At 37.9% G+C, this 72,089-nt stretch overlaps 1 protein-coding gene and 2 pseudogenes across 1 annotated transcript; 2 read left to right on the top strand and 1 right to left on the bottom strand.

Annotated features, from left to right (window-relative positions):
* Nucleotides 1–2,002, top strand: part of LOC109578955 (olfactory receptor 10AG1-like) — a 2,704-nt pseudogene extending 702 nt beyond the window's left edge.
* Nucleotides 2,003–41,514: 39,512 nt separating this feature from the next.
* Nucleotides 41,515–42,443, top strand: LOC109578953 (olfactory receptor 10AG1-like; annotated as a pseudogene).
* A 22,467-nt stretch (nt 42,444–64,910) lies between these two features.
* LOC109578952 (F-box only protein 27-like) lies at nt 64,911–65,714 on the bottom strand. The gene has a single exon (XM_019988418.2). The coding sequence runs from the start codon at nt 65,712–65,714 to the stop codon at nt 64,911–64,913; it is 804 nt and encodes a 267-aa protein (XP_019843977.2).
* Between the last annotated feature and the right edge of the window lie 6,375 nt (nt 65,715–72,089).

Below are 72,089 nucleotides of genomic sequence, written 5' to 3'. Positions count from 1 at the left end.
GATATAGTTGGTATGTAGAAAATATAAGTAGTGGCCTTGGTGTTAACAACTTTAGACCCTTAAGGTAACAAATTCTTTCCTTTGTTGTAAACCCACTGCACCTCTGCCCTATAGGAATGCAACTTTATCTAACACCTTCAGAGGATGGCGCCAAACTTTAAAATAATTACTCTTAGAGAAAATAAGTCTTATGGTTGACAAACCTTTATCAGAGTCATAAAATGTTAACAGGCCTTCTGGCCAGAAGATGATGTAAATCACCTAAACCATTTGTATATGATAAATTTGCAGAAAAGAAACCCTGGTTTCGATAAAGATCAAAGACTGCTGATTTTGCATGATTTCACACCCCCTATTATCCTCTATGTGCAACTTAGGGTATAAAAGCCCCTGTTGAAAATAAAGCTACGGGCCTTGCTCACCAAAGCTTGGTCTCCCCTTGTCGTTCTTTCTTGTTTCCTTTTCCTCCTTTTCTTTTCTGTTCTTCCTTCATGCCAAAATAATTTGGAGCTTGGGGGTCCTCTGCGACCACTTATTTGCCTGGGCTGCTTTTTTTTTTTTTTTAATTTTATTTTATTTTTAAACTTTACAATATTGTATTAGTTTTGCCAAATATCGAAATGAATCCGCCACAGGTATACCTGTGTTCCCCATCCTGAACCCTCCTCCCTCCTCCCTCCCCCCTCCCCATACCCTCCCTCTGGGTCGTCCCAGTGCACCAGCCCCAAGCATCCAGTATCGTGTATCGAACCTGGACTGGCGACTCGTTTCATACATGATATTATACATGTTTCAGTGCTATTCTCCCAAATCTCCCCACCCTCTCCCTCTCCCACAGAGTCCATAAGACTGATCTATACATCAGTGTCTCTTTTGCTGTCTCGTACACAGGGTTATTGTTACCATTTTTCTAAATTCCACATATATGCTTTAGTATACTGTATTGGTGTTTTTCTTTCTGGCTCACTTCACTCTGTATAATAAGTTCCAGTTTCATCCATCCATTGCCTGGGCTTCTAAGACCCACTCGAGAAGGTGCCTAAGGTGGGGCACCTTCCGCTATTCGAGAGGGCGCCTGCGGCCTTCATGGTCAAAGCAAGTTTGGTGTCATGAACTTTATTGATTTCTCATGTAAACCAGTTATTATTGAGCATCTAAAAAATGTCTCAGCCTTTGCTATTCTAATCACCAATGCCATCATCCTGAGGGAATCCCTGGATCCAACTGGGGCTGGACCCTGGCACCCATGTACTTTTTCCTCAACCACTTTTCCATTTTAGAAATCTGTTATGTAACTGTCATTATCCCAAGAATGCTTGTGGACCTTCTGAACCAGAAGGGCACATTTTTTTCATTGCTTGTGCTACACATGTGTTAGGCCCTTCTGTTTGGAGGTTTAGAGTGTCTCCTCCTGGCTGTGATGGCCTATGACCACTACGTGGCCATTTGTAATCCTCTTCACTATGGTCTGATCATGAACCCCCAGGTCTGTGTCCAGCTGGTCACTGCCTCCTGGGTCAGTGGAGTTCCTGTTGTAATTGGGCAAACATGACAGGTTTTCTCTCTGCCCTTTTGTGGGTCTACCACAATTAATCATCTTTTCTGTGACCTCCCCCAGTATTCAAGCTTACTTGTAGGGACACATTTGTGAACAAGATAGCAGTCTATGTAGTTGCAGTGGTGTTCATCATAGTTCCATTTCTGTTGACTGTTGTCTCCTAATGGCAAAATCATCTCTAACATTATGAAATCATGATCCACCAGATGGAGGGCTAAAGCCTGCTCCTCTTGCTCGTCTCACCTCACAGTGGTGGTCTTATTCTATGGCACAGCCTCTACCATCTGATTACAGCCCAAACCAAATAAGTTTGAAGAAACTGGGAAGCTGATCTTTCTTTTCTACTCAGTTTTGATCCCAAAGTTGAATCCCATTATATATACTCTGAGGAACAAAGATATCACTGTAGCACTGAGAAAACTACTAAGTAAATTATCAACTTGATTTGAAGGCTTGAAATTACAGAAGCAATTTGTTTCTATGTTTCTCATGTAAATACATCAGAAAATATCATCTAGTATTATTTCTATGTTCCTATAAAATGATAGTTAATATCATCACTGCCATCTCACGTTATGTAAAAGGACCCTAGTTTCAAAGAGTTAAGGGTTTCTGGGTTATCAAAGCACACATTATCTCCATGGCAATGATCTATTCTGATGACCTATCTTTCCTCTCACTAGGAAAGAGTGAGTTAAGAGATTTCCTGATCAATAAAATGACAGCTAACTGCAATATAACTAATGATCATGGTCATGCCCTGTAAGAAATTTGCTTGAAACTTCCCATTCCTTCAGGCATATTCACTGTCCTTTTCTGTTCTTACGATTGGATTTAGATGATGAGAAAATAATAACTGCATCCAAGTTGGTGGGAGTAGGGGAATCTGAGTGTTTTCTAGCAATTTCCCCTTCTTTCTCTGTTTTGCAACTGTCCATATTCCTTTCAGAGTACAAACCCTAAAAGGATCTTTTGTCACCTCAATGCTGACTATTCTCTAGTGACACCACTTTCTCCAGCTTGTAGCTTCATGTTTTGCCTTTGTAGTGTCTCCTTAGTATTAGGAACATTAGGCTTTTAAACTATAAACTGCATTGGGTTGAATGTTGATCCCTCTAAATATATGTCAGGTTACAATCTGCAAACCTGAACTTATTAGGAAAATAAAAGCCTTTGCAGATATAATTCAGTTAAGGACTTTGAAATAAGATTATGTTAATTTAAGGGAAGGACACTATATCCTATGATAAGTGTTCTTAGTTCTTATAAGGGAGGTAGAGAGATTAAGTTAAAAATAGAGACGCAATGACACATAGAAGAATATCACGTGAAGATGGAGGAAGCAACCGGGAGTGACACAGCCATGAAGCAAAGCAGGTCAAGGATTACTGAAAGCTGAAAGAGGCAAGGAGTGACTATCCCTTTAGAGTCTGTGGAGGAAAACCCTGTCAACATTGTGATTTGGGACACTGGATTTTAAAGATGTGAGAAATTCAACTTCTGTTCCTTAAACCACTCAATTTGTGATAATTTGTTACAATACATCTAGGAAAGTAATACACTGTGTAAGCAGTCTTTTTATTATGGTGTTTTTATTCTAATCATCTGGAATAAATTCTGTATCTTTTGGGAACAGTGATTTTTTTTTTTAAATATGTAGAATTTGTTTTTAACTTTAAAAACTATATCAATGAAGCCTCATAAAAATATTTGCAAAAAAATCATGGTTAATTGTGTTTGTTCAAGGATGTTTATTAAAATCTTTTTTAATACTGCAAAAGACAACATTAGCAAAGCAAAGGTAAGCTGTTCTCATATGGAACATATTATTCATGGGCAACTGTTTACCATGTGATGCTGCACAGTCTCTCAAGACAATGTTTTAGAGCCATATCAGTGAGGAAATCCCAAGCTTTTAGACTTGTAAGTAAGTACATAAATGCATGTATAAAACATAACTATTTTTGTAAAACAAAGGGAGATAGCTTCCATATATTCATATATCATTTCACATGTGCATCTTTCTAGTTGGTGTATATATATGTCAGCAATATCTGGGTGTGTATTACAAGAGAGAATGGGCTTCTTTATAGTGACAGGAGTTCAGATAATGTCTGACTTATTTATTTATTTATACTTTTTTGCACTATGGATTTATTACAAAGAGAATAATATGCACATCACAAAAATAATAAATTTTATCCAGAAAATAAAAACTACATATGGAAGAAAATTACTGCATTTCTTCTTTTCTTATTGCCTCCCAACATTTTACAGCATATTTGGTAGCTAACAGAGAAATTTCAATATCAGCCAAATAATATTTGATGTTTGAAAGAAATAGCATATGTTTTATAAACTAAACAGAGCCAGAATATATAATGTTTGGTCATGTCTTTAAAAAAGACTAAAAAGGCTTTAATAATAGTTACAAACAGAGATAAATTTAAGATTATGAAATGGATACATATTTACATAGACACTTTTACATATGTATAATATATATTTTATATAATATCAATATATATATTTCAATATTCACTGGAAGGACTGATGCTGAAGCTGAAGCTCCAATACTTTGGCCACCTGATGCAAACAGCCGACTCATTAGAAAAGACCCTGATGCTGGGAAAGATTGAGGGCAGAAGGAGAAGAGGGCATCAGAAGATGCGATGGTTGAATGGCATCATGGGTGCAATGGACATGAACTTGGGCAAACTCCGGAAGATGGTGAGGGACATAGTGGCCTGGAGTGCTGCGGTCCATAGGGTTGTGAAGAGTCAGACATGACTGGAAGACTGAAAAGCAACAACAAATATATATTTATGTATAGCTATACTATATAAAATAAAATTACTATATAAAATAAAAATAAAAATTATTGATTTCACTCTTGTCACAGAGAGAACATCAAACACACACACACACACACACACACACACACACAACCAAGAAGCACATCTCACTTCAGTGATAACACTGGTTCTTTTCTATTTTTCTGTATTCCCAATGTCTGCGTGTTTCTCTTTGTAATATTTTCCTTTTTTATGTGATTATCCTGGTGAGAAGCAACAACAATACTCTTATAATCAGAGTTGACCAGGCTCTCAAATTTCCATGTATTTTTTTGTCAGTAACTTTTCCTTCCTGGAAAATTAGAATATTCATAAGCCTTCACAGTAAGAAAATATATATTTTTTGCCTGCACTACAAAGATATATTTTATTTGTATTCTTGGGAACACAGAATACTTGGTCTTGACAGTTATGACCCATGACTTCTATGTGGCCAACTGTAACTTCCTCAATTTCCTCTAGTTATAAACCAGGAGCTCTGTATTCAGCTGATGATGCTTGGCTCTTGGCTCAGTGGTGTTACAGTCAGGATAAGGCAAACATGCCAGATTTTCCCTCTGTCATTTTTTGGATATAACTACAAGCTGGCCTGTTGTTGAGGTCCTTTAATGGACTGGAACCTGGTGGTCTGGAGTTAATGATAAGCAAGTAAAATAGAGATAGAAAGAGGCTGATATTCCTTGGTTTACGCAGAAAGCCAATAAAGCCTTTGACACAAGGCTTGCACTGCTACACGTAGGCATGAGGTGCCCTCTCAAGGGGGTGAAAGCACAGTGCACCTTCACCAGAGGGTCTTAGAAGCCTGGGCAAGAAAGTGAGCTCAGTGAGCCTCTGCACTCAAGAGAATTAGCCAGAGAGAGAGAGAGAGAGAGAGAGAAAGAAAGAGAGAAAGAAAGAAAGACAGACAGACAGACACAGGGACCCAAGTTCTGATGGAGCAAAGGTGTTTATTTCAACATAGTGTGGATATTTATACTGTCTTACAAGGTAACTATTTTCAGAAAAGATAAAAATCAAAAGTCCAGACTTACAAATTATCATAAGGCAATCCATATCAAAGAGAGAGGGTTGTAAATAATCACTTTTACCATATGGTTCATAAAAAGGAAGAGGGTCATAAATAGTTATTTTTCACCATATGGAAAAACTAATGAAGGAAATGCATGCATTCTTCAGCCCCCGGGAGTAGTTTGCTATTCCACTTAATTCCCGAATATTCAGGAATTAATAAGGGGCAGAGGATTCATGACAGATCCAAAACAGCACACAGGAAGCCTCCTGTTAAATGCTTCCTGACAATTCCCCCTATTTTATTATATTTGTAAAAAAGGTCCTGACAAATTGAGTTTGTTTAGTATTAACCAACCTTATAGAAAGGCAATGATAAACAACAAATATAATTACCAAGACAATCACCAAAGTTACAGTTCCAGACCTGATGCTGTGGGTAATATTTTGAAACCATCCTCGTGGGTGTAGCCCAGATAATTGAACAGCTAGTTGTTCCACTAAAGTTTCCAAATTAATAGAAAAGGGGAGACATTTAGAAAAAGTTTCTAAGATTTCCTTTTGCAGTAATTGTACATTCAGAGAGGGATTATCATGTATATTTTGTAAGTGAAATTTGATTTGTTCCCAGTTGTAGGCACTATGATTGAAATGAACGGGAGTAACACAAAATTGAGTAGAATTCCAATCACATTTTAGTATCTCTTGATTGTGCAAATCTATTAATTGATCTCTGACCCATTTGATGGCTGTTTTTAGTTCCTGTATTTCCGCTTGAATATCCTCATCTACCTGAGCCTGAGTAGCCCACATATTATGAGCATCTTCGGTCCAATTTTTGGATAAAATTATGTGTTCAAATCAAGGTATGTAAAGCACCACCGGTGATGGCAGCAGTGGTGTAAATAGCTATTAACGCCAAAATTCCAAGAATCAGCCATCCAACAAATCATTTAGATCATTGGAGCAGTTTAGTAAGTTATCTAGAAGCAAGTCCAGCCATGAGACCTTCTTCCCAGGGTCGTTGGAGATTTACTGGTAACCACAAATTACGTCGAGATTGAAGAATCAAAAGGGAATCATTTCTTAAAGAGATAGAGGAGTTAAGACAAGTATATAGTTTGCAATTAATACAAGTTATAGAAAGTAAAGTCTTATTAAATTGTAAATTCCCTGTGGCTATAACAAAAGGAAGTGGGACACAGGCCTGTATAAAATATGACTGATTATAGCAAAAGAAGTAGTTACTATGACCACAACTGGTCCCTGTGAAATGTTCAGTCCAAGTTCCAAGTTCTTCAGTGCTCGCAGCAAGTTTCCAAATGTCCCATTGCTCAGGCCCACTTTGTTTACCAAGGACGATCCTAGGACGAAGTGGGGCTAATCCACCGTCAAGTCACCCAAGAAGTCCTTTGTCATGGTAATGTTCCATCGCAGTGTCAGTGACCTCCCACGTCACCTGAGTAGCATAGTCACACACAGAGCTATTAACATCTTCTGAGCAGTTAGATAACCACATACCATGGGGTCCCCAATTAACAATTGTATGATTAGCCACAAACATTAATTTTCCTGATTTGGCTTGACATTTGTCCCAATGAACAGGAGCATATGTAAAGTTCTTATAAGTGAACCCTTTGCATAATTATCTCTGTTCTTTCCCTAACTCTTTCCCTAAAGTCTCAGTAGTATAAACATGGTTCACAGACAAAGAAAGGGCAGTAAATAATCCAAGCAATGTCCAAAAATCCTTTTTGGGAGGCAGGGTGAAAGCCCAAGTTTGTCGGCTAACATTTATGCATAATTCTGCTGGGCCCATGCACAAAGGAAGGACTTCATAACCTAGAGAAATATTAATTAGTTTTCCTTCTTCTTCAGGGTGCGAGGGCCTTTTAATGCTCCAGGGAGAAGGCATATGTGTGGAGTCATTAGATGATACGATTGGTCCTCTCTCTGTCCATTCAACCACCTGTAGTAGAGGAGGGTTGGGTATGTAAGCCCAGTAAGTGTGATTAGTCAGAGCTTGAGCAGGAGAGGTACAAGCCAAGGGACAGAGCATTGTCAGGACTCCGAGGCATTCCCTGTTGTGAGACCAAATTAGTAAGTGTTTTTATTTGTCCCCAAGTGCGGAGATCATAAGGTTGATGTCGCCGAGGGCGGTGCTTCCTGGAGATCTTTAGAGCCGCCATGGCCCGTATTGGAATTTCTTCATCCTGGGATCCTTGTTGTCCCATCTCCATTTTGAAGGCTGGGGGCCCCTTGGGTAGAATCTTCCGAAGGGGAAGCCATGTGAGTTTGTTGGATCCATCTGGGGAAATACAAGCATACCCCTTTCCCTGTAGGATTAGTTTCCCAGATTTCCATTGCTTCATTAACCTGTCTTGGTACCAAATGGGCAGAAGGAAGAGAAGTGTCCTTCAATTCCTCGAAATGTTTTTCTGCTCTCATTAAGATATCTCCCTGTGGTAAGTTAAAAAAATTTAAAACAAATAAAGCTGTATTAACATAGTTATAGGTTTAGAAAATATCTTATGTGGAATCTAGTAAAGTCTGCTTTAGATAAGGAAGACAGTAGTGTTCCTGTGTATTCCCCCTTTTCTAATTTTTTATTTACAACTTTAGTGTGTGCTGTGCTCATTTGACTATGTCTTGTGTCTGTGGATTATAAGGAATACCTCTAATATGTTTAATAGAAAAAGATTGTAAATTTAAACTGTCTAGAAATATAGGCGGGGCCATTTTCTGTTTTTATAGAACTAGGAGTTTCCATTACAGCAAAACAAGCTAATAAGTGAGTTATAACGTGTTGTGTAGCCTCACTGCGAAGAGGTGTGGCCCAAATAAAAGAAGAGTTAGTGTTGATACAGATATGTAAGAAAGAAAATAAAGTTCAGGGTAATGAGTTACATTCATTTGCCATAGTTCATTAGGTTGCAAATCGCGAGGATTAATATCTTGTGTGATGGGTCAAAGGTGTAGATGGGTCTGTAAGTAGAGCAATTACTAATAATTTTTTTTTTTTTTTTTAGCCTGGAGGTATGGGATTTTCCATAGCTGGTGTAGGGAGCCAGCACTGTTATGCAATAGAGCATGCTGTTCCTCTGGAGTAGCAAAAGAAACCAGTTTATCAGCCTGCTCATTACCAAAAGTCATGGGGCCAGGAAGACAAGAATGTGCTCGAATATGTGTAATATAAATGGGTGAATTGTGGTTTCTAACAACAGATTGTAGTATGAAAAAGAGTTGTTGAATAATAAGTTGATTGGAGTTTATGGTGGAGGTTTTTATATTTTTTAACACAAAAACTGAATATATAGAGTCAGAGACTATATTAATGGCGTAAGGATGTAGGCAAATGACTTGAATAAGAGCATATAATTTACTTTGTTGAGCAGAATGAAATTTAGTATAAAAGACTTTATATTCCTTAAGAGACCAGAATGAAGCTTTGGCATTTTTAGTCCCATCTATATAAAAAACCTCGGCTTGTGGTATAGGCTGTGAGCTGATAATGTGAGAAATAATAAATTCAGTATTTTTGAAGAAATTCTACATCCTTCTTGTACCAAGAAGGATAATAAAATTAAATTTTTCCAAAATATTTCAGAAAAGCTATTTGGAAATATAGAAGTTTGTAATGTGTTCTCAAATTGAGATTTATTGATAGATATTACAATATGAGGATCAGAACCAATTAGAGTTTTAGTCCTATTTCTTCCATTAATAATGATTAGAGCAATTAAATCAAAGTAGGGTGTAAGTGACTTTATTCCTCTAAAATGGGCATATATCCATTCTACTGGGTGTTCTTGTAGGGCAAGAATTCCTGTGGGAGAATGAAGAGAGGGGAGTACAAATAATTCTAGAGGTAAATCTAATTTGATGCGAGTAAGAAATTGTTTTTGTAATTTATTTTGCATTAAATAGAGTTCCTCTCATGCCTCTTGAGAAAGTGAACAAGGGCTATTTAAATCAGGATCTCCTTTTAAAGTATTAAATAGGTTATTCAGTTGATAATTATCAGTGCTGGGCTTCCCTGGTGGCTCAGATGGTAAAGCTTCTGCCTGAAATGCAGGAGACCTGGGTTCGATTCCTGGGTCAGGAAGATACCCTGGAGAAGGAAATGGCAATCCACTCCAGCACTCTTGCCTGGAAAATCCCATTGATGGAGGAGCCTGATAGCCTACAGTCCATGGGGTCGCAAAGAGTCTGATATGACTGAGCGACTTCACTTCAAAGAAGGTCTAATACAATTTATATCACCTAAGAGCTTTTGAAAATCATTTGAAGTTGATAATTTATCAGTACGGATCTGAGTTGGGGAGTAATATGTTGTCTATTACAACAAACCCCAAGTAATGGTAAGGTGTAGAGGTTTGAATTTTTTTAGGGTCAATGATTAATCCAGAGTTTTTAAGCATAGTTGAGCTACATCAAACATGTGTTGAGTTTCTAAGATAGATGGAGCCAGCAACAATATATCATCCATATAGTGAATAACAAGAAAGTTAGGAAATTGCTTTCTCAGAGGTTTAAGGTCTTTGGCTACGTAGTACTGACACATGGTGGGAGAATTCATCATCCCTTGTGTCAAGTACAGTCCATTGGTACCATTTATGAGGTCCAATATGATTAGGATAAGGGAGAAAGAAAGCAAATCTCTCTCAGTCTAAAAGATGTAAAGATATATTTTAAAAGAAATCTTGTAAATCAATAATAATAATATGTAAATTTTGAGGAATAGTGGTAAGGGATGGGATTTTTGGTTGTAATGCACCCATAGGTTTCATAGATGCATTAACTTTTCTAAGGTCTGTTAGGAGATGCCATTTGTTAGATTTCTTTTTATAACAAAAATAGGAGAGTTCCAAGGAGAACAAGATTCCTCAATATGCTTTAATTCTAGTTGTGTATCTATAAGTTCCTTAGCCACCTGTAATTTTTCTTGAGCGGCCACTGCTCTGTCCAAATAGTCTTGTCATTCTTCCAAGTTATTTTAATAATTGTATTGTTTGTTAAATGAGCAGTGGCTCCTAGGAAAAATGTGGAATGTATATCTGAGTTTGTCATTGCATTAGTAAATCCCTTTCTATAAGTAAATCCCACCCCTATAAGGGGTGAATCTATCACATAAGGTTTTAATGTTGCAGGTTGGCCTTTGGGTCCCACAAATGGATAAATCTGAGTACTCTGATAAACCTCTTGTACTTTGGTTTGAGAAATCCTTGCAATTTGGCAACAAATTTTTTGTACAGGCCAGGGTTTGGGCCATAAGTGTTTGGAAATAATAATAATATCAGACCCAGTGTCGAGGAGACCAGAAAATCTTTTACCACTAATTTTGATATTTATAGTCAGTCGAGCAAATTCAGATAATAATGATGTCCAAAAGGACTGTTGTTGATCTGTACTGCCAAATCCACCTGTCTGTACATCATTAGAGGAGTTAATAGGAATGTAAGGTAAAACAAGTAATTGAGCAATTTTATCCCCTTTTTTGAACTGTCATAAAATCTGAGATGACATCATAATTTGAATTTCTCCTTTATAATCTGAATCAATTACTCCAGGGTGAACAGTTATTCCTTTAGAAGTCAAACTACATTGGCCATGTAAAGGACTGAAGGTTTGTGGGGGCAGGGGTCCAAAAAGTCAGGTAGGTATTCTAGAGGGGACTGCCTGAGGGTAAAGGAGAAAGTCATTTAGGGCTGGTGTATCAATGGCAGCACTGCTGGATGTTGAGGGTTTGAGGGAAAAGATGGAATTTGCCCCTGGCTTTTGTTGAAGGGGACCTGGGGGATCCCCTGCTTGGAGTTTCCCAGAATAGGTTTTCCTTCAATGTAAAATTTAGATTTACAGTCTTTGGCCCATTGCATTCCTCTATGGCACTGAGGGTAGATTTTTGGAGGTTTTTTGTTAGCTTTCTTAGGACAGTCCCTTTTAAATGGTTCTTATCTTCACATGTAAAGCATCCTTCATTTCCCTTTATTAAGGCAGCAACCATTATTTCTGCTAGCATTGCATCTTTTGAGTTTCTCATCCTAGATTGCAACAAGCCTTCAAATAATCTATAATAGTCAGTCTCATGAATTAGAGCTATAGCTTTTTGACATTCCTGATTTGCATTTTCATAAGCAAGTAATTTCTCTAGTTGCATTTGGCTTCTTCTCCAATTACAGTACAGGGAATAGCAGTTTCTAACTGCAAGGAGATCCAACCAGTCCATTCTGAAGGAGATCAGCCCTGGTATTTCTTTGGAAGGAATGACGCTAAAGCTGAAACTCCAATACTTTGGCCACCTCATGCAAAGAGCTGACTCATTGGAAAAGATTCTGATGCTGGGAGGGATTGGGGGCAGGAGGAGAAGGGGACGACAGAGGATGAGATGGCTGGATGGCATTACTGACTCGATGGACGTGAGTCTGGGTGAACTCCGGGAGTTGGTGATGGACAGGGAGGCCTGGCGTGCTGTGATTCATGGGGTCGCAAAGAGTCGGACACGACTGAATGACTGAACTGAACTGAATCTAGCTAAAAAATCAGCATACGTTTCATTAGGTCCCTGAACTTTAAATAAGTGATGAAGTAAAGTAGAAAAGTGACAGGGCTTTCCAGCCATTTTACTCGTCTTAGTACTTACTGGCTTCAATAGGCCTTTGGGGTCACTGTGTCTGAATCTGCCACGTGTACCAGGCCCCTGTTCTGGGCACCACTTGTTGAGGTCCTTTACTGGACCAGAACCTGGTGGTCCAGAGTCGACGATAAGAAAGTAAAAGAGAGAAAGAGGCTGATATTCCTTGGTTTATGCAGAAAGCCAATAAAGCCTTTGACACGAGTCTTGCACTGCTGCGTATAGGCACCAGGTTCCCTCTCGAGGTGGTGAAGGCACAGTGCTCCTTTACCAGACAGTCTTAGAAGCCCGGGCAAGAAAGTGAGCTCAGTGAGCCTCTGCACTCCAGAGAATTAGCCTGAGAGAGAGAGAAAAAAAAGAAACAAAGACACAGGGATCCACATTCTGATGGAGCAAAGGCATTTATTTCAACATAGTGTGGATATTTATACTGTCTTACAAGATAACTATTTTCAGCAAAGATAAAAATCAAAGGTCCAGACTTTTGATAAGGCAACCCCTCATCAATCCTCTTTTATCAAAGAGAAAGGGTTGTAGATAATCACTTTTACCATATGGTTCATAAAAAGGAAGAGGGTTGTAAATAGTTACTTATCACCATATGAAAAACTAATGAAGGAAATGCATGCATTCTTCAGCCCCCAGGAGTAGTTTGCTACTCCACTTAATTCCTGAATATTCAGGAATTAATAAGGGATAGAGGATTCATGACAAATCCAAAACAGCACACAGGAAGCCTCCTGTTAAATGCCTCCTGACAGCCTGTGACAATGTTTTTCTGAATGAGATGTCAGTCTCTGTAATTGTATCATTGGTGTATCATTTGTCATGATCCCTTTTCAGGTGACACTTGGCTCCTGCAGTAAAATCACTTCTCCATCCTATGTTGCCATCAGCAACAGAATGAGCCTAAGTTTTCTCCACCTGCTCACCTCACACCATGCGTGTGCACCAAGTTGCTTCTGTTGTGTTCGAATCTCTGCAACCCTATGGACCATGGCCCACCAGGCTCCTGTGTCCATGGGACTCTCCAGGCAAGAACACTGGAATGGGCTGCTGTGCCCTTCTCCAGGGGATCTTCCCTACACAGGGATTGAGCCTATGTCTGTCTCCTGCATTGGCAGGTAGGTTCTTTACCATTAGCACCACCTGGGAAGCCCCATAGTTGAGCCTTTATTTTGTGGACCTAGAACCATTACATATTTATTACATGATTCCAAAAATTTTACAGGAAAGATTTTTTTCTCCTTTCTGTACTGTGTTACCCTGACATTTAATCCCATGATATATACTCTGAGGAATAAGGATGTCATGACAGCCTTGAAAAAATGACTGCCTTAATGTTTAACATCTTATCCACTGCTTTGAGCTAGTGATCTTTCCCCCCACTTAGTTCTTCTCTTGTATTAATCAAGGACTATTTGAAATTTTGCTTCCTGTATTACTATAAATTGATTATCCTCATGAACTTGCCATTTTCTGCTTGACTTTCTGATATCAGGATTGTCTCCCTAGTGTTTGTATTTATAAGAAATTAATGTTTTTGCTGATCTCATATTTAATGGACTAGTCTTTGTCAGCAAAAATTCACTGCTTATTTGATTTGTTGTTGTTGTTCAGTTTGGTAAGTCATGTCCAACTCTCTGTGTCTTCATGGACCATAGCATACCAGGCTCCTCAGTCTTCCACTATGTCTCAGAATTTGCTCAGATTCAGAGTCCACTGAATCAGTGACACTATTAATATCCAACCATCTCATCCTATGCTGTCTCCTCCTTCTTGCCTTCATCTTTACAAACATCAGGGTCTTTTACATTGAGTTGGCTCTCTGCATTAGGTGGCCAAAGTACTAAAACAATATAGTATATTTTATCTATCAATTGGCCTCCCAGTATTTTTATCCAAAATTCATAATGTATATTCTATTTTGTCTCCCTCTGTATTGTTATAACTTACTTAAAAACGAAAGATTTCAGCTAGCAAAGATTACTGCATATGGAAAGCTTTAGAGAATACTTGTTGAATGACTATAGAACATGGGCACACTTGAATAAGCAAAAGTTCATACTGCAGAAAATATAGAAAAGATGGGCTTTTAATAAATTATATTAATTTAATTATATATAGTGGTGCAAAAAGAGAGAGCTTGACCCTCATTTCACAAAATTTATTTTAAAATGTAATCTCAGATAATTTGTAAACTTAAGTAAAATGCATAACAATGAGTCTTTTTCAAGATAATGTTTATTAACTTTATGACTTTGGTGCAAGAAAAGTGTTTTTGATAAAATTATTAGTCATAATGTTTACATTAATCTGTTGCACTTCCTGGACTAAGAAATACTGCTATTCAGAGTGAAAATTTTCAATATAAAATGTTTAAATACACTATAGTTAAAGGAGTGCTCTAAATCAAAAGCATCAAAAATTCAGGAGAAAAAATGACAATAGACTTAAAGATGCATTTTGCAAGACAGAATAATCTAAATACTCAGAAAAAAGAAGAAAATAACTCATTAGCAACCAGTAAAGGCAAATTAAAACCAGATTAAAACCAAATGAAATCTATGACACATTCATTACAAGGATGAAATAAACAAGACTAACCCTATCACATATGTAAAGGATATAGAGTAATGAAAGCTCTCACCTGATGCTGGTGTATGAATTATATAGCATATCAGCACACAGCCTGCCTTCATCAAGAAAATCTTACCCTTAACCATGTACCAGAAAATATGCATGTGTGTCAAGGGAACGCATCTGAGAATGCTCATTTCACATAATTCATATTGTCAAATCTTTATCAAACTAGAATTGACTGTAATTGTGATAATTACACACAAAGGAAAACCAAAGAGTTATATAAATAAATAAAATGCCATTACATACAGCATGGATTAAGCATATTTTTAAGCAAACCAAATCATAATCATACTGTACATATCTTCTTTGTTAAGGTAAAAAGCAGTGTTTAGAACACCATTTATCATATGTATGTACATAATTCCCTCTATTTCTTAAATTTTATTTAATGAGCATATTCTATCATGGAAAAAAGCATAATACTCTTTCTTACTTTTGGCTATGCTTTTATTTTTTTTCTGAAACTAATTTAGAAAAATAAATTACCTTTTATTATAAAAAAGTAGTAATCAAGCAACAAAAATATGATTCAAGACCGGTGATACTACAGAATTGCTTTGAAAAATAAATCAACATCTTTATAAAAGGACATACTTAAAGCCAAGTTTAATTTTCCAACATCTAAAACAATTAAAAACAAATAACTTTCACTTGTGGTTAAGAGGCGCTGGGTCACAATAAGCCAGTCTACTTTCAAGCACTAGAAATTTTTCAGAAATTATTTTAAAGATATCATATAACTGTGGGAGAAAAAAGAATACATGACAATATCAAAATCAAGGCTCATTAAGTCATAAAATATTCACACTTTTTCAGTCACAAATTTGTTGCAATATCATGCTACTGCATATCTTAGTATGTGTGCATGCTTACTGATCAATTCAAAGAGTGAGCACAATTGTGATTTTGGTCAATTGTATATTCCTCTCCACACATACACAATGCATAGGAAAATGTCTTAGAATTTTTACACTGTATCATTGTTCAGATTACAATTTACTTATTATTACTATTATTTTTACAAATGAAGCTGTTGTCTGTATGTTGAAGGAATAATTTTCTTTTTCTTTTTTTTTTAACTTTATATAATTGTATTAGTTTTGCCAAATATCAAAATGAATCCATCACAGGTATACATGTGCTCCCCATCCTGAACCCTCCTCCCACCTCCCTCCCCATACCATCCCTCTGGGTCGTCCCAGTGCACTAGCCCCAAGCATCCAGTATCATGCATTGAACCTGGACTGGCATTTCGTTTCATACATGATATTTTACATGTTTCAATGCCATTCTCCCAAATCTTCCCACCCTCTCCCTCTCCCACAGAGTCCATAAGACTGTTCCATACATCAGTGTCTCTTTTGCTGTCTCGTACACAGGGTTATTGTTATCATCTTTCTAAATTCCATATATAGGCGTTAGTATACTGTATTGGTGTTTTTCCTTCTGGCTTACTTCACTCTGTATAATAGGCTCCATTTTCATCCACCTCATTAGAACTGATCCAAATGTATTCTTTTTAATGGCTGAGTAATACTCCATTGTGTATATGTACCACTGCTTTCTTATCCATTCATCTGCTGATGGACATCTAGGTTGCTTCCATGTCCTGGCTATTATAAACAGTGCTGCAATGAACATTGGGGTACACGTGTCTCTTTCCCTTCTGGTTTCCTCAGTGTGTATGTCCAGCAGTGGGATCGCTGGATCATAAGGCAGTTCTATTTCCAATTTTTTAAGGAATCTCCACACTGTTCTCCATAGTGGCTGTACTAGTTTGCATTCCCACCAACAGTGTAAGAAGGTTCCCTTTTCTCCACACCCTCTCCAACATTTATTATTTGTAGACTTTTGGATCACAGCCATTCTGACTGGTGTGAAATGGTACCTCATAGTGGTCTTGATTTGCATTTCTCTGATAATGAGTGATGTTGAGCATCTTTTCATGTGTTTGTTAGCCATCTGTATGTCTTCTTTGGAGAAATGTCTATTTAGTTCTTTGGCCCATTTTTTGATTGGGTCATTTATTTTTCTGGAGTTGAGCTCTAGGAGTTGCTTGTATATTTTTGAGATTAGTCGTTTGTCAGTTGCTTCATTTGCTATTATTTTCTCCCATTTTGAAGGCTGTCTTTTCACCCTGCTGATAGTTTCCATTGATGTGCACAAGCTTTTAAGGTTAATTAGGTCCCATTTGCTTATTTTTGCTTTTATTTCCGATATTCTGGGAGGTGGGTCATAGAGGATCCTGCTGTGACGTATGTCAGAGAGTGTTTTGCCTATGTTCTCCTCTAGGAGTTTTATAGTTTCTGGTCTTACGTTTAGATCTTTAATCCATTTTGAGTTTATTTTTGTGTATGGTGTTAGAAAGTGTTCTAGTTTCATTCTTTTACAAGTGGTTGACCAGTTTTCCCAGCACCACTTGTTAAAGAGATTGTCTTTAATCCATTGTATATTCTTGCCTCCGTTGTCAAAGATAAGGTGTCCGTATGTGCGTGGATTTATCTCTGGGCTTTCTATTTTGTTCCACTGATCTATATTTCTGTCTTTGTGCCAGTACCATACTGTCTTGATAACTGTGGCTTTGTAGTAGAGCCTGAAGTCAGGTAGGTTGATTCCTCCAGTCCCATTCTTCTTTCTCAAGATCGATTTGGCTATTCGAGGATTTTTGTATTTCCATACAAATTGTGAAATTATTTGTTCTAGCTCTGTGAAGAATACCGTTGGTAGCTTGATAGGGATTGCATTGAATCTATAAATTGCTTTGGGTAGTATACTCATTTTCACTATATTGATTCTTCCAATCCATGAACATGGTATATTTCTCCATCTATTAGTGTCCTCTTTGATTTCTTTCACCAGTGTTTTATAGTTTTCTATATATAGGTCTTTAGTTTCTTTAGGTAGATATATTCCTAAGTATTTTATTCTTTCCGTTGCAATGCTGAATGGAACTGTTTCCTTAATTTCTCTTTCTATTTTCTCATTATTAGTGTATAGGAATGCAAGGGATTTCTGTGTGTTGATTTTATATCCTGCAACTTTACTATAGTCATTGATTAGTTCTAGTAATTTTCTGGTGGAGTCTTTAGGGTTTTCATGTAGAGGATCATGTCATCTGCAAACAGTGAGAGCTTTACTTCTTCTTTTCCAATTTGGATTCCTTTTATTTCTTTTTCTGCTCTGATTGCTGTGGCCAAAACTTCCAAAACTATGTTGAATAGTAATGGTGAAAGTGGGCACCCTTGTCTTGTTCCTGACTTTAGAGGAAATGCTTTCAATTTTTCACCATTGAGGATAATGTTTGCTGTGAGTTTGTCATATATAGCTTTTATTATGTTGAGGTATATTCCTTCTATTCCTGCTTTCTGGAGAGTTTTTATCATAAATGGGTGTTGAATTTTGTCAAAGGCTTTCTCTGCATCTATTGAGATAATCATATGGTTTTTATTTTTCAATTTGTTAATGTGGTGTATTACATTGATTGATTTGTGGATATTGAAGAATCCTTGCATCCCTGGGATAAAGCCCACTTGGTCATGGTGTATGATCTTTTTAATGTGTTGTCGGATTCTCATTGCTAGAATTTTGTTAAGGATTTTTGCATCTATGTTCATCAGTGATATTGGCCTGTAGTTTTCTTTTTTTGTGGGATCTTTGTCAAGTTTTGGTATTAGGGTGATGGTGGCCTCATAGAATGAGTTTGGAAGTTTACCTTCCTCTGCAATTTTCTGGAAGAGTTTGAGCAGGATAGGTGTTAGCTCTTCTCTAAATTTTTGGTAGAATTCAGCTGTGAAGCCGTCTGGACCTGGGCTTTTGTTTGCTGGAAGATTTTTTTTATTACAGTTTCAATTTCCGTGCTTGTGATGGGTCTGTTAAGGTTTTGTATTTCTTCCTGGTTGAGTTTTGGAAAGTTGTACTTTTCTAAGAATTTGTCCATTTCTTCCACGTTGTCCATTTTATTGGCATATAATTGTTGATAGTAATCTCTCATGATCCTTTGTATTTCTGTGTTGTCTGTTGTGATCTCTCCATTTTCATTTCTAATTTCATTGATTTGATTTTTCTCCCTTTGTTTCTTGATGAGTCTGGCTAATGGTTTGTCAATTTTATTTATCCTTTCAAAGAACCAGCTTTTGGTTTTGTTGATTTTTGCTATGGTCTCTTTTGTTTCTTTTGCATTTATTTCTGCTCTAATTTTTAAGATTTCTTTCCTTCTACTAACCCTGGGGTTCTTCATTTCTTCCTTTTCTAATTGCTCTAAGTGTAGAGTTAGGTTATTTATTTGACTTTTTTCTTGTTTCTTGAGGTATGCCTATATTGCTATGAACTTTCCTCTTAGGACTGCTTTTACCGTGTCCCACAGGTTTTGGGTTGTTGTGTTTTCATTTTCATTCGTTTCTATGCAAATTTTGATTTCTTTTTTGATTTCTTCTGTGATTTGTTGGTTATTCAGCAGTGTGTTGTTCAGCCTCCATATGTTGGAATTTTTAATAGTTTTTCTCCTGTAATTGAGATCTAATCTTACTGCATTGTGGTCAGAAAAGATGCTTGGAATGATTTCTATTTTTTTGAATTTACCAAGGCTATCTTTATGGCCCAGGATGTGATCTATCCTGGAGAAGGTTCCATGTGCGCTTGAGAAAAAGTTGAAATTCATTGTTTTGAAATGAAATGTCCTATAGGTATCAATTAGGTCTAACTGGTCTATTGTATCATTTAAAGTTTGTGTTTCCTTGTTAATTTTCTGTTTGGTTGATCTATCCATAGGTGTGAGTGGGGTATTAAAGTCTCCCACTATTATTGTGTTATTGTTAATTTCTCCTTTCATACTTGTTAGCATTTGTCTTACATATTGTGGCGCTCCCGTGTTGGGTGCATATATATTTATAATTGTTATATCTTCTTCTTGGATTGATCCTTTGATCATTATGTAGTGACCTTCTTTGTCTCTTTTTACAGCCTTTGTTTTAAAGTCTATTTTATCTGATATGAGTATTGCTACTCCTGCTTTCTTTTGGTCCCTATTTGAATGGAAAATATTTTTCCAGCCCTTCACTTTCAGTCTGTATGTGTCCCCTGTTTTGAGGTGGGTCTCTTGTAGACAACATATGTAGGGGTCTTTTTTTTGTATCCATTCAGCCAGTCTTTGTCTTTTGGTTGGGGCATTCAACCCATTTACGTTGAAGGTAATTACTGATAAGTATGATCCCTTTGCTGTTTACTTTATTGTTTTGGGTCGAACTTATACACCGTTTTTGTGTTTCCTGTCTAGAGAATATCTTTTAGTATTTGTTGGAGAGCTGGTTTGGTGGTGCAGAATTCTCTCAGCTTTTGCTTGTCTGAAAAGCTTTTGATTTCTCCTTCATATTTGAATGAGATCCTTGCTGGGTACAATAATCTGGGCTGTAGGTTATTTTCTTTCATCATTTTAAGTATGTCTTGGCATTCCCTCCTGGCTTGAAGAGTTTCTATTGAAAGATCAGCTGTTATCCTTATGGGAATTCCCTTGTGTGTTATTTGTTGTTTTTCCCTTGCTGCTTTTAATATTTGTTCTTTGTGTTTGATCTTTGTTAATTTGATTAATATGTGTCTTGGGGTGTTTCACCTTGGGTTTATCCTGTTTGGGACTCTCTGGGTTTCTTGGACTTGGGTGATTATTTCCTTCCCCATTTTAGGGAAGTTTTCAACTATTATCTCCTCAAGTATTTTCTCATGGTCTTTCTTTTTGTCTTCTTCTTCTGGTACCCCTATGATTCGAATGTTGTAGCGTTTAATATTGTCCTGGAGGTCTCTGAGATTGTCCTCATTTCTTTTAATTCGTTTTTCTTTTGTCCTCTCTGATTCACTTATTTCTACCATTCTATCTTCTAATTCACTAATCCTATCTTCTGCCTCTGTTATTCTACAATTTGTTGCCTCCAGGGTGTTTTTAATTTCATTTATTGCATTATTCATTATATATTGACTCTTTTTTATTTATTCTAGGTCCTTGTTAAACCTTTCCTTGCATCTTCTCAATCCTTGTCTCCAGGCTATTTATCTGTGATTCCATTTTAATTTCAAGATTTTGGATCAATTTCACTATCATTATTTGGAATTCTTTATCAGGTAGATTCCCTATCTCTTCCTCTTTTGTTTTGTTTGGTGGGCATTTATCCTGTTCCTTTATCTGCTGGGTATTCCTCTGTCTCTTCATCTTGTTTAAATTGCTGATTTTGGGGTGTCCTTTCTATATTCTGGCAGTTTGTGGAGTTCTCTTTATTGTGGCTTTTCCTCGCTGTGTGTGGGTTTGTACAGGTGGCTTGTCAAGGTTTCCTGGTTAGGGAAGCTTGTGTCGGTGTTCTGGTGGGTGGAGCTGTATTTCTTCTCTCTGGAGTGCAATGAAATGTCAATAATGAGTTATGAGATGTCTATGGTTTTGGGGTGACTTTGGGCAGCTTGTATCTGCCCACACAAGCTCAGGACTGTGCTCCTTTGTTGCTGGAGAATTTGCTTGGTATGTCTTGCCCTGGAACTTGTTGGCCCTTGTGTGGTGCTTGGTTTCAGTGTCGGTATGGAGGCGTTTGATGAGCTCCTGTCAATTAATGTTCCTTGGAGTCAGGAGTTCCCTGGAGTCAGGGTTTGGACTTAAGCCTCCTGCTTCCAGTTGTTGGTCTTATTTTTACAGTAGTTTCAAAACTTCTTCTATACAGCACCATTGATAAAACATCTACGTTAAAGATGAAAAGTTTCTCTACTGTGAGGGTCACTCAGAGAGGTTCACAGCATTACATGGAGAAGAGAAGTGGGAGGAGGGAGTTAGAGGTGACCCAAATGAGATGAGGTGGAATCAGTAGTGGAGAGAGTGGGGTAGCCAGTAGTCACTTCCTTATGTGCACTCCACAACTGGACCGCTCAGAGATGTTCACGGAGTTATACAGAGAAGAGAGGAAAGAGGAAGGAGACAGAGGTGGCCAGAGGGATAAAAGGGGGGAATGAAAAGGAGGGAGACAGATCCAGCCAGTAATCAGTTCCCTAAGTGTTCTCCACCATCTGGAACACACATAAACTCACAGAGTTGGGTAGAGTAGAGAGGGGTTAGGGAGGAGACACAGGCTACCTGGTGGAGAAAAAGGAGAGTCCAAAGGGAGAGAGAGCAGTCAAGCCAGTAATCTCGCTCCATAGTGAAAAATGGGTCCTGAAGATTGGGTTCTTAAAGGTACAAAATTGGTAACAAATACATAAAAGCAAAAATTAAAAATCTAGAGTAGAGTTTGGAATTTCAAAAATACAATGTTAAAGAAAAGAAGAAGGAAAAGAAAGAGAGAAAAAACGAACAAAGTAAAACAAACAAGGTCGCAAAAATTATAAAGAAAATACAGGTACAAAATTGATAACTAATACCAAAAAGCAAAAATTAAAAATCTAGAGTAGAGTTTGGAATTTCAGATATACAGTGTTATATAAAAGAAGAAGAGAATGAAAAGAAAAAAAAAGTCACAGAAATTATAAAAAAAAATAACTGTAGGTACAAAATTGATAACATATACCAAAAAGCTAAAATTAAAAAACTAGAGTTTGGAATTTCAAAAATACAATGTTAAAGAAAAGAAGAAGAAAAAAAAAAAAAACAAGGTAAAAAAATTATAAAATATATATATATGAAGTTTGCTGAAGAAGAAAAAAATAGGGTCTTTTTTTTTTTTTTGCAAAGTAATAGGTTATAAAAGTGAAAATTAAAGGAACAAGAGAGGACTTAAAAAAATTTTTTTATTTAAAAAAGAAAGAAAGAAAGAAAGAAAGAATGATCGTAAAAATTGTAAAAATATATCTAGGACTTTCTCTGGTTTTGTTGTATTGTGGGTTCAGTTCATTTTTGGCTAGTTCCTTGGTCCGACTTATGTTTCTCAAGATCTATAGGCCCCTTCCTATGTAGTCCGTAGTAACCACGGGGTTTTAATCTATTGCCCGTAGCTTCCAAGGCGTTTCCCTCTGTTATAACTTCTTCTGTTTGCTGGTCTCTTCAGTGTCTGGCTTCCGCCCTGACACAAAGGGGACGGTGGGGGAAACTTATTTTTTTTTTTTTAGGCTCACTTGTTCAGTCGCGCTGTGGGCAGGGAGGGAGGGATGCTGCAAACAAATAACACTGGCGTGCGCTCGCAGTGCCTCAGCCACACTGGGTCTGCCCCTACTCACAGCATGTGTAGCCTCCCTGCCCACACTGCTCGGGCTCTAGGTGGTTCCGCCAAGAACAATCCGAGGCCGGCCCTGGGCTGCATGTACCTTCCAGGTCCAAGCCGCTCAGGTTCAGGCACTCGGGTAGTCCTCAGAGGCGCAGACTCAGTTGGGCCTGCATTTTGTGCCCTTCCCAGGTCCGAGCAGCTCAGGTGATGAGGTGTTTGGCGAACGCCAATGCTGCGACTTATCGCCTCCCCGCCACTAGGTTATCTGGGTGTAAAACAAGCGCACCTTCTCAGGCAGATGTTGACCATCCAGACCCCCAAGAAGTTTTAGTTAGCAAAGAAGCCTGCTTACAGTTTTATAGATAATATCTCTCTGGGGCTGCGATTGCCCCCTTCCGGCTCTGGCTGCCTGTCACCGGAGGGGGAAAGTCTGCAGCCGGCTATCTCTGTTCAGTCCTTTGTTCTGTGCGCGGGCCTAGCGGTGTCTTAGGTTGGGGCTGGCTTTTCGTGTGGTAGATATCCCACAGTCTGGTTTGCTAGCCCAAATTATTTCGCTCAGATAGTGCTCAGGGTATTCAGGCCAGATTCTTACTCTAAGCGATGCAGCAGGCGCTGCGCCTCCCTGCCCAGCCCCCGCTTGCTAATGGCTTGTGCAGGCGTCTGCGCTGCTTCTCCGCTGGGGGAGTTACCGTAGGGCTCGCAATCTGCGAGTTTTAATTGTTTATTTTTTCTCCCTGTTATATTGCCCTCTGTGCTTCCAAAGCTCGGCACAGATTCGGCAGTGAGAAGGTTTCCTGGTGTTTGGAAACTTCTCTCTTTTTAATACTCCCTTCCCGGGACGGAACTCCGTCCCTCCCTCTTTTGTCTCTTTTTTTTGTCTTTTATATTTTTTCCTACCTCCTTTCGAAGAGTTGGGTTGCTTTTCTGGGTGCCTGATGTCCTCTGCCGGCATTCAGAAGTTGTTCTGTGGAATTTACTTGATGTTTAAATGCTCTTTTGATGAATTTGTGGAGGAGAAAGTGTTCTCCCCGTCCTACTCCTCTGCCATCTTGGCTCCTCCTCCAGGAATAATTTTCTTCTGTGAATTGTTAATTCATCTGTTTTACCCATTTTTAAAATTTATATTTTAGACTTTTCCTCTGTATTAAAGAAGGAGCCAAGACCACTTTACCAGAAATCAGTTGTAACAATTTTTTTCCATTATAGTATTTATATTTGATACTTATGGGGCTTGCTACTTTTTAGCATCTAGAATCATTTATTTTTACACATTTTTTTTTGGTTGTGTATGTGTTTGTGTGTGTTTGTCCTGCATTCTAAATTTTAATTAGTTAAACTTTCCTTATTCCAGAATTATAAAACCCATTTCTTAGAATACTGTCATCATTTCACTCTAAAATATACAAAATTGTGTATTATTTAGGGTTTATCCTGCTGTGGGATAGTTATCAAAAATACATATACTGTTTTTTCCCCTCTAAGGCTGTTCAGTTGTCTGAATAACAGTTATTTTAAATGTCCATGCTTTACCAATTTGGTAGGCTGTTTTCAGTCAATGACAAATTGTCATGTATATTTGAGCCTTTTCTGGAATTTCTATTCTATTCCATCAGAAGGCTTCTTTATTTATGCATGATACTGTGCTGTGCTGTGCTCAGTCGCTCAGTGGTTTCAGACTCTTTCACTCCATGGACAATAGCCTGCCAGGCTTTTCTGTCCCTGGGATTACCCAGGCAAGAATACTGGAGTGGATTGCCATTTTCCACTCCCAGGGATCTTCCTGACCCAGGACTCAAACCTGCGTCCCTGGCCTCTCCTGCTTTGTTAGGCAGATTCTTTCCCACTGAGCCACCTTAGAAGCCCATACATAATACTGAACTCTGCAAATTATGAGGTCTTATAACTCCTTTCCAGAATGAACTATTTCTTGAACGAGCCCCAGCAGGAGCTCAGGCCTGGCTGGCCTCTTGTCAGGGAACGTTTAACAGGAGGATTCCTGTGTGCTGTTTTCTGTCTGTCCTCTGTTTCTTATCAGTTCCTCTGTTTCTTATCAGTTCCTGGCAACAGGAATGAGTGGAATGGCATGCTGCTCCCAGGGACTGCTGCATCTCAGGTCATAAGATGAAACATGTGCATGGATTTCGTTCAGCAAACATTCTCCTTACAACAAAACTGCTTAGTCACGACCCTCTTTCTTGAGATATGGACTTTATGACCATTGTTAATTCCTTGTTCCCTTGATAACGGTTGCTGTACATTTGGTTTTCTGATTTTCATCATTGTTGAAAGAAATTCCTTGTACAACAGCCTGTATATACTCACAGAAAGATCATTAAAAGCACCCTTGCTCCACCAGAGGCTTGGATCCCCATGTCTTTCTTTCTTTCTTTCTCTCTCTCTCCCCCTTTCCCTCTGGCTAATTCTCTGGAGAGTGGAAACCTGCCGAGCTCTCTTTCTTGCCCGGGCTTTCAAGACCTCCTCAAGAGGATGCCCTGTGCCTTTGTGAGTGGTGGAAGCCCTGTTCTAAGGTTTTATTGGTTCTCTGCATAAACCAGGGAATATTAGCTTCTTTCTCTCTTTTACTTTCTTATCGTTGACTCCAGACCACCAGGTTCCGGTCCATTAAAGGACTGCAACAAGTGGCGCCCAGAACAGGGACCTGGTATATGTGGCATTTCGGACGGAGCAACTCAGGACCTATTGAGGTCGGGACCTACTGAGGTCAGGACCCATTGAGGTCGGTAAGTACTAAGACATTGGTCAAACGGCTGGAAAGTCCCATCATTTCTCTACTTTACTTCACCATTTGTTTAAAGTTCAGGGACTTTTGGTTTCCTGCCAATGAGTAGAGGCTTGCCTTCAAACAGTAGTGAAGCACAATCTCTGGTTCACTGGTGAAGGCAGTTGTGATTTAGAAATTTGACACCAGGTCAAAGAAAATGTTGAATGAGCCACCAGGCAGGGAAAGAATATTCCAATTGATTTCTGGCCCCTATGGGGTCTCATTAAAGCTGTAATTCTGCCATTTCAAGGTAATCCTAGCCCTCACAATATTTGACAACAGACAGAACACTTGTTACATGAATATGAATTAGATGATGAAACTTTACAAAAGGCCCAATTAGAACAACATAAAATATTTCAGAATTTTCCTACAAGCAATACCCTGGCTGCTCCAAAAGCTCCTCCTCTGCCAGCAAGCACAAATCCAAAAGATTCTCCTTTGCTGGAACCTAATGATTCTGACAATGACTCTCCTGAGACAATTTTTGACACCAAAACTGGCAATACTTTTCTGGATAATAATGATGAGTCCTTAGCACAAACTCATATTTGCAAAAAATCGGCACTTACTCACTCTCAGCGACAGAGGCTCTCTGAATTGCTGGCTTTGCAATCACAAGTCTCTGAAGCTGATGGGTTTTCTGCCTTTCCAGTTTTAAGAAATCCTGACACTCAAGGGCACATAATACCTCAATATGAAGGTATTAACTTTTTTCACATTCAACAAATGAAAAAGCCTGTAACTATGTATGGCCCACATTCGCCTTTTACTAAATGATGTGGCATCTTCTATTGGAAACTTTATTACCTATGATTGGCGAATTTTAGTAAAGGCTCTCCTTAAACTAGGAGAATATCTTCAATGGACACTATGGTTTCATGATATAACCAGAGATTATGCTAACAAGAATGCTTGAGCTGGTGCTCCCCAAAACAAAATTACTTTTGAAATGTTAACTGGCACCGGACAATTTGATGCCATAGAAGCTGAAATACAATGCCCTCCCTTGTTGCATGAACAATTAAAAACAGTGGCCCTTGAAGCTTGGAATCAAATTACTCCTTAAGGAGAGCCTACAGGTAGCTACACAAAAATATTACAAGTACCTAATGAAAATTATGTACTTGTAATATCTTAGTGTAGAACACCTGATCTTCCTCTTGAGAAATTTGTATGCGGGTCAGGAAGCAACAGTTAGAACTGGACATGGAACAACAGACTGGTTCCAAATAGGAAAAGGAGTTCATCAAGGCTGTATATTGTCACCCTGTTTATTTAACTTATATGCAGAGTACATCATTAGAAATGCTGGACTGGAAGAAACACAAGCTGGAACCAAGACTGCCGGGAGAAATATCAATAACCTCAGATATGCAGATGACACCACCCTTATGGCAGAAAGTGAAGAGGAACTCAAAAGCCTCTTGATGAAAGTGAAAGTGGAAAGTGAAAAAGTTGGCTTAAAGCTCAACATTCAGAAAACGAAGATCATGGCATCTGGTCCCACCACTTCATGGGAAATAGATGGGGAAACAGTGGAAACAGTGTCAGACTTTATTTTTCTGGGCTCCAAAATCACTGCAGATGGTGATTGCAGCCATGAAATTAAAAGACGCTTAATCCTTGGAAGGAAAGTTATGACTAACCTAGATAGCATATTGAAAAGCAGAGACATTACTTTGCCAACAAAGGTTCGTCTAGTCAAGGCTATGGTTTTTCCTGTGGTCATGTATGGATATTAGAGTTGGACTGTGAAGAAGGCTGAGCACCAAAGAATTGATGCTTTTGAAGTGTGGTGTTGGAGAAGACTCTTGAGAGTCCCTTGGACTGCAAGGAGATCCAACCAGTCCATTCTGAAGATCAGCCCTGGGATTTCTTTGGAGGGAATGATGCTGAAGCTGAAACTCCAGTACTTTCGCCACCTCATGCGAAGAGTTGAGTCATTGGAAAAGACTCTGATGCTGGGAGGTATTGAGGGCAGGAGGATAAGGGGACGACAGAGGATGAGATGGCTGGATGGCATCACTGACTTGATGGACGTGAGTCTGAGTAAACTCCGGGAGTTGGTGATGGACAGGGAGGGCTGGCTTGCTGCGATTCATGGGGTTGCAAAGAGTCGGACACGACTGAGCAACTGATCTGATCTGAATGAAAATTATGCTGATTTTTTAGCTAGATTAGAAACTGCTATTTCCCATACTGTAATCAGAGAAGAAGCCAAAAATCAGCTAGAGAAATTACTTGCTAATGAGAATGCAAATCAGGAATGTAAAAAAGCTATCACTGATTCGTGAGTCTGGGACTATTATTGATTATTAGAAGGCTTGTTGCAATCTAGGATCAGAAACTCAAAAGATGCAAATGCTAGCTGAAACAATGGCTGCTGCCTTTAGAAAGAGAAATGAAGGATGTTTTACATGTGGAGATTAGAACCATTTAAAAAGGGATTGCTCTAAGAAGGCTAACAAAAAACCTCCAAAAATCTGCCCTTGGTGCCATAGAGGAATGCATTGGGCCAAATACTGTTAATCTAAATTTGACATTGAAGCGAAACCTATTCTGCAAAACTCCAAGCAAGAGACCCCTCCAGGTCCCCTTCAACAAAAACCAGGGGCAAATTCCATCTTTTCCCTCAAACCCTCAACATCCAGCAGTGCTGCCATCAATATACCAGCCCTAAATGACTTTTTTCTATACCCTCAAACAGTCCCTTCTAGAATACCTACCAGACTTTTTGGACCCCTGTCCCCACAAACCTGTCTTTGTCCCCACAAACCCCCTGTCTTTTACTTGGCTGATCTAGTTTGACTTCTAAAGGAATTACTATTCACCCTGGAGTAATTGATTCAAGTTATAAAGGAGAGATTCAAATTATGATGTCATCTCAGATTCTATGGCAATTCAAAAAGGGGGACAAAGTTTCTCAGTTACTTCTTTTACCTTACATTTCTATTAACTCCTCTCATAATGTATGGACAGGCGGATTTGGCAGTACAGATCAAAAAAAAATCCTTATGGACATCATGGGTATCTGAATATGCCCGACCAAACATAAATATCAAAATTAATGGTAAAAGATTTTCTGGCCTCTTTGACATCGGATCTGATATTATTTCTAAACACGAGTGGCCTGAATCCTGGCCTATACAAAAAATCTCTTGCCAAATTGCAGGAATTTCTCAAACCAAAGTATAAGAATTTTATCAAAGTGTTCAGATCTACACATTTGAGGGACTAGAAGGCCAACCTGCAACATTAAGACCTTATGTGATAGATGCACCCCTTAATCTAATAGGAAGGGACTTATTTATGCAATGGCAAACTCAGATATACATTCCACATTTTTCCTAGGGCCACTGTTCATTCAACAAACAAAGCGATTATTAAAATAACTTGGAAGAATGACAAGCCTATTTGGACAGAGCAGTGACCCCTTATGAAAGAAAAATTACAGGTGGCTAAAGAACTTATAGATACACAATTAGAACTGAAACATATTGAGGAATCTTGTTCTCCTTGGAACTCTCCTATTTTTGTTATAAAAAAGAAATCTAACGAATGGCATCTCTTAACAGACCTTAGAAAAGTTAATGCATCTATGAAACCTATGGGTGCATTACAACCAAAAATCCCATCCCCTACCAGTATTGCTCAAAATTGGTACATCATTATTATTGATTTACAAGATTGCTTTTTCAATATACCCCTCACCCTTTAGACCGAGAGAGATTCGCTTTCTCTCTCCCTTATGCTAATCATATTGGGCCTCATAAACGATACCAATGGACTGTGCTGCCTCAAGGAATGATGAATTCTCCCACCATGTGTCAATACTACATGGCTAAGGCCCTTGAGCCTGTGAGAAAACCATTTCCTGATTTTCTTGTTATTTATTATATGGATGATATTTTGTTTTCGGCTTCATCTGCTTTAGAAGCTCAATACATGTTTGATATAGCTCAACAATGCTTAGAAAACTCTTGGTTATGCATTGCCCCTGAAACAATTCAAACCTCTACACCTTACTGTTGCTTAGGATTTGTTGTTAATAGACAATGTATTACTCCCCAACTAACTTTAAATGAGTTGCAAAAACTCTAGGTGATATCAATTGGATTAGACCGTCATTAGGCATTGCTTGGAATATGGAATGAAGCAGGGCAAAGACTAATAGAGTTTTGCCAAGAAAATGCACTGATCATAACAAACACCCTCTTCCAACAACACAAGAGAAGACTCTACACACGGACATCACCAGATGGTCAACACCGAAATCAGACTGATTATATTCTTTGCAGCCAAAGATGGAGAAGCTCTATACAGTCAGCAAAAACAAGACCAGGAGCTGACTGTGGCTCAGACCATGAACTCCTTATTGCCAAACTCAGACTTCAATTGAAGAAAGTAGGGAAAACCACTAGACCATTCAGGTATGACCTAAATCAAATCCCTTATGATTATACAGTGGAAGTGAGAAATAGATTTAAGGGCCTAGATCTGATAGATAGAGTGCCTGATGAACTATGGACTGAGGTTCGTGACATTGTACATGAGACAGAGATCAAGACCATCCCCATGGAAAAGAAATGCAAAAAAGCAAAATGGCTGTCTGGGGAGGCCTTACAAATAGCTGTGAAAAGAAGAGAAGCGAAAAGCAAAGGAGCAAAGGAAAGATATAAGCATCTGAATGCAGAGTTCCAAAGAATAGCAAGAAGAGATAAGAAAGCCTTCTTCAGTGATCAATGCAAAGAAATAGAGGAAAACAACAGAATGGGAAAGACTGGAGATCTCTTCAAGAAAATTAGAGAGATACCAAGGGAACATTTCATGCAAAGATGGGCTCAATAAAGGACAGAAAAGGTATGGACCTAACAGAAGCAGAAGATATTAAGAAGAGGTGGCAAGAATGCACAGAAGAACTGTACAAAAAAGATCTTCATGACTCAGATAATTACGACGGTGTGATCACTAACCTAGAGCTAAACATGCTGGAATGTGAAGTCAAGTGGGCCTTAGAAAGCATCACTACGAACAAAGCTAGTGGAGGTGATGGAATCCCAGTGGAGCTATTCCAAATCCTGAAAGATGATGCTGTGAAAGTGCTGCCCTCAATATGCCAGCACATTTGGAAAACTCAGCAGTGGCCACAGGACTGGAAAAGTCAGTTTTCATTCCAATCCCAAAGAAAGGCAATGCCAAAGAATGCTCAAACTACCACACAATTGCACTCATCTCACAGGCTAGTAAAGTAATGCTCAAAAGTCTCCAAGCCAGGCTTCAGCAATATGTGAACCGTGAACTTCCTGATGTTCAAGCTGGTGTTAGAAAAGGCAGAGGAACCAGAGATCAAATTGTCAACATCTGCTGGATCATGGAAAAAGCAAGAGAGTTCCAGAAAAACATCTATTTCTGCTTCATTGACTATGCCAAAGCCTTTGACTGTGTGGATCACAATAAACTGTGGAAAATTCTGAAAGAGATGGGAATGCCAGACCACCTGACCTGCCTCTTGAGAAATCTGTATGCAGGTCAGGAAGCAACAGTTAGAACTGGACATGAAACAACAGACTGGTTCCAAATAGGAAAAGGAGTACGTCAAGGTTGTATATTGTCACCCTGCTTATTTAACTTATATGCAGAGTACATCATGAGAAACGCTGGACTGGAAGAAGCACAAACTGGAATCAAGATTTCTGGGAGAATAATCAATAACCTCAGATATGCAGATGACACCACCCTTATGGCAGAAAGTGAAGAGGAACTCAAAAGCCTCTTGATGAAAGTGAAAGAGGAGAGTGAAAAAGTTGGCTTAAATCTCATCATTCAGAAAATGAAGATCATGGCATCCGGTCCCATCACTTCATGGGAAATAGATGGGGAAATAGTGTCAGACTTTATTTTTTGGGCTCCAAAATCACTGCAGATGGTGATTGCAGCCATGAAATTAAAAGACGCTTACTCCTTGGAAGAAAAGTTATGATCAACCTAGATAGCATATTGAAAAGCAGAGACATTACTTTTCCAACCAAGGTCCGTCTAGTCAAGGCTATGGTTTTTCCAGTGGTCATGTATGGATGTGAGAGTTGGACTGTGAAGAAGGCTGAGCGGTGAAGAATTGATGCTTTTGAACTGTGGTATTGGGTCTGGAACTGTAACCTGGTAATTGCTTTGACAATTATATTTGTTGTTTACCATTTCCTTTATGCAAGAAATGTTAAAACTAAACAAACTCAAATGGTCAGGATCCTTTTTACAAATGTAATAAATAAATAAGGGGCAATTGTCAGAGAACATTTAACAGGAGGATTCCTGTTTGCTGTTTTCTGTCTGTCCTAAATCCTCTGTTCCTTATCAGTTCCTGGCAATAGAAACGAGTGGAATGGTACGCTGCTCCTAGGACTGAGGTCATAGGATGAAACACATGCATGGATTTCCTTCAGTAAACATTTTCCTTATGACAAGACTGCTTCGTCACGACCCTCTTTCTTGAGATATGGACTTTATGACCATTGTTAATTCCTTGTTCCCTTGATAACGGTTGCTGTACATTTGGTTTTCTGATTTTTATCATTGTTGAAAGAAATTCCTTGTACAACAGCCTGTATATACTCACAGAAAGATCATTAAAAGCACCCTTGCTCCACCAGAGGCTTGGGTCCCCATGTCTTTCTTTCTTTCTTTCCCTCTTTCTCTCCCTCCCTCTGGCTAATTCTCTGGAGAGTGGAAACCCATTGAGCGCACTTTCTTGCCTGGGCTTTCAAGACCTCCTTGAGAGGATGCCCTGTGCCTTTGTGAGCGGTGCAAGCCCTGTTCTAGGGTTTTATTGGTTCTCTGCATAAACCAGGGAATATTAGCTTCTTTCTCTCTTTCACTTTCTTATCGTTGACTCTGGATCACTGGGTTCTGGTCCATTAAAGGACCACAACAGCCTCTCACTCCCTTTCTGTCCTTAATCACATGCAGTGCCCATGAAAAACCTGTCTCACCACCCACTACTCACGGGCCTTCCATGATCTTTGCCATAAGGCTCCTGATACTTTTTAATTAACTTTCCAAATCACTCCCACTGTCATATTACAACATGTGCTCTCTCTTTTGTAAATATTTTCTCTTCATAATCATAAACCTTAAGAAATCACTATTTACTAAATGATAGGAAACAATATCCAATTTTTTGGGTCATGAGAAACCATGGCTCTAAGCTAAGATTTTTAAACAATTTTTATGTTGGAGAAATTTCTCCACATTTGAAACGTATAACTTACAAACTTTTTCCTTAGCATCGTTTGCATGATTTCAGCTGGATTTATTGCAGAGTCTCATTTTATTGCAACTAGAGTCTGAAAGTATTCACACCTTTAATACGTAAAATAAATTTGGGGAAAATTAGTGGTAGGCTGAAAAAAGAGAGGAAAAATTTCCTCCTACTATGATTAACCTTGGGTTAAATTTTTAAATTTTAATGTGTGTTTAATATATTCATCAGCTAAACCTCAGATTTCTGAAGAAATCAATGACACAGTAATTTTGCACATAAAAATATTTGCCATCAGAATGTGTATTATAACTATTACACAGATCTGTCCTCTATCTAGGAATCAAGGAACATATCATACAGAGGCTCTGTATAATGCATTCATAATAGTTAAAGTAAGAATTAGATGCGTGTTTGTTTTGGATTGACCCAAATAATACTGTGTAAGTGTGCATGCTCAGTCATGTCCAACTCTGTAGCCTACCAGGCTCCTCTGTCCGTGGAATTCTCCTGACAAGGATTCTGGAGTGGGTTGCCATTTCCTACTCCAGGTGAATTTCCTGATACAGGGATCAAACCTGTGTCTCTTGCATCTCCTGCATTGGCAGGCCAATTCTTTACCAACTTTACCACCAAGGGAGCCCACAAATAATATTACTTAGCATGCTGTTCACATCTAAGAAATACAATGAACTGTCTGCTCTTCCCTGGAGAGGCTGAAGAAAAACGTTTTCTGAGTAGAGTGAGAGCTATCTGGGAAAATTAAAAAGAATAAAACAAGTCAGAAAATTCATAAAGTGATGATTTTAATTGGAAATTTAAATGTGCCAGGTGGCAGAGATCCCTTGGGTAGAGATACCTACTTTCAAAGAGCACTTTATGTTTAGAAAGAACAGAATATTTAAAGGCGAGTTGAATAACTTTGATGAAACAAATAATTTCACTTACAGAAACTTAAGTATTTTGACCTTCTCTAGTGAGAAAATTCAGCAACATCTCAAATAAGAAAGGTAAATATGAAATTAATTATAGTAAGGTTTAATTCTTATTTTAAATTTAAAATTAATAATTTATGCATGTTTTAATGTGTAAATTATATATTTTAGCATGGTAGAAAATGTTTTGGTTCATTAAAAGAACTTCTATATATTCCCTATTCTATTAAATAAAATTTGCAATTAAATAATAATAATAATAAATAATGGTACTAAGTCACTTTGAAATATCAAAAAACGTAATAATTAAAGTCTAGGTATAGATAATATTAAAGAAAACTTCATTTGAGTCAACACATTGTAAAAAAATGTTATATGCTAAGCTAAGTTGCTTCAGTCGTGTTCGACTCTGTGCGACCCCACTCCCCCATCCCTGGGATTTTCCAGGCAAGAACACTGGAGTGGGTTGCCATTTCCTTCTCCAATGCATGAAAGTGAAAAGTGAAAGTGAAGTCGCTCAGTCGTGTCCAACTCCTCGCGACCCCATGGACTGCAGCCTACCAGGCTACTCTGTCCATGGGATTTTCCATGCAAGAGTACTGGAGTCGGGTGTCATTGCCTTCTCCGAAAAAAATATTATATATGTTTATTCAATTTGACATTATAATAAGAGATTTAAAATGACATAACACGTAAAATAAAGTTACAACCATTGGGGAATTTAAAGAACAATTATTTTGAAGAAAGAAACATATAGAATTCAGGATTTTTAAAATAATAAAGGTAGCTTTAAGTCCAACATTGTTTTTGAATTATTTTCAAGGATTACATTGCTAATTTTTGTCAGACATAAAAATATACTTGAAATATACTTTGTTATGTGGGCAGGAATCCCTCAGAAGAAATGGAATAGCCATCATGGTCAACAAAAGAGTCCGAAATGCAGTACTTGGATGCAATCTCAAAAACGACAGAATGATCTCTGTTCATTTCCAAGGCCAACCATTTAATATCACAGTAATCCAGGTCTATGCCCCAACCAGTAACGCTGAAGAAGCTGAAGTTTAATGGCTCTATGAAGATCTACAAGACCTTTTAGAACTAACACCCAAAAAAAGATGTCCTTTTCATTATAGGGGACTGGTATGCAAAAATAGGAAATCAAGAAACTCCTGGAGTAACAGGCAAATTTGGCCTTGGAATATGGAATGAAGCAGGGCAAAGACTAATAGAGTTTTGCCAAGAAAATGCACTGATCATAACAAACACCCTCTTCCAACAACACAAGAGAAGACTCTACACACGGACATCACCAGATGGTCAACACCGAAATCAGACTGATTATATTCTTTGCAGCCAAAGATGGAGAAGCTCTATACAGTCAGCAAAAACAAGACCAGGAGCTGACTGTGGCTCAGACCATGAACTCCTTATTGCCAAACTCAGACTTCAATTGAAGAAAGTAGGGAAAACCACTAGACCATTCAGGTATGACCTAAATCAAATCCCTTATGATTATACAGTGGAAGTGAGAAATAGATTTAAGGGCCTAGATCTGATAGATAGAGTGCCTGATGAACTATGGACTGAGGTTCGTGACATTGTACATGAGACAGAGATCAAGACCATCCCCATGGAAAAGAAATGCAAAAAAGCAAAATGGCTGTCTGGGGAGGCCTTACAAATAGCTGTGAAAAGAAGAGAAGCGAAAAGCAAAGGAGCAAAGGAAAGATATAAGCATCTGAATGCAGAGTTCCAAAGAATAGCAAGAAGAGATAAGAAAGCCTTCTTCAGTGATCAATGCAAAGAAATAGAGGAAAACAACAGAATGGGAAAGACTGGAGATCTCTTCAAGAAAATTAGAGAGATACCAAGAGAACATTTCATGCAAAGATGGGCTCGATAAAGGACAGAAAAGGTATGGACCTAACAGAAGCAGAAGATATTAAGAAGAGGTGGCAAGAATGCACAGAAGAACCGTACAAAAAAATCTTCATGACCCAGATAATTACGATGGTGTGATCACTGACCTAGAGCCAGACATGCTGGAATGTGAAGTCAAGTGGGCCTTAGAAAGCATCACTACGAACAAAGCTAGTGGAGGTGATGGAATCCCAGTGGAGCTATTCCAAATCCTGAAAGATGATGCTGTGAAAGTGCTGCCCTCAATATGCCAGCACATTTGGAAAACTCAGCAGTGGCCACAGGACTGGAAAAGGTCAGTTTTCGTTCCAATCCCAAAGAAAGGCAATGCTAAAGAATGCTCAAACTACTGCACAATTGCACTCATCTCACATGCTAGTAAAGTAATGCTCAAAAGTCTCCAAGCCAGGCTTCAGCAATATGTGAACCGTGAACTTCCTGATGTTCAAGCTGGTGTTAGAAAAGGCAGAGGAACCAGAGATCAAATTGTCAACATCTGCTGGATCATGGAAAAAGCAAGAGAGTTCCAGAAAAACATCTATTTCTGCTTCATTGACTATGCCAAAGCCTTTGACTGTGTGGATCACAATAAACTGGAAAATTCTGAAAGAGATGGGAATACCAGACCACCTAATCTACCTCTTGAGAAATTTGTATGCAGGTCAGGAAGCAACAGTTAGAACTGGACATGGAACAACAGATTGGTTCCAAATAGGAAAAGGAGTACGTCAAGGTTGTATATTGTCACCCTGCTTATTTAACTTATATGTAGAGTACATCATGAGAAACGCTGGACTGGAAGAAGCACAAGCTGGAATCAAGATTGCTGGGAGAAATATCAATAACCTCAGATATGCAGATGACACCACCCTTATGGCAGAAAGTGAAGAGGAACTCAGAAGCCTCTTGATGAAAGTGAAAGAGGAGAGTGAAAAAGTTGGCTTAAATCTCAACATTCAGAAAACGAAGATCATGGCATCCGGTCCCATCACTTCATGGGAAATAGTTGGGGAAACAGTGGAAACAGTGTCAGACTTTATTTTCTTGGGCTCCAAAATCACTGCAGCTGGTGACTGCAGCCATGAAATTAAAAGACGCTTACTCCTTGGAAGGAAAATTATGACCAACTTAGATAGCATATTCTAAAACAGAGACATTACTTTGCCAACAAAGGTCCGTCTAGTCAAGGCTATGTTTTTTCCTGCGGTCATGTATGGATGTAAGAGTTGGACTGTGAAGAAGGCTGAGTGCCGAAGAATTGATGCTTTTGAACTGTAGTGTTGGAGAAGACTCTTGAGAGTTCCTTGGACTGCAAGGAGATCCAATCATTCCATTCTGAAGGAGATCAGCCCTGGGATTTCTTTGGAAGGAATGATGCTAAAGCTGAAACTCCAGTACTTTGGCCACCTCATGTGAAGAGCTGCCTCATTGGAAAAGTCTCTGATGCTGGGAGGGTTTGGGGGCAGGAGGAGAAGGGGACGACAGAGGATGAGATGGCTGGATGGCATCACTGACTCGATGGACGTGAGTCTGATTGAACTCCGGGAGTTGGTGATGGACAGGGAGACCTGGCATGCTCTGATTCATGGCGTCGTAAAGAGTAGGACACAACTGAGCGACTGAACTGAACTGAGACTCTCGAAAAATTCAAACATGTCGTACAAGATTTGATCACCAAAATGTCATATCTGTACAATTAAAAACTATGTTTTATTTAGCACTGGGAATAATTTTTTTCAAGTAATAAGTGAAATTGCTCATACTAAATGTTTGTATTCATAAAATGATAAAGATTAAAATTTTATTCTTTTGTATATTAATCTTTTCTCCCTTTTCAGACTGACAAATTTAAAAGTGTCTGTTTCTTTTCTCAATTTCAGGATCAAATAATGAACACTATATTAAGTAAACAAGCATTTTCTAGGTTCTTTATTGTTCCTAAGTAGGAAAATAGTCTCAGTCCTTATATCCCAGATCATGTAATATTGGTGGGAAAATAAAAGGTAAATGAAATAAATTAGCCAAATTGCAACACTGTGTGCTACAAAGTTGTGTGTGTTCTCCCATTAGTTCTACAGAGTAGAAATGATAATATTATTGAAATTATTAGCATAAAATTCTTGGAGAATTCACATCTAAGAGTCTGGGATTTTTATAACACTCTGATGATTGTTTTAGGATGGGGAACACATGTATACCTGTGGCGGATTCATTTTGATATTTGGCAAAACTAATACAATTATGTAAAGTTTTAAAATAAAATAAAATAAAAAAAGAAAAAAATCTTATTTCATTCCCTCATTAACCATGTGATACAAAGTCAAGGTAAATTACAGAGCAGTTTTTCATAGTGGTAAAACAGAGACTGAAATTTAGAATAAAATTTAGTTTTTAATGACAAAAATAATAGCTAGCTTTTAAATAGACTTTCTATGAATGCCAAAACATCTTTAATTTGCTTTACATGTATTAAATGAATTAATTCATATAGCAATCCTACATGTTAGCACAACTATTAGTCAGTTTTACAGCCAAGTGATCTATGTCACAGGGAGATTAAGCAGTTTGCACTGTCACACAGCTGGCAAGTGAAGCCGTGATTCGATTGCAAGCTATTTTGTCAGGATTGTATTTTTTATCCATGACACTATTTTTAGACTATGCTTGCATGGAAAAACTTGAAACATGAAGGATGGGGAAATGAAGCAGGGCTGCGAGTCATGTTGAGTCAAGTGATGCCTGGAGTGTAATATTTAAGAAGGCAGTCACTTTAACAATGGTGCAATGTAGAGTCAGCCCTGAAACTGAGTGCATGCTTTTAGATTCTGTACTAGAGGGGTTTCATTCCTTATTTAGGTAGGACCATATTCTACTCCTGGCTCTGATGAAAGGGAAAAAATGGAAAAAATGTAATCATCAGCAAGTAACTCAATAACTCTACCAAAAACAATTTTTTAAGGAAGTGTGTTACAACCCTGGCAACTAAAGATTTAAGAACATTATACCATATTAACAGTTATAGTTATAGGGCCATAACTTAAACATATTAAAAGTGATTTTATCAATAATATCATATTTAATTATCTCAAATAAGAAAGTAAACAGAAAATTTAAACAATTAATATAATAGATGATAAATAACAGAGTTAGGATTCAAACTTAAGTATGACTTAAAAACTAGGAACTGATTTGCAATTACAGAACCAATGTGCAAATGATCAATGTATCCCATCATTGCTAAATCTCAGTGTCCTAGCTCAATAAAAGTGAGTTTAGAAACTGTTATCGAATTATTATTATTATTATTTTCTGAGGAACAAGAAAGACTTAGAGATGCACACAGAACACAGGGTAAAGCATAATAGGAAGTATCTTACACAGCTAGTGAACACATTCTAGGTGACCCCTGTTTTCCCAGAGTGATCCTCTTAATTGCTTCTATCTGTATCTATTCCCACAAAACTTTTCTAGAATAAAACCCTCTGATAGCCCCCACATAGTATCTTACTGAAATATATGTATTTTATTCCCCTATGTACAATAAAAAAAAAAATTCTCTCATATTTTTTCGTAAACTGCCTAACAATGTGAATTGTATATAAGAACATGTATGATCAAGATCAAGTGATGGGAGGGAAATGAAAAGTTGAAATATGTAGTTGAAAATATATAAGGAAGATAATTTATGTTATATTAATTGTTCTACTGAAGTATATAAAGAAAAGTTATAGAGAAATACAATAAAATTGCCAAAAAATGTTAAATATTAAGGGAATTCCCTAGAAGTCCAATGATTAGGACTCTGTACTTTCACTGCCATGAGCCTGAGGTTCACTCTCTGGTTGGGGTACTAAGATCCCACAAGCCATGAGACACGGCCACATAATAATGTAAGTATTTAAAACTGAGATCACATAGCAACAGTGTGAGTCTATCTTCAATGATTATCAACTTGTCCAATGCCTGTGCTGATCAGGGAGTTTGGGGCTTCTCTGGTGGCTCAGCTGATAAAGAATCCACCTGCAATGCAGGAGACCCAAGTTTGACCCCTGGGTGGGGAAGATCCCCTGGAGAAGGGAATGGCAACCCACTCCAGTATTCTTGCCTAGGAAATCCCATGGAGAGTGAAGCCGGGCAGGCTACAGTCCATGAGATCAGAGAGTCAGACACAACTGAACAACTAACACTTTAACATTTTTGACTTTGGACTGTATTCAAAAAGAATGCCCTAAAAGATATTTCAAAGGAGAGTGTATGGTAATAACACATGGATTATAAACTGAGAAAGGAGAAATGCATAAATAATAAAATTCTTAAATTAGAAACAATTGCACTTTTTGATGACTGTAGCTTTGTAGTATAATATGAAGTCAAGGAGTGTGATTCCTACAGCTTAATTTTTCTTTCATAAGATTGCTTTGGCATTTGGGCTTTTTGTTAGAACACTCTCTGACATAAATTGTAGCAATATCTTTTTGGATCTGTCTCCTAGAGTAATGGAAATAAAAAATGAACAAATGGGACCTAATTAAACTCAAAAGCTTTTTTTTTTTTCACAGCAAAGGAAACTGTAAACAAAAGATAACCCATAAATTGGAAGAAAATATTTGCAAACAATGTGACTGACAAGGAATTAACCTCTGAAACAGCTCATATAAAAAAGACAACCCAATCAAAAAATGGGCAGAAGGCCTAAATAGACATTTCTCCAAAGAGGGTATACAGATGGCCAAAGGCACATGAAAATATACTTATTATCTCTATATCAGAGAAATTCAAATCAAAACTATGATGAGATGTCACCTCAGACTGGTCAGAATGGCCATCATCAAAAAGTCCACAAACAGTAAATGCTGGACAGGGTGTGAAGAAAAGGAGACCTTCTTACACTGTTGTTAGGAATGTAAATTGGTACAGCCACTATGGAGGTTCAATTAAAAAAAAAAAAAACTAAAAATAGAGCTACCATATGATTCAGTAACCCCACTGCTGGGCAAATATCTGGAGAAAAACATGCTCTAAAAGTATACATGCACCCCAATATTCATTGCAGCACTATTTACAATAGCCAAAACATAGAAGCAATCTTAATGTCCATTGACAGAGAAATGGAAACAAAAGATGAGGTACATATATACAATGAAATATTACTCAGCCATTAAAAAGAATTAAATAATGTCATTTGCAGCAACGTGGATAGACCTGGACATTATCATACTAACTGATGTCATACAGAGAAAGACAAATATTGTATGACATCACTTATATGCCAAATAAAAAAATAAGGTACAAATGAACTTATTTATGAAACAAAAACATGCTCAGAGAACAAGCTATAGTTATCAGGTGGGAGAGGTTGGGGGGATAGATTGGGAGATAGAGACTGACATGAATACATGGCTCTATTTGAAATACATAACCAATAAGGACCTTCTGTATAGCATTAGAACTCTGCTCGGTATTCTGCAATAACCTAAATGGGGAAAGAACTTAAGAAAAGAATAGATGCATGTGTATGTATAATTGAATCACTTTGATGTACATGTGAAACTAATATAACATTGTTAATCAACTATACTCAAATATAATACAAAAATTTTTTTAATAAAAATAATTTTATGATTTGAAAAAAAAAAAAAAAGAAACAATTGCATTGATCATGGAAATCAATCTGGATATCCTCATGCAATTTATAAAACAGGCACTGATGCCTGATGGTAAAAATAAAAAGCAGATAATACATTTCCACTTTTTCACAGATGCAACACCAAGAAAAAGCACCAGAAGGTAATCTTGGTAAACTGATGGAGTTTGTTCTCCTGGACTTTGCTGATGTTTCTCATCTCCAGAGGTTTTTATTTGGACTGTTCTTACTCATCTATATAATTACCTTGATGGGCAATGGCATCACATTTCTGATGACAAAACTAGACCTGGTCTCCAGACCCCCATGTTTTTTTTTTTCCTTGGCAATTTTTCCCTTTTGGAAATCTGCTATGTGTCTGTTACACTCCCCAGAATGGTGACGAGTCTTTGGACACAAAGAATGACTTCTTTAGTTGCTTGTGCCACACAAATGTGCTTCATCCTTATACTTGGGGCCACAGAGTGATTCCTTCTGGCTGTGATGGCCTATGATCACTACGTGGCCATTTGTAACCCTCTGCACTATCTTCTAGTCATGAACTACAATGTGTGTATCCAGCTAATGGCTGGCTCCCGAATCAGTGGAATCCCAATCCAAATAGGCCAGACATCCCAGATTTTCTCTCTGCCCTTTTGTGGTTCTAACCTCATCAACCACTTCTTCTGTGACATCCCTCCCATACTCAAGCTGGCCTATGGGGACACTTTTCTGAATGGAATGTTGGTCTTCACAGTTGCTGCGCTGTTTGTTTTGGTTCCATTTCTGGTGATACTTGTCTCCTACGGCAAAATCATCTCCACAATCCTTACATTGACATCAGCCACAAGTTGGGGCAAAGCTTTTTCCACCTGCTCCACTCATCATATGGTTGTGGCATTGTTCTTTGCATCAGCCATTGTCACATATTAAAGACCCAAGACCCAGGGCTCAGCAGGAACTGACAAAGTGCTTTCCCTCTTCTACACAATTGTGACACCTGTGTTTAACCCCATGATATACAGTCTAAGGAACAAGGATGTCATGATGGCACTGAGGTAATGGCCATGCAAATACCTTAGTTCATTGAAAAAATAAGTTGTATTTCAGAAGTTGATTTCTTATCCATTCATCTGCTGATGGGCATCTAGGTTTCTTCCATGTCCTGGCTATTATAAACAGTGCTGCGATGAACATTGGGGTACACGTGTCTCTTTCCCTTCTGGTTTCCTCAGTGTGTATGCCCAGCAGTGGTACATATACACAATGGAGTATTACTCAGCCATTAAAAAGAATACATTTGAATCAGTTCGAATGAGATGGATGAAACTGGAACCTATTATACAGAGTGAAGTAAGCCAGAAAGAAAAACACCAATACAGTATACTAACGCATATATATGGAATTTAGAAAGATGGTAACAATAACCCTGTGTATGAGACAGCAAAAGAGACACTGATGTATAGATCAGTCTTATGGACTCTGTGGGAGAGGGAGAGGGTGGGGAGATTTGGGAGAATAGCATTGAAACGTATAATATCATGTATGAAACGAGTCGCCAGTCCAGGTTCAATGCACGATTCTGGATGCTTGGGGCTGGTGCACTGGGACGACCCAGAGGGAGGGTATGGGGAGGGAGGAGGGAGGAGGGTTCAGGATGGGGAACACAGGTATACCTGTGGTGGATTCATTTTGATATTTGGCAAAACTAATACAATATTGTAAAGTTTAAAAATAAAATAAAATAAAATAAGTTGATTTCTTATGTATTTATTATAAATTTTCAATATTTATCTTAAACTCAATTTATCTGTCTATAAAGTGGTAGTTATTACCAAAGCAAAAATTACTTATAACACTGAGAAACCTTTCTGTATCCAGTTATACAGTTGTGTATGGGTCAACAAATAGCAAATCATTCACTTGGGAATTCTATAACCTTATTGTGAAATGTTCTCTTTTAGTAAGAACTTTAGACAAGAATTGCTATAATAGGCCCAGTTGTAATACAGACTCACTTATATCATTTATTTGAAAGCATATTATTCAGTTCCATAGAGTTGTCACAGAAATTTTTAAAACCAGGTTAGTATTGGACATTAATTACAATGTTATGTATAGTTTGGCCTAGCAATTATTCTACAGAGAAATAATTTCTTAGAGTGAAAAGTACCTCTCATTGGGAATGTAGTTTAATAAATGATGTTGTACAATGATATTAGTAATTATTAGATATCATTTATGTGTATATCAGATTAAATCCATAATATGATTTATTGAGTTGATAAAACAAAAGATATTATTTAAATCTTTATATATAATAAGATTAGTTTGGAAAAAGTGATGGGAATATTCATAAGTCATGACTTTTTAATATATTTTCCTAGAGATGATAGTGGTGATAGGAAAGCTAGGGGAAAAGGGAAAGGATTTAAATTTTTGTAAAAGTAAGTATCTGCTATAAAAGCACGAGTAATGTACATCTTAAACCTTACATACATACACATATTAGAATGGTCAATACAAAAATAATCATCGTTATTAATTATGGAAATCACAGAGTAAATCATTCTATTTTCCCCTTTGTTTTATTGAAATTGTGCAATTTATTACAATAAGCTTGTGCTATTCAGGTAATCAAAATAACAAACAATAAATTTGTATTCATTCTGGACAAGGAAAATAACAATTATTAGTTGTGTGTGCTATTTCTGTAGTTATATAATTTCAAAATTCCATGTATGTATAATAATCCTTCATATAGACAGGCAACAGATAATTGCAGAAATATGACCTGTCACCAGTACTCAGAGTTAGAAAATATGATGAAGCTTGAACAGTTGCTTTTAAAGTTTATTCCCATAAAAATATATGTCAGTTTTGTTCACATTTATATGGAGCTAGCTATTTCCACATGGATAGGGAGGTGCAGTACCACTTTCTCCTTGGGAGAAAACAACCAGATGACATGTGACCAATTCTGATAATAAAGTGAAGAAGGAAAAACCAACTCTTATTGAGAACCAAGTAAACAATAAATCACCAAGATTCTCAGATAATACAGCCATCATAACCTACTAAAATCTAATGGAAATGACTGAATACAGGGGAGGTTAAAAAAAAGAGAACAACAAAATTCCAGGAAAATTTCTAGGCAGAAGTTGGATAAATCCTGAAACTATTATATGTTGAAAAGTTTGAGACAGAAATTAAGAAATCCTCTCTTTTTTCCCTCCTTCCTGTCTAATTAAAAAAACAAATTTTAGAGAGAAGAGATAACTAACGGGGGGGGGGGGGGGAGACAACACTTAAAAATATTGATATATCAAACTGGTATGACTGGATCTCTCTCCTTTTACAGAGAAGGGCAAATAAGAGTGATATCTTGGAGCATTATGGCTTTTTTGGTAGGTACTGAAGTTCCACAAGCTAAAAATGTCAGTGGGCATCTTCATAAATTATTTTATCTTTGGCTTGGCAACTAACAAACCATATCTAAACTAGTTACCACATTCAGTAGTAATAGCTTGCCAAAAATCTGTATCTGTAACACGTGTTTTTAAAACACAATGAATGTGTGCAAATACTACCAATGCTTTGTAAATTATAAGTATCTGTGTTAGCAAGATAATCTTTTATTACTACTTTGCATTGTACTATTTCCAGCAAAAATCACTTATAATTCTGAAAAATTAAGCACACACAATTTTATTATTTAGAAACATGAAAACAGATATTCATTTACTTAGGTATACATGCTTGTCCGTGTGTTGTACTTTAGGAGAATATTGCTTTTGTGGACTGAATTCAACTGACAATGAAGGATGGGAAGGTCAATAATATGTGCAAAACCTTTCCAAGATTAATAGCCTGATTCGGGGAAAGTGAAAAGTGAATATGTCTTCACTGTGCATCTGGGTTGTATTAATAGCTATGGATTCTTTGCTGGAAAAGAATATTCAGGGAATAATGATAGACACCTTCTCTTTCTTTTCTTCTTTTAAAGGTATCTGCATATTTATATTTATATAAGTATCATATGTATAATTGTTTTTTGGAATAGTGTTTTGCTATATGGAACCTTTATATCAATAAACTATTTCTTTAGCTGTGACGTGAAAGCATGTAAGCTTATTTCACTATCATATAATTAGTACAGAAAACATGTATGGAAATAGAATAATAGAATTGAAATATAAAGAGAAGGTGAACATATGGTCTAAGGGAAGAGTTGGAAAAAATATAAATTATGAAACAAACTTTTAGAGAGATGATGTTGAAATTTCAAAAAGGAAGATGATTGAGCTTTGCCATAATAAGCTTTATATACAAAAGATATACATATTCATATATGTACACTTATATTTTGTGTTTAAAGCATTTAGATAGATGATAGATACATAGATAAAAAGAGTTGGTGTATGTGCATGCAATAACACAGATGTGAACTTTTCTAGGTGGATTCATTGAAGTAATTATATTTAGAATGATTAAGGTTGTCATACATGGCCTTCCCCAGTGGCTCAACAGTAAAGAATCTGCCTGAAGTGCAGGAGCTGCAGGAGACATGGGTTTGATCCTTGGATTGGGCAGATACCTTGGAGAAGGGCATGGCAACCCATTTCAGTATTCTTGCCAGGATAATCCCATGGATAGAGGAGCCTGGCTGGCTACAGTCCATAGGGCGGCACAATCAGACACAACTGAAGTGACTTAGCATGCACACACAAGGTTGTCACATATATAAGTATATTGTTGTTGCTATTCAGTCGCTCAGTTGTGTCCAACTCTTTGTGAGCTCATGGACTGCAGCATGCCAGGCTTCCCTGTTCTTCATCATCTACCAGAGCTTGTTCAAATTCATGTCCATAGAATTGGTGATGCCATCCAACCACCTCATCCTCTGTTTTCCCCTTCTCCTCCTGCCCTCAGTCTTTCCCAGCATCAGGGTCTTTTCTAATTAGTCTGCTCTTCGCATCAGGTGGCCAATTTATTGGAGCTTTAGCTTCTGCATCAGTCCCTCCAATGAATATTCAGGATTGATTTTCTTTAGGGTTGACTGGTTTGATCTTGCAGTCCAAAGTACTCTCAAGAGTTTTCTCCAACACCACAGTTTAAAAGCATCAATTCTTTGGCACTCAGCCTTCCTTATAAAATGTGTCTTTGAGGGTCATTGTTCTGTGATAGCCAACATACTTGACAAAACGTAGAATAAATTAATAACTGCTCATATATTGGATTTCCATTCTGCAAGTATGTGTAAACACTAGAAAACCACTGAATATCTTAGATCAAATAAGATCTAAGAGAAAGAACCTTGAGATAATCTCTGTCCTTTTCTTTCAAGTGAGGTCTCATTTAGAATTGTAAGTAAAATCAAATGACTAACAAAACCTTATCTACTCTCTTTCAGTGTGATAAAGAATGATAGATGACAATGAAAAACATATTAGGGGTTGTGAGCTAAGACGGCAGAGGAGTAGGATGGGGAGAACACTTTCTCCCCCACAAATTCATCAAAAGAACATTTAAACGCTGAGTAAATTCCACAAAACAACTTCTGAATGCCGGCAGAGGACATCAGGCACCCAGAAAAGCAACCCAAGTCTTCGAAAGGTGGTAGGAAAAAATATAAAAGACAAAAAAAGAGACAAAAGAGGGAGGGACAAAGTTCCATCCCGGGAAGGGAGTCTTAAAAAGAGAGAAGTTTCCAAACACCGGGAAACCTTCTCACTGCCAAATCTGTGCCGAGCCTTGGAAGCACAGAGGGCAATGTAACAGGGAGGAAAAATAAACAATTAAAACCCGCAGATTGTGAGGCCTACAGTAACTCCCCCAGCGGAGAAGCAGCGCAGACGCCTGCACATGCCACTAGCAAGCGGGGGCTGGGCAGGGAGGTGCACTGTGGGCTGCATCGCTTAGAGTAAGGATATGGCCTGAATACCCTGAGTGCTATCTGAGCGAAATAATTTGGGCTAGCAAACCAGACTGTGGGATATCTACCACGCAAAAAGCCAGCCTAAGACACCACCAGGCTCACACACGGAACAAAGGACTGAACAGAGACAGCCGGCTGCAGACCATCCCCCTCCAGTGACAGGCAGCCAGAGCCAGAAGGGGGCAATCACAGCACCAGAGAGACATTATCTACAAAACTGTAAGCAGGCTTCTTTGCTAACTAAAACTTCTTGGGGTTCTGGACAGTCAAAATCCTCCTGAGAAGGTGTGTTGGTTGTACACCTAGATAACCGAGTGGCAGGGAGGTGATAAGTCGCAGCAATCACACTCGCCAAACACCTCATCACCTGAGCTGCTCGGACCTGGGAAGGGCACAAAACGCAGGTCCAACCGAGTCTGCGCCTCTGAGGACTACCGGAGTGCCTGAACCTGAGCGGCTTGGACCTTGGAAGTGAAAGCAGCCCAGGGCCAGCCACGGATGGTTCCCGGCAGAGCAACCTAGAGCCTGAGCAGTGTGGGCAGGGAGGCTACATGCACCGTAAGCGGGGGCAGACTCAGTGTGGCTGAGGCACTGCGAGCACATGCTAGTGTTATTTGTTTGCAGTGTCCCTCCCTCCCCACAGCGCGACTGAACAAGTCAGCCTAAACAAAAAAAGTGTCCACCACCATCTCCTTTATGTCAGGGCGGAAACCAGACACTGAAGAGACCAGCAAACAGTAGAAGCTATAACAGAGGGAACCGCCTTGGAAGCTACAGGCAATAGATTAAAACCCTGTGGTTAGTACCGACTACATAGGAAGAGGCCTATAGATCTTGAGAAATATAAATCGGACCAAGGAACTAGCCGAAAATGAACTGACCCCACAATACCCACAACAAAACCAGAGAAAGTCCTAGATATATTTTTACTATTTTTACGATCATACTTTCTTTCTTTTTTTTTTAATTAAAAAAAATTTTAAGCCCTCTATTATTACTTTAATTTTCACTTTTATAACCTACTATTACTTTGCAAAAAAAAAAGACCCTATTTTTTTAAAACAAACTTCATATATATATTTTTTATAATTTTTGTGACCTTTTTTTGTTGTTGTTATTCTTATTTTCTTTAACATTGTATTTTTGAAATTCCAATCTCTACTCTAGATTTTTAATTTTAGCTTTTCGGTATTTGTTATCAATTTTGTACCTATTTTTTTAAAAATAATTTTTGTGACTTTTTTTTCCCTCTCTCTTTCTTTCTCTTCTTTTATATAACATTGTATATCTGAAATTCCAAACTCTACTCTAGATTTTTAATTTATGCTTTTTAGTATTTGTTATCAATTTTGTACCTGTATTTTCTTTATAATTTTTGCGACTTTGTTTGTTTTTGTTTGTTTTTTCTCTTTCTTTCTTTTCCTTCTTCTTTTCTTTAACATTGTATTTTTGAAATTCCAAACTCTACTCTAGATTTTTAATTTTTGCTTTTATATATTTGTTACCAATTTTGTACCTTTAAGAACCCAATCTTCAGTACCCAGTTTTCACTAGGGAGCGAGATTACTGGCTTGACTGCTCTCTATCCCTTTGTACTCTCCTTTTTCTCCACCAGATCGCCTGTGTCTCCTCCCTAACCCGTCTCTACTCTACCCAACTCTGTGAATTTCTGTGTGTTTCAGACGGTGGAGAACACTTAGGGAACTGATTACTGGCTGGATCTGTCTCCCTCCTTTTCATTCCCCCCTTTTATCCTCCTGGCCACCTCTGTCTCCTTCCTCCTTCTTCTCTTCTCTGTATAACTCCGTGAACATCTCTGAGCGATCCAGTTGTGGATTGCACATAAGGAAGTGATTACTGGTTAGCCCACTCTCTCCTCTATTGATTCCACTTCATCTCATTCGGGTCGCCTCTAACTTCCTACTCCCTCTTCTCTTCTCCATGTAATGCTGTGAACCTCTCTGGGTAAACCTCATGGTGGAGAAACTTTTCATCTTTAATGTAGCTGTTTTATCAATGGTGCTATATAGAAGAAGTTTTGAAACTACTGTAAAAATAAGACCGAGAACTGGAAGCAGGAGGCTTAAGTACAAACCCTGACTCCAGGGAACTCCTGACTCCAGGTAAGAGTAATTGACAGGAGCTCATCAAATGCCTCCATACCTACACTGAAACCAAGCACCACACAAGGGCCAACAAGTTCCAGGGCAAGACATACCAAGCAAATTCTCCAGCAACACAGGAACACAGCCCTGAGCTCCAAGATACAGGCCGCCCAAAGTCACCCCAAAACCATAGACATCTCATAACTCATTACTGGACACTTCATTGCACTCCAGAGAGAAGAAGTACAGCTCCACCCACCAGAACACAGACACAAGCTTCCCTAACCAGGAAACCTTGACAAGCCACCTGTAAAAACCCACACACAGCAAGGAAATGCCACAATAAAGAGAACTCCACAAACTGCCAGAATATAGAAAGGACACCCCAAACTCAGCAATTTAAACAAGATGAAGAGACAGAGGAATACCCAGCAGATAAAGGAACAGGATAAATGCCCACTAAACCAAACAAAAGAGGAAGAGATAGGGAATCTACCTGATAAAGAATTCCGAATAATGATAGTGAAGCTGATCCAAAATCTTGAAATCAAAATGGAATCACAGATAAATAGCCTGGAGACAAGGATTGAGAAGATGCAAGGAAGGTTTAACAAGGACCTAGAATAAATAAAAAAGAGTCAATATATAATGAATAATGCAATAAATGAAATAAAAACACTTGGAGGCAACAAATAGTAGAATAACAGAGGCAGAAGATAGGATTAGTGAATTAGAAGATAGAATGGTCGAAATAAATGAACCAGAGAGGATAAAAGAAAAACGAATTAAAAGAAATGAGGACAATCTCAGAGACCTCCAGGACAATATTAAACGCTACAACATTCGAATCATAGGGGTACCAGAAGAAGAAGACAAAAAGAAAGACCATGAGAAAATACTTGAGGACATAAGAGTTGAAAACTTCCCTAAAATGGGGAAGGAAATAATCACCCAAGTCCAAGAAACCCAGAGAGTCCCAAACAGGATAAACCCAAGGTGAAACACCCCAAGACACATATTAATCAAATTAACAAAGATCAAACACAAAGAACAAATATTAAAAGCAGCAAGGGAAAAACAACAAATAACACACAAGGGAATTCCCATAAGGATAACAGTTCATCTTTCAATAGAAACTCTTCAAGCCAGGAGGGAATGGCAAGACATACTTTAAGTGATGAAAGAAAATAACCTACAGCCCAGATTATTGTACCCAGCAAGGATCTCATTCAAATATGAAGGAGAAACCAAAAGCTTTACAGACAAGCAAAAGCTGAGAGAATTCAGCACCACCAAACCAGCTCTCCAACAAATATTAGAGGATATTCTTTAGACAGGAAACACAAAAACGGTGTATAAATTCGAACCCAAAACAATAAAGTAAATGGCAATGGGATCATACTTATCAATAATTACCTTAGACGTAAATGGGTTGAATGCCCCAACCAAAAGACAAAGACTGGCTGAATGGATAAAAAACAAAACCCCTACATATGCTGTCTACAAGAGACCCACCTCAAAACAGGGGACACATACAGACTGAAAGTGAAGGGCTGGAAAAAGATTTTCCATGCAAATAGGGACCAAAAAAAAAAAAAAAAAAAAGGCAGGAGTAGCAATACTCATATCAGATAAAATACTTTAAAGCAAAGGCTGTGAAAAGAAACAAAGACGGTCACTACATAATGATCAAAGGATCAATCCAAGAAGAAGATATAACAGTTATAAATATATATGCACCCAACACGGGAGCCCCACAATATGCAAGACAAATGCTAACAAGTATGAAAGGAGAAATTAACAATAACACAATAATAGTGGGAGACTTTAATACCCCACTCACAACTAGATCATCTAAACAGAAAATTAACAAGGAAACACAAACTTTAAATGATACAATAGACCAGTTAGACCTAATTGATACCTATAGGACATTTCATCCCAAAACAATGAATTTCACCTTTTTCTCAAGCACACATGGAACCTTCTCCAGGATAGGTCACATCCTGGGCCATAAAGCTAGCCTTGGTAAATTCAAAAAAAATAGAAATCATTCCAAGCATCTTTTCTGACCACAATGCAGTAAGATTAGATCTCAATTACAGGAGAAAAACTATTAAAAATTCCAACATATGGAGGCTGAACAACACGCTGCTGAATAACCAACAAATCACAGAAGAAATCAAAAAAGAAATCAAAATTTGCATAGAAACGAATGAAAATGAAAACACAACAACCCAAAACCTGTGGGACACGGTAAAAGCAGTCCTAAGGGGAAAGTTCATAGCAATACAGGCAAACCTCAAGAAACAAGAAAAAAGTCAAATAAATAACCTAACTCTACACTTAAAGCAACTAGCAAAGGAAGAAATGAAGAACCCCAGGGTTAGTAGAAGGAAAGAAATCTTAAAAATTAGGGCAGAAAGAAATGCAAAAGAAACAAAAGAGACCACAGCAAAAATCAACAAAACCAAAAGCTGGTTCTTAGAAAGGATAAATAAAATTGACAAACCTTTAGCCAGACTCATCAAGAAACAAAGGGAGAAAAATCAAATCAATAAAATTAGAAATGAAAATGGAGAGATCACAACAGACAACACAGAAATACAAAGGATCATGAGAGATTACTATCAAAAATTATATGCCAATAAAACGGACAACTTGGGAGAAATGGACAAATTCTTAGAAAAGTACAACTTCCCAAAACTGGACCAGGAAGAAATAGAAAATCTTAACAGACCCATCACAAGCACGGAAATTGAAACTGTAATCAAAAATCTTCCAGTAAACAAAAGCCCAGGCCCAGACGGCTTCACAGCTGAATTCTACCAAAAATTTAGAGAAGAGCTAACACCTATCCTACTCAAGCTCTTCCAGAAAATTGCAGAGGAAGGTAAACTTCCAAACTCATTCCATGAGGCCACCATCACCCTAATACCAAAACCTGACAAAGATGCCACAAAAAAGAAAACTACAGGCCAATATCACTGATGAACATAGATGCAAAAATCCTTAACAAAATTCTAGCAATCAGAATCCAACAACACATTAAAAAGATGATATACCATGTCCAAGTGGGCTTTATCCCAGGGATGCAAGGATTCTTCAATATCCACAAATCAATCAATGTAATACACCACATTAAGAAATTGAAAAATAAAAACCATATGATTATCTCAATAGATGCAGAGAAAGCCTTTGACAAAATTCAACATCCATTTATGATAAAAAAAAACTCTCCAGAAAGCAGGAATAGAAGGAACATACCTCAACATAATAAAAGCTATATATGACAAACCCACAGAAAACATTATCCTCAATGGTGAAAAATTGAAAGCATTTCCTCTAAAGTCAGGAACAAGACAAGGGTGCCCACTTTCACCATTACTATTCAACATAGTTTTGGAAGTTTTGGCCACAGCAATCAGAGCAGAAAAAGAAATAAAAGGAATCCAAACTGGAAAAGAAGAAGTAAAACTCTCACTGTTTGCAGATGACATGATCTTCTACATAGAAAACCCTAAAGACTCCACTAGAAAATTACTACAACTAATCAATGAATATAGTAAATTTTCAGGATATAAAATCAACACACAGAAATCCCTTGCATTCCTATACACTAATAATGAGAAAATAGAAAGAGAAATTAAGGAAACAATTCCATTCACCATTGCAACGGAAAGAATAATATACTTAGGAATATATCTACCTAAAGAAACTAAAGACTTATGTATAGAAAACTGTAAAACACTGGTGAAAGAAATCAAAGAGGACACTAATAGATGGAGAAATATACCATGTTCATGGATTGGAAGAATCAATATAGTGAAAATGAGTATACTACCCAAAGCAATTTATAGATTCAATGCAATCCCTATCAAGCTACCAATGGTATTCTTTATAGAGCTAGAACAAATAATTTCACAATTTGTATGGAAATACAAAAAACCTTGAATAGCCAAAGCTATCTTGAGAAAGAAGAATGGAACTGGAGGAATCAACCTACCTGACTTCAGGCTCTACTACAAAGCCACAGTCATCAAGACAGTATGGTACTGGCACAAAGACAGAAATATAGATCAATGGAACAAAATAGAAAGCCCAGAGATAAATCCAAGCACATATGGACACCTTATCTTTGACAAAGGAGGCAAGAATATACAATGGATTAAAGACAATCTCTTTAACAAGTGGTGCTGGGAAAACTGGTCAACCACTTGTAAAAGAATGAAACTAGACCACTTTCTAACACCATACACAGAAATAAACTCAAAATGGATTAAAGATCTAAGCATAAGACCAGAAACTATAAAACTCCTAGAGGAGAATATAGGCAAAACACTCTCCGACATACATCACACCAGGAGCCTCTATGACCCACCTCCCAGAATATTGGAAATAAAAGCAAAAATATACAAATGGGGCCTAATTAAACTTTAAAAGCTTCTGCACAACAAAGGAAACTATAAACAAGGTGAAAAGACAGCCTTCAGTATGGGAGAAAATAATAGCAAATGAAGCAACTGACAAACAACTAATCTCAAAAATATACAAGCAACTCCTACAGCTCAGTTCCAGAAAAATAAATGACCCAATCAAAAAATGGGCCAAAGAACTAAAGAGACACTTCTCCAAAGAAGACATACAGATGGCTAACAAACACATGAAAAGATGCTCAACATCACTCATTATCAGAGAAATGCAAATCAAAACCACTATGAGGTACCATTTCATGCCAGTCAGAATGGCTGTGATCCAAAAATCTACAAGCAATAAATGCTGGAGAGGGTGTGAAGAAAAGGGAACCCTCTTACACTGTTAGTGGGAATGCAATCTAGTACAGCCACTATGGAGAACAGTGTGGAGATTCCTTAAAAAACTGGGAATAGACCTGCGTTATGATCCAGCAATCCCACTGCTGGGCATACACACTGAGGAAACCAGAAGGGAAAGAGACACGTGTACCCCATTGTTCATCGCAGCACTGTTTATAATAGCCAGGACATGGAAGCAACCTAGATGTCCATCAGCAGATGAATGGATAAGAAAGCTGTGGTACATATACACAATGGAGTATTACTCAGCCATTAAAAAGAATACATTTGAATCCGTTCTAATGAGGTGGATGAAACTGGAGCCTATTATACAGAGTGAAGTAAGCCAGAAAGAAAAACACCAATACAGTATACTAACGCATATATATGGAATTTAGAAAGATGGTAACAATAACCCTGTATATGAGACAGTGAAAGAGACACTGATGTATAAAACAGTCTTTTGGACTCTGTGGGAGAGGGAGAGGGTGGGATAATTTGGGAGAATGGCATTCAAATACATATAATATCATATATGGAATGAGTCACCAGTCCAGGTTTGATGCACGATACTGGATGCTTGGGGCTGGTGGACTGGGACGACCCAGAGGGATGGTATGCGGAGGGAGGAGGGAGGAGAGTTCAGGATGGGGAACACATGTATACCTGTGGCGGATTCATTTTGATATTTGGCAAAACCAATACAATATTGTAAAGTTTAAAAATAGAATAAAAATTAAAAAAAAAAACCTATTAGGAAAAAATAGTTAATGAATTAAAGAATGTTTCTGGAATCTTGAAAATCAATTGATGAGAATCAAGAAAGCAAATAGTGGCAGGTGCTGTAAGCCAAGGTTAAGATCAGGTATTTATTCATGCATGCATATTGTGAGACACCAAGGCAGAATGAACTCTGCCTGAAGGTTTAAGAAGACAGGGAAGTATGAACATTGTTGTAAGAGAAAGTGTATTAATAATATTTTTAAAAATAATTTCAATATTTAAATGAGTAGCCTTCATTTTATAGAAAATTAGATGTTGGCATATGCTTCCTTCTCCAAGATTTTTAAAATTTCCAAAAAGACTCCTTGAATCCAAGATATTGTGTTCATTGCTTTGACATAATTAATGATAGTAGGCATTATTGCTATTTTATAGACAGAGAAATTGATACAAAAAGAAGTTGAGATACTTGAGAATGCACAGATTATAATAAATGAAAAACAAAAATCAGTTATCTTAATTATAGGACTGATACTGTTTCATTTCATTACAATTTGCTTATCTAAGAGTTAAGGGAAAGAGTTATTATTGTTGTTCAGTCTCAAAGTCATGTCCAACTGTTTGTGACCCCGTGGACTGTAGTATGCCAGGCTCCTCTGTCCTCCACTGTCTCCCAGAGTTTGCTTAAGTTCATGCCCATTGAGTCCATGATGCTATCTCATTATCTCATCTTCTGCCACTTCCTTTTACTTTTGCCTTCAGTCTTTCCCAGCATCAGGGTCTTTTCCAATGAGTTGGTTCTTTGCATCAGGTGGCCAGTATTGGAGCTTCAAATTTAGCATCAGAACTTCCAATGACTATTCAGAGCTGATTTCCTTTAGGACTGACTGGTTTGACCTCCTTGCATCCAAGAGACTTCTTTAGCATCACAGTTTGAAAGGGAAAGAATAGCACTCCCATAATTATTATATCTTCACTTTATCACCATCAGTAATGTATTTAATTTTTGACACATACAAAAAATAGATGAAGTAGGTTAAGATATTTACACTCATGTGTGCCATATGTGTGTACTCATTCAGTTATGTTGGACTCCTGCTAACCCATGGACTATATAGCCCACAAGGCTCCTCTGTTGATGGAATTTTTCATGAAAGAATATTGCAGTGAGTTGCCATTTGCTTCTCCAGGGAATCTTCCCGACCCAGGAATCGAACCTGCATCTGCTGCATTGGCAGGCAAATTCTATACCAATGCACCACCTAGGAATCCCCACAAGCCCTAGAAAAATAAAAATCCAAATTTATAAATGAAATGTTATAATTAAACTGTTAACTCTTTTAAAGAGAAATTAATCTGAAGGAACAAAGTCTACAAAAGAAATTAAACCTATAAATTGACATTATCATTAGATAAATAAATGATATTGTCTACAAGTATTAGTAATAATTTTTAGTTATAGAGACTGAATATCCCTTGAGTTACACATTCAAAAGAGAGAAGCAGGTGTATAGTCAAGTGTTGACAAATTCTCTCTTTTTTCTTTTCTGTTAGGATACTTATGATGGGTTAATTCTTGATTTTATCTATATCCTCTGGTTAATTTCATATACATTACTGAAAGATCAACTGGTTATATTTATACTAATTTAAATACAGCTTATAGGCAGGCAGTGTTAGGCATTTTTATGTATATATTACTATTTGTGGTATTAAGTAATTGTGTGTGAATCTTTGCTTGGAAAGTGAAAGTCACTTAGTGGTGTTGGATTCTTTGCAACCCCATAGACTATACAGTCCATGGAATTCTCCAGGCCAGAATACTGGAATGGGTTGCCTTTCCCTTCTTCAGGGGATGTTCTCAACACAGGGATCGAACCCAGGTCTCCTGCATTGCAGGCAGATTCTTTATCAGCTGAGCCATAAGGGAAGCCCAAGAATACTGGAGTGGGTAGCCTATCTCTTCTCCAGGGTATCTTCCTGACCCTGGAATCGAACTGGGGTCTCCTGAATTGCAGGCAGATTCTTTAAGCCTGCATTTTCATCTAAATTACTAATCTGTTCCTTGATACTAAGTGTAAAAAAAGAATCCATACATATATTTTTTTCATTGCAACTTTGTTAATTCAAGTAAGCTCTAGCAAAGATTCTAAGTAGGAAATGCATTTTTGAAGTTGGTATGAAGTACAGTAATGAAAGCAGTATGACAGTGCTGTGTCAGATATTTGATATTCAATTTTTATCACTCTTGGAAGAAGTGGGAAGAAAAGACCCAGATATTCAGCTCCCTCTGGTTACACATGGAACACTTTTCTTAATTTATACTGAGAAAGTGGATGCAATGAAAGATTTTCATTCTATTTTTAAATTACTGTTCACAAACATATGACTTATAATTTAGTCTCGTGTTCATTCCTCATCACGTATCTAACAAAAAATCTCCCATTAGAAATGACTGTGTTACAAATACAAATGGCGGTACCAGTATATTTGTAAATAGTTTACCAGTTATCAAAGCAAAGTATTTTTTTTTCCTACACATTTTAAGCAAAATTCTAGTGGTTTACTTATCTGAAAGTGTTAGAGTTGGGTAAATTTAAAATGGCTATGAAAAAGCGGATTTGTCTTAAAGAATAAAACACAATTGATTAATTTTCTTATTTAAAATGTAGTCAAATTGACTTCAGGCAGAAAGCCCAAAATATGTAATAAGTGTAAATGACAACATAATAATTGGGAATAATTAAACTATCAGTAAACATGGGAAGAGTGAAATTAAATCATGTTTCTGTGAGCCCTCTGAGACAAACATTAAAAAGTGACCTTTCACATCTTCACAGTGTTTTCTTTTTTATTTTATTTTATTTTTAAACTTTACATAATTGTATTAGTTTTGCCAAATATCAAAATGAATCTGCCACAGGTATACATGTGTTCCCCATCCTGAACCCTCCTCCCTCCTCCCTCCCCATACCATCCCTCTGGGTCGTCCCAGTGCACTAGCCCCAAGCATCCAGTATCGTGCATCGAACCTGGACTGGCAACTCGTTTCTTACATGATATTCTACATGTTTCATTGCCATTCTCCCAAATTATCCCACCCTCTCCCTCTCCCACAGAGTCCATAAGACTGTTCTATACATCAGTGTCTCTTTTGCTGTCTCGTACACCGGGTTATTGTTACCATCTTTCTAAATTCCATATATATGCGTTAGTATACTGTATTTATGTTTTTCCTTCTGGCTTACTTCACTCTGTATAATAGGCTCCAGTTTCATCCACCTCATTTGAACTGATTCAAATGTATTCTTTTTAATGGCTGAGTAATACTCCATTGTGTATATGTACCACAGCTTTCTTATCCATTCATCTGCTGATGGGCATCTAGGTTGCTTCCATGTCCTGGCTATTATAAACAGTGCTGCGATGAACGTTGGGGTACACGTGTCTCTTTCCCTTCTGGTTTCCTCAGTGTGTATGCCCAGCAGTGGGATTGCTGGATCATAAGGCAGTTCTATTTCCAGTTTTTTAAGGAATCTCCACACTGTTCTCCATAGTGGCTGTACTAGTTTGCATTCCCACCAACAGTGTAAGAGGGTTCCCTTTTCTCTACACCCTCTCCAGTATTTATTATTTGTAGACTTTTGGATCAAAGTGTTTTCTTAAGTAATAGTTTTTTCAAAGCTGAAATCATATCCTTATTCCTAAGACTGTATATCAAGGGGTTAAACGTTGGCATCACAGAGGTGTAGGAAACAGAGCATTTTGTAGGTTCCTGGGGAATGATTTGATTTGGGGCATAAATAGGTAATACTCACAGAGTGAAAGAATAAAAGTACAGTGGTGAGATGGGAAGAGCAGGTCGAGAAGGTTTTGGACCGTCCTGTGGCTGAGTGCAGCTTTCAGATAGGAGAAATTATTTTTGACATCAGAGCCAAGTATCAGGAGGAACAGAATCGTGGCAAACAGCACAGCAACCACATAGGCACATATTTCATTAAGCGCAGTGTCCCCACAGGCCAGGGTGATCAACAGTCAAGGTTGTATATTGTCACCCTGCTTATTTAACTTCTATGCAGAGTGCATCATGAGAAATGCTGGGCTGGAAGAAGCACAAGCTGGAATCAAGATTGCTGGGAGAAATATCAATAACCTCAGATATGCAGATGACACCACCCTTATGGCAGAAAGTGAAGAGGAACTAAAAAGCCTCTTGACGAAAGTGAGAGAGGAGAGTGAATAATTGGTTTAAAGCTCAACATTCAGAAAACTAAGATCATGGCGTCTAGTCCCATCACTTCATGGGAAATAGATAGGGAAATGGAAATAATATCAGACTTTATCTTTTTGGGCTCCAAAATCACTGCAGATGTTGATTGCACCCATGAAATTAAAAGACACTTACTCCTTGGAAGGAAAGTTATGACCAGCCTAGATAGCATATTGAAAAGCAGAGACATTACTTTTCCAACCAAGGTCCGTCTAGTCAAGGCTATGGTTTTTCCAGTGGTCATATATGGATGTGAGAGTTGTACTATGAAGAAAGCTGAGTGCTGAAGAATTGATGCTTTTGAACTGTGGTGTTGGAGAAGACTCTTGAGAGTCCCTTGAACTGCAAGGAGATCCAACCAGTCCATCCTAAAGAAAATCAGTCCTGGGTGTTCTTTGGAAGGACTGATATTAAAGCTGAAACTCCAATACTTTGGCCACCTCATGCGAAGAGTTGACTCATTGGAAAAGACTCTGATGCTGGGAGGGATTGGGGGCAGGAGGAGAAGGCGACGTTAGAGGATGAGATGGCTGGATGGCATCACTGACTCGATGGACGTGAGTTTTCGTAAACTCTGGGAGTTGGTGATGGACAGGGACGCCTCGCATGCTGAGATTCATGGGGTCGTAAAGAGTCAAACACGACTGAGTGACTAAACTGAACTGAACAATATCCACTATTAATTAGGTTACTATATCCTCCATAAATGATTGGTATGGGATGCACTATTCTCATTATTGTGTTTTGTTTTCACCTCTCTCTCTCTGCACATTGAAGTCTTATCTTAATTCTTCTCCAATACTGTAACAATATCCTTCCGTATTTTTCTTAAGTGTTTTGGGAAAAACAAATCAGAGAAAATTAAAGATAACAATCAAAAAACAAATTGGAAAACAGCAATCTACAACTGAGTACTAATTTGCTTGACTAAGATTTGAGACAAGTTCTTAATAAGATGCAATGATAAGTAATTTTTGAAATTTCCACACATATTGTGAATATTAAATAGAAATTGCATGATAAAACATTTTGAAATGTAGAGAACTTATTAAGCAATTTCTATCCAGTTTTTAATTCCCTCCTTAAATATTATAGTAGCATAAAATATTTCCTTCATATAAAAGTACTGAGGACTTTCTCATGAATTTGGAATGTTTTCCAGGTGGTTTCAGGGATATTATTCATGCATGGCTTTATTATAATACTGAAAAATATTAATGCATTCATCTATGACAGTGAAAGATGTATGTACTCATCACACATTATGTTGGACTCATATTATTTCTGTTTTAATAATCTAAAACACTGAGAATGGAGCTACAAAGAAAAAGTGTACAAACCAAACAGTTGATGACTATAAATTCCATTCTAAGTCTACTATTTATTTCAGGCTTTGATTAACAGTTTCTATTTGTGTTAAATGATTTTATATTTACTTTCCAAAACAGTGTAATTGAAATTACAGTGTTCTGCAATACAGAGGGGATTCCTACATGGTGCTAGTGGTAAACAATTGTCCTGCCAGTGCAGGAGATGCATGAGTTGCAGGTTCTATCCCTAGGTCTGGAAGATTGCCTGGAAGAAGAGATAGCAACCCTCTCCAGCATTCTTGCCTGGAAAATTCCATGGACAGAGGAGCCTGATGGGCTACCAAAGAGTCAGACACAATTGAGCACACATTCACACACGCAATACAGAGATGATGGTATTATCCACCACATCTACTATAAGGCTCTCCACATTTTATTTTTTCAAATGATACTTAAGCAATAAAATGAGTATGAGCTGAGTGAAATTCAAGCAATATAAAGAGAGAAAAGGAAAAAGAGGACAAGAGAAAGAGAGGGGGAGAGAGGGGAAAGGAGGAAAGAAAGAGGGAAGAAGGGAGGGAAGGAGAGAGGGAGGGAAAGAAAGAAGAGAGGGAGAGAAAGATGGAAAAGCCACAACCTATGAATTATTCTGAGTATTTTCATAACAAAATATTCACCTTAGTGAATCCCTGGTGGCTCAGCAATAAAGACTCCACCTGTAATGCAGGAGACATGGGTCTAATTTCTGGGTCAGGAAGATCCCCTTGAGAAGGAAATGGCAACCCGCTCCAGTATTGCCTGGGAAATCTCTTGGATTGAGGAGCCTGGTGGGCTGCAGTCCATGGGGATCACAAGAGTCAGACAGGACAGTGACTAAACCATCACCAGTGTTTTCAATCTACACCTAATACTGGAGATGAGATTGGTATTGTGATTTGATTTTATACTTATACCCCTTCACTGTACATAGAGAAAGGCAGTGTCACATCACTACTCTAAAATTAATTCTACTCAAACTTTTCTTTTGTAGAAGTCCTTCCAAGTGAATAGTAAACAGGCTTTTTTAATTGAGACTTTTTGTTTGTTTGTTTTTCCTTTAGGTTGGCTTCTTTTCTTAGGGATGCAGGCCAATTTCTCTTTTACTTAGCTAATGACCTCAGGACTCTAACTGCCTCTGGATGAGGACAAATACAGTTATATTTGTAGTCTGATTTTGTAGTATTTGTTTAATCAGAAAAGCATAACATCAATGATTTTTTTTAATGCCCTAAAATGTTAGATTCCTTTTCAAGAAGACTTTCCTGTTGGCTCAGATGGTAAAGAGTCTACCTGCACTGCAGGAGACCTGGGTTTGACCCCTGGGTCACATAGATCCCCTTGAGAACGGAATAGCTACTGACAACTCCAATATTCTTGTGGGAAAATTCCATGGACAGAGGAGCCTGGAGGGCTACAGTCCATGAGAACAAGGAGTTGGACACAACTGAGCAACTAATACTTTTCAAAATAGTGTTTCTTCAAAAATAATACTGTATTTCATTGAGGGTAGTATGCAAACACTTTTAAAACATTTTAAAAGAAACCAATTACTGCCTTCTTAAGTAAGTTTTTCTACGTTTAAAATTTTCTTTAAAACTGCCTCAACTATTTTAATAACTTTTGTTACATTAAAACTAACAATACATTTCAAAATTATTTTAGTCATTTATCTCACTAATTTTCTAACAGAATAATGAAGATGTTGCCTGAAATACAGTCTAACTTGTTAAATTTAATATATTATCTTAATAGCCTGTAAATATTTGGGCTTTATAAACTTTGATATTTAAGGTGTGATTAGTTAAGAAAATCAATCTAAAATGTAAACACACTTTTGATATAAGAGTTCACGCTTACCTTCCTGGATTGGAATCAAGTTACTTCTTTCTTTGATACACAGTATTTTAAATGTTGTTCTATTGATATTAAACTTTAAACAATTTGAATGTTAGGTGTTGCAAATGTCTTTCTAAATTATTTTTTCCCTCCAAAGCAAATAGTGCTCTTTAACTAGAAATAGATTTCTTTTGGCCTTGGGAATTAGTTCTCTCCTGTATCAATGTATAATCGAACCAACTCATTATACTAGCCATTCAAATATTTTGGAAAGCAACCAAAAATGCCCCTGGCCATAGCACTCCTTTTCAGTGATGTCTTACTCTATTCTGTAGTGCTTTAAATAACAAGGCAACTGACTTCGGGATTCTTGCCTGGAGAATCTCATGGACAGAGGAACCCTGCGGCCTACAGTCCATTGGGTCACAGAGAGTCGGATATGACTGAAGCTACTTGGTACGCAAGCACATAAATATCCTAGGAGAATTAAGACATCTAATGTTGATGGAGGAGTAGGTACTAGACCAATGGAATCTAAGACATTTAAAAATTTTCCCAACACAAATCTGACTAACTGATTTTTGACAAAGGTTCAAAATCATTCAATATATTTAAGAAAAAAATATATTGTCTTAAAAAAGTTATTAAAGCATTGCACATGCAAATCCAAAGAAACAAACAACAACAAAAACCCCTGAACTTCTATATAAACCATAAAACCTTCTTTAAAAATTAACTCAAAATTGATCGAATGAGGGAGAGAAATGGTGATGCCATCCAACCATCTCATCCTCTGTTGCTCCCTTTCCCTCTTGCCCTCAGTCTTTTGCAAACATGCACACATATACACATACAAACACACAGAGATGTTTTTCCAGAAACTGGATGTATGATTTCCGGGGCTGTGTGTGCATGTCTGTGTGCTCAGTTGCTTCAGTCGTGTCTGATTCTTTGTGATCCTCAGGCTGCCCCAATTGGTTTGCTGTAGTTTCTCATTAAACTTAACAATTGAATATTTTAAAATTAATATATGTTAACAGATAAAGATATAGATTAGATATCTAGATACAGGTATAGATATAAATATCATGTGTCTTCCCAGGTGGTGCTAGTGGTAAAGAATCCATCTGAAAATACAGGAGACCTAAAAGATACAGGTTCAATCCCTGGGTTGGAAAGATACCCTGATAGTTTGTGAGTTTTGAGGAATCAGTCCATTTCATCTTATTGGCAATTTTATAGACAAAGAGTTATTAAAAGCATCTTTATTAACCCTTTAATAATATCTATATATTTCAATGTGCCAACTCTCATTCTTTGTGTTTAATACATTTGATATGTCTTTTTTCATTGTCTATTTTTTAAAAATCACATTTACTTTATAAAGTTTACAAAGTATCAGCTTTTTACTTGATTGACTTTATCTATCTTTTTTTTTAGTTTTGGTGATTTCTAGTCTTTTTGGTTTTTCTTCCTTTTGTTTGATTTGGATTTATTTCACTATGACTTTTAGAATTTATTGTGGTGAAAATTTAATTTATTGACTTAAGATGTTATTTTAATGTTCTAAGTGTTCAGTACTATAATATTTTATTTAAGTACTGCTTTGGCTGCATCTCTTAGATTGTGATATGTTACATTTGTATTAAGTAAAAATGTAGATCAATAAGAGGAAGACCTCCAGATACTTGAAAAGCTACATAACATATAACACTTCAATAGTGATAGCTTTCAATGCATGGACATTATATTTCTAAAATGTATTGTTCTAACTCTCTTTTCACTGTTCTTTTTTTTGGAAGATACATTCCTGGTTTATTATCTCCATATTCAAAAAGAATTTCAAACTAACCAAATAATTCTATCCACCATAGAATCCACAATAGGGTTGGGCTCTGGGGACCAAATTCATTGTTCATAGGGTGGGCAGAACCCTCTGCCTCTAAACAATTTTTTGAGCTAGTTTAACTTTCAGCTCTGAGTCCTGGTCACAGTCTTGAAATCACAGAAGGTTAGAGACTGGAATTACTCAGCCAGAGGGATGAGTTTCTGGTTCAGACATGAGGAGAGGGTTTCTTGGAAGTGATCAATGAAGTCTGCAGCAGAAACAGAAGACAAGGGCAGAGGGCATGGAGGCCGAACCAGAGGGGCCTGGCATTGGGCAGTGAGTGAGGAGCCCTCTCACCATTTCCTTGTTTTCACCCGTGTGTCTCCACTCCATAGAACAGGGGCTGCGTTCAGTCAGTAATCCTCAAGTAAGAATGTTCTTACTGTAGTTTCTCATAGAATTTAAAGACAGGGCACAGTAAGACCCTTGATTCGATCCAGGAGAGATCCCATGATGCCAGGAGCTACAAGTTTTGACTACTGAGGTGGTCTGGCCAATGGTCCCAGCTCCTGGAAGTCACAGTTAGGTTGGGACAGCCTAGGGATGGATCTGTATGATGACACTGAATTGGGGCCTGCAGACTCCACACTGCTCAGGCCATGAATCTTACCCCTTGACACTGTGGTCAAACAACACAAAGTGGACGCCCTTCTTGATGCTGGTGAATGCATGCATGATCCGAAAGGAGAAACTGCCTGTCCGTGGCCGGATAGAAAAACGTTTATGGAAGAAATAATGCGAGATGGCATAGTTGGCATCTAGAAGCTTGAAGACTACCTGATACATCCGATTACTGCCTTGTTGTTCTGTCCAGCAGTGACAGACAGAAATCCAAATATTTCCACTATCCAGGAGTTCCCGACACAGACCCTCCTCCTCCATGTCCGAAATTTCTCCCTTGTACCAACACCTGTAGGCAAGACTGTAGCTCGTCTCCCCAGAAGTCTTCAGTCTGACACCCAAGTCTTCCTCTTCCTCCGAGCCATTGCTACCGTTCAGCATCATACAGTTCCAGAGGTCTTTGCTCGGGGTGTTCGCAGTGAGCTTGCGTCCTATGGGTCTGAGCTCGCAGAAGCGGCCCAGGATGCAGGGCCTGGGGTTGTCAGCAGGGGGCAGGCAGATGAGGATGACAGGCCACAGGTCGGGGTGTTTCCAGGGCAGGATGCTCCGCCATAGGTCCCAGCCGTCCACCAGGTCTCGCCAGTGCTGGCACACCGGGCGGCAGTGCCAGAGCAGCGTGCTTGGAGGCAGGTAGCTCAGCACGTTCCGGAGCATCTCGATGGGCAGTTGGTTCAGGCTCGGAGCCTCCTGTGGTTCGCGGTGCGGAGCTGGGACGCGGGAGAGCAGGCCCCAGGAGGTTGAGGCGCCCATGGTCTCCTCACCAGGCCCCGCGGCTGCTGCCGCCTGCATCTCAGCCAGTGCTCCTCACCAGTGGGCCTTAACCTTGCCTCAGCTCTTCATTATTCTTTATACAAGTATATTTATTCCTGCTTACATGTGTGCATGGTTAGTCTGCGACACTTTGGACTGTAGCCCACCAGGCTCCTGCTTTCAGCATGCACACCTGAAAAGGAGTAAGTGTGTGCTCCTCTTCCCCTCACTCCCCTCTCTGTAGTCTAGGAGACAGTGAGGTCTACCGGTTAGTGTGAATGTAGAGTTGGAAAATTCATGTTGAACATGACCTGATTGTTCCAAGTCTTCAAGATTTCTTACTTTTGAATTTTATATTCTTTTAAGAAATTATTCATTTATATTTTTTAGAACATTTTTATTTTTACTTTATACCATCAGTAATATGTATTCATAAATTTTTGATTTTACAATGCTTCCATTACATAATAATCACAAAATACAGGAAACGAGGTAGAAAATTTTAAGGAATAATATGGACAGATATAATTTTGGTTGTTGTACCAAATTCCACCAGTGGCAGACAGAAAGGTTTAGAAAAATTAAGAAGTGACATGGGGAATAAGCTGATCCCAAGGGTAATAATATTTTCTATTTTAAGAGCACTGTTTATTTATAACAAGGAATTATTATAGTTAATATATTAGTTAATATATAGTTATATATTATATTATACATACTTATATTATTATATATATTAAATAATAACATTATTATTTTATTATATCAGATATATTATATTTAATATGCATTATATAATAATAAATATTATTACACACTATATAATATTACATAAATAATAAAATATATAATATATGACATATTATTAAATATTATATAATATATTATTATATTATATACATTATATACTATTAACTAGAGACTGGTTCCAAATAGGAAAAGGAGTATGTCAAGGCTGTATATTGTCACCCTGCTTATTTAACTTATGTGCAGAGTACATCATGAGAAATGCTGGGCTGGAAGAAGCACAAGCTGGAATCAAGATTTCCGGGAGAAATATCAATAACCTCAGATATGCAGATGACACCACCCTTATGGCAGAAAGTGAAGAGGAACTAAAAAGCTTGATGAAAGTGAAAGAGGAAAGTGAAAAAGTTGGCTTAAAGCTCAACATTCAGAAAACGAAGATCATGGCATCTGGTCCCATCACTTCATGGGAAATAGATAGGGAAATGGAAATAATGTCAGACTTTATCTTTTTGGGCTCCAAAATCACTGCAGATGGTGACTGAAGCCATGAAATTAAAAGACGCTTACTCCTTGGAAGGAAAGTTATGACCAACCTAGATAGCATATTCAAAAGCAGAGACATTACTTTGCCAACAAAGGTCCGTCTAGTCAAGGCTATGGTTTTTCCAGTGGTCACGTATGGATGTGAGAGTTGGACTGTGAAGAAAGCTGAGCGCTGAAGAAGTGATGCTTTTGAACTGTGGTGTTGGAGAAGACTCTTGAGAGTCCCTTGGATTGCAAGGAGATCCAACCAGTCCATTCTGAAGATCAGTCCTGGGAGTTCTTTGGAAGGACTGATGCTAAAGCTGAAACGCCAATACTTTGGCCACCTCAAGTGAAGAGTTGACTCATTGGAAAAGACTCTGATGCTGGGAGGGATTGGGGGCAGGAGGAGAAGGGGACGACAGAGGATGAGATGGCTGGATGGCATCACCGACTCGATGGATGTGAGTTTTGGTAAACTCTGGGAGGTGGTGATGGACAGGGAGGCGTGGTGTGCTGCAATTCATGGGGTCACAAAGAGTCGGACATGACTGAGCTACTGAACTGAAATGAATATATATTTATACATTAATTTATATAAAAATATTTATATATTATTTATATTTATATATTAAATATACCTCATATTTATATTTTATATATAGAGCAGCCACATTGAAAGCATACTCACAGTAAACTAGCCAATCTAATCCCCTTTGAATCACAGCCTTGTCTAACTCAATGAAACTAAGCCATGCCTGTGGGGCCACCCAAGACAGGCGGGTCATGGTGGAGAGATCTGACAGAGTGTGGTCCACTGGAGAAGGGAATGGCAAACCACTTCAGTATTCTTGCCTTGAGAACCCCATGAATAGTATGAAAAGACAAAATGATAGGATACTGAAAGAGGAACTCCCCAGGTCAGTAAGTGCCCCATATGCTACTGGAGATCAGTGGAGAAATAACTCCAGAAAGAATGAAGGGATGGAGCCAAAGCAAAAATAATACTCAGTTGTGGATATGACTGGTGACAGAAGCAAGGTCCGATTCTGTAAAGAGCAATATTGCATAGGAACCTGGAATGCCAGGTCCATGAATCAAGGCAAATTGGAAGTGGTCAAACAAGGGATGGCAAGAGTGAATGTTGACATTCTAGGAATCAGGGAACTAAAATGGACTGGAATGTGTTAATTTAACTCAGATGACCATTATATCTACTACTGCAGGCAGGAATCCCTCAGAAGAAATGGAGTAGCCATCATAGTCAACAAAAGAGTTTGAAATGAAGTACTTGGATGCAATCTCAAAAATGACAGAATGAACTTTGTTCATTTCCAAGGCAAACCATTCAATATCACAGTAATCCAAGTCTATGCCCCAACCAGTAATGCTGAAGAAGCTGAAGTTGAACGGTTCTATGAAGACCTATAAGACCTTTTAGAACTAACACCCAAAAAAGATATCCTTTTCATTATAGGGGACTGGAATTCAAAAGTAGGAAGTCAAGAAACACCTGGAGTAACAGGCAAATTTGGCTTTGGAATACAGAATGAAGCAGGGGAAAGACTAATAGAGTTTTGCCAAGAAAATGCACTGGTCATAGCAAACACCCTCTTCCAACAACACAAGAGAAGACTCTACACATGGACATCACCAGATGGTCAACACCGAAATCAGACTTATTGTATTCTTTGAAGCCAAAGATGGAGAAGCTGTATACAGTCAACAAAAACAAGACTGGGAGCTGACTGTGGCTCAGATCATGAACTCCTTATTGCCAAATTCAGACTTAAATTGAAGAAAGTAGGGAAAACCATTAGACCATTTAGGTATGACCTAAATCAAACCCCTTATGATTATACAGTGGAAGTGAGAAATAGATTTAAGGGCCTAGATCTGATAGAATGCCTGATGAACTATGGAATGAGGTTAGTGACATTGTATAGGAGACAGGGATCAAGACCATCCCCATGGAAAATAAATGCACAGAAGCAAAATGGCTGTCTGGGCAGGCCTTGCAAATAGCTGTGAAAAGAAGAGAAGCGAAAAGCAAAGAAAAAAAGGAAAGATATAAGCATCTGAATGCAGAGTTCCAAAGAATAGCAAGAAGAGATAAGAAAGCCTTCCCCAGCAATCAATGCAAAGAAATAGAGGAAAACAACAGAATGGGAAAGACTAGGGATCTCTTAAAGAAAATTAGAGATACCAAGGGAACATTTCATGCAAACATGGGCTTGATAAAGGCCAGATATGGTATGGACCTAACAGAAGCAGAAGATATTAAGAAGAGGTGGCAAGAATACACAAAAGAACTGTACAAAAAACATCTTCACGACCAAGATAATCACGATGGTGTGGTCACTGACCTAGAGCCAGACATCCTGGAATGTGAAATCAAATGGGCCTTAGGGAGCATCACTATGAACAAAGCTAGTGGAGGAGATGGAATTCCAGTTGAGCTATTTCAAATCCTGAAAGATGATGCTGTGAAAGTGCTGCACTCAATATGCCAGCAAATTTGGAAAACTCAGCAGTGGCCACAGGACTGGAAAGGTCAATTTTCGTCCCAATCCCAAAGAAAGGCAATGCCAAAGAATGCTCAAACTACCGCACAGTTGCACTCATCTCACAGGCTAGTAAAGTAATGCTCAAAATTCTCCAAGCCCGGCTTCAGCAATACGTGAACTGTGAACTTCCAGATGTTCAACCTGGTTTTAGAAAAGTCAGAGGAACCAGAGATCAAATTGCCAACATCCGCTGGATCATGGAAAAAGCAAGAGAGTTCCAGAAAAACATCTATTTCTGCTTTATTGACTATGCCAAAGCCTTTGACTGTGTGGATCACAATAAACTGTGGAAAATTCTCAAAGAGATGGGAATACCAGACCACCTGATCTGCCTCTTGAGAAACCTCTGTGCAGGTCAGGAAGCAACAGTTAGAAGTGGACATGGAACAACAGACTGGTTCCAAATAGGAAAAGGCGTACGTCAAGGTTGTATATTGTCACCCTGCTTATTTAACTTCTATGCAGAGTGCATCATGAGAAATGCTGGGCTGGAAGAAGCACTAGCTGGAATCAAGAATGCCGGGAGAAATATCAATAACCTCAGATATGCAGATGACACCACCCTTATGGCAGAAAGTGAAGAGGAACTAAAAAGCCTCTTGATGAAGGTTAAAGATGAGAGTGAAAATGTTGGCTTTAATCTCAACTTTCAGAAAACGAAGATCATGGCATCTAGTCCCATCCCTTCATGGGAAATAGATGGGGAAACAGTGTCAGACTTTATCTTTTTGGGCTCCAAAATCACTGCAGATGGTGACTGCGGCCATGAAATTAAAAGATGCTTACTTCTTGGAAGGAAAGTTATGACCAACCTAAATAGCATATTGAAAAGCAGAGACATTACTTTTCCAACAAAGGTTTGTCTAGTCAAGGCTATGGTTTTTCCTGTGGTCATGTATGGTTGGTGAGAGTTGGACTGTGAAGAAAGCTGAGTGCTGAAGAATTGATGCTTTTGAACTGTGATGTTGGAGAAGACTCTTGAGAGTCCCTTGGACAGCAAGGAGATCCAACCAGTCCATTCTGAAGGAGATCAGCCCCGGGATTTCTTTGAAAGGAATGATGCTAAAGTTGAAACTCCAGTACTTTGGCCACCTCATGCGAAGAGTTGACTCATTGGAAAAGACTCTGATGATGGGAGGGATTGGGGGCAGGAGGAGAAGGTGACGACAGAGGATGAGATGGCTGGATGGCATCACTGACTCGATGAATGGGAGTGTGAATGAACTCTGGGAGTTGGTGATGGACAGAGAGACCTGGCAATTCATGGGGTCGCAAAGAGTCAGACACGACTGAGTGACTGAACTGAACTGAACTTATAAAGTTAAGCCTTGCATTTAGCTTCAGTTCAAACAGGTAAGCATGAATCATGTTTTCCAATAGCAAATTTAGCTTTACAGATATCTATCAGAAGAATTAAAAATAGAGCCTTTCTTTTTACTTCTAATTAATTTAGGAAACGCTGATTCAGATAATCTTTTTACTTTTCTGATTTTCATCATTATATTATCAAGTGAGAAATTACAGAGTACTTTGTAATATTCATGTGTGCACTCAGTCACTTCAGTCTTCTGACTCTTTGAGAACCTATGGACTGTAGTCCACCAAGCTCTTCTGCCTATCCAATTCTCCAGGGAAGAATACTGGAGTGGGTTGCCATGCCCTTCTCCAGGAAATCTTTCTGCCCCAGAGATCAAACCCACGTCTCTCATCTCTTACATTCCAGGCAGATTCTTTACCACTGAGCCACCAGGAAATGTCTGGTAATTTATTTGGCCAATATATCAAAGATTACAACCTAATTATCATTATCATCAGTCATCTTAAGTATTAAGATTTACTAAGTGATTAGTACATAGTAAACATATATTTAAGTAGTTTGCTTGTATTAAATCAGGATATATCACAAAAATATTTTAAATATTATTTCACTAAGTTGTAGGATAGTAAAAGGAGTTATTAAAATGTGTTCTTATCCAAAACCAAAGGAATCATTTTTTTTTTTGTTAAACTTAAATTCTATGGCAAACGAATGAGAAAATATTAAAGTAATATTGGCATGTTTTCCTTTTTATCCTAAAAGAAGCAGGCTTTTGCACTGCATTTACCAATTTTAGGTTTTCATTTTCAATTTGATTTCATAAATTTTCTCTAAATAATATTAAATGCATTGTGATATAGCTAATTTACATGATATCATAATCCCTACATCAAAGAAAATTGTCATTTCAATGGAAATATTGGAACAATAAGCGTGAATTATTTGAGCAAAAACAAAAGTGGCTCCATTTAGATGAATTACATAGTGATTTTCTCTTTGAGTTGTATAAAGAGAAGCATTGACAGTTTTCAGAAGTCAGAGAAACCAACAAATATGTCACAAGATTTGAGGAAATCTTTGAACCTGAGATTGAGTTTAGAATATAAGTACAGTTTGTATAGAATTTGAATAATTATAATATTTATTACTTTAGAAATGATTTTATACTGACAATTGCATTTACTATTCATAAAAAGTTTCCTTTTGACCAATAAAAAGTTGAGACAAAAAATATTTTAATAAATGTGCATCACTCCA

This window comes from Bos indicus, chromosome 26 (assembly GCF_029378745.1).
Source record: "Bos indicus isolate NIAB-ARS_2022 breed Sahiwal x Tharparkar chromosome 26, NIAB-ARS_B.indTharparkar_mat_pri_1.0, whole genome shotgun sequence".
Lineage (NCBI taxonomy): Eukaryota > Metazoa > Chordata > Mammalia > Artiodactyla > Bovidae > Bos > Bos indicus.
Note: the sequence above shows the minus strand (reverse complement) of the source record. Positions and strands in the feature narration are given on the sequence as shown.

Bases quoted from the DNA above. Each gene is read 5' to 3' on its own strand.
- LOC109578952 (XM_019988418.2), bottom strand. From the start codon at position 65,714: ATGCAGGCGGCAGCAGCCGCGGGGCCTGGTGAGGAGACCATGGGCGCC.